This window comes from Nicotiana tabacum, chromosome 13, assembly GCF_000715075.1.
Source record: "Nicotiana tabacum cultivar K326 chromosome 13, ASM71507v2, whole genome shotgun sequence".
Lineage (NCBI taxonomy): Eukaryota > Viridiplantae > Streptophyta > Magnoliopsida > Solanales > Solanaceae > Nicotiana > Nicotiana tabacum.
This window is the reverse complement of record NC_134092.1, coordinates 134,902,838-134,974,926: the sequence shown is the minus strand read 5'-3', so window position 1 is coordinate 134,974,926 and position 72,089 is coordinate 134,902,838. Positions and strand designations below refer to the sequence as shown.

At 37.0% G+C, this 72,089-nt stretch overlaps 4 protein-coding genes across 5 annotated transcripts; 3 read left to right on the top strand and 1 right to left on the bottom strand.

The window, feature by feature from the left end:
• The first annotated feature begins 28,885 nt into the window (after positions 1-28,885).
• Positions 28,886-33,090, top strand: LOC107804260 (scarecrow-like protein 13). The gene is made up of 2 exons (XM_016628112.2): positions 28,886-28,996; positions 30,885-33,090. The coding sequence occupies exon 2, from the start codon at positions 31,123-31,125 to the stop codon at positions 32,749-32,751; it is 1,629 nt and encodes a 542-aa protein (XP_016483598.2). The 5' UTR covers positions 28,886-28,996; positions 30,885-31,122; the 3' UTR covers positions 32,752-33,090.
• A 145-nt stretch (positions 33,091-33,235) lies between these two features.
• On the top strand, positions 33,236-37,369 carry LOC107804259 (uncharacterized). Of its 2 annotated transcripts, XM_016628111.2 has the most exons (5): positions 33,236-33,928; positions 34,060-34,104; positions 35,526-35,945; positions 36,629-36,781; positions 37,135-37,369. In XM_016628111.2, exons 3-5 carry the CDS (start codon positions 35,567-35,569, stop codon positions 37,200-37,202), a joined length of 600 nt encoding a protein of 199 aa, XP_016483597.1. In that variant the 5' UTR covers positions 33,236-33,928; positions 34,060-34,104; positions 35,526-35,566; the 3' UTR covers positions 37,203-37,369. The 2 variants fall into 2 exon arrangements, with proteins under 2 accessions (XP_016483597.1, XP_075084685.1); XM_075228584.1 differs by having other exon boundaries at positions 36,629-37,369.
• A 907-nt stretch (positions 37,370-38,276) lies between these two features.
• Positions 38,277-41,757, top strand: LOC107804257 (putative pumilio homolog 16). The gene is made up of 3 exons (XM_075229058.1): positions 38,277-38,311; positions 41,221-41,479; positions 41,602-41,757. The coding sequence occupies exons 1-3, from the start codon at positions 38,277-38,279 to the stop codon at positions 41,755-41,757; spliced, it is 450 nt and encodes a 149-aa protein (XP_075085159.1).
• A 455-nt stretch (positions 41,758-42,212) lies between these two features.
• On the bottom strand, positions 42,213-48,264 carry LOC107804258 (pentatricopeptide repeat-containing protein At4g16470-like). Its single transcript, XM_075228583.1, has 6 exons — positions 47,316-48,264; positions 45,126-46,087; positions 44,951-45,011; positions 43,280-43,424; positions 42,847-42,968; positions 42,213-42,683 (listed from the first exon to the last, which is right to left on the bottom strand). Exons 1-6 carry the CDS (start codon positions 47,663-47,665, stop codon positions 42,428-42,430), a joined length of 1,896 nt encoding a protein of 631 aa, XP_075084684.1. The 5' UTR covers positions 47,666-48,264; the 3' UTR covers positions 42,213-42,427.
• Between the last annotated feature and the right edge of the window lie 23,825 nt (positions 48,265-72,089).

Here is a 72,089-nt window from a genome sequence, read left to right as displayed (position 1 = left end):
AATAAAAGTTCTAGCTTTTTATTGAAACCTATTCTCTCAAAGAATTCACGGAGGCTTCCCGATGGGACTGTACTTCAGTAAGGCAAATGTGACCGATTTCATTGCTTTGTGTAAGCACATAGGTAATGCACATCTTTTCCAAAATCAACTGGCAAGTCTTCCTGTTGAAGTCAAAATCAACTGGCAAGTCTTCCTGTAGAAGATTCTAATGTGGACTAGATAGAAAGTATTGCGGACTGGGATGATTCTAGCGTAGACGAATCGATGGGTGGGTTTTGGCCCATGTCGGTGCGAAGTTTTTAGGGTAATGAGATATTGCACACCCTCAATGAGCGCGGGTACCTATTGTGATGTGAGATATAGCCCAAGAGGCTGGTATTGTTTTGCGATATTGCCCGAGGGGCGGTTTTGTTGATACTGTGCCCGAGGAGCGAACCTTCATGTGTTTATCTTCCTTAATTTGTCTTTTACCTGTTTAATTGTTGAAAAAGGCTTTTCATGAATTTAAGTTGAACTAAAATGACTTTCACATATCTTTACTGATTTATTGTTTTTATTGGTTTTACTGTTGCGTTATAGCCTGTAATGTGTCTTACGTGATTTCGTGCTTTCAGTCTTTATTTATGATTATTACTCACTGAGTTGGAATACTCACTTTACTCTCTGCACCATGTGTGCAGATTCAGGCGCATCTGGTCCCGCTCCCGAGTGCTGATCTTTCCAGCTCAAGCGGATCCGAGGAGTCTCTAGGTAGCTGTTGGCGTTCACAACCCAGAGCTTCCTCCATATCTTATTTCTTTTGTCGTAGTTGTATTGAACTCTGTATAATTTTTCTTGGTTATTTCGGATTGTAGATGCTCGTGACTAGTGACACCCCGGTATCGGGCTGTGTTGGATCGTATTCCGTAAATTATGCTATCATTTGCTTAAACTTTGGATTATTTTATCATGATTTAGACTGTTTCTCACTGTTTAACTGATAAATACTGAAATGGGAAGTATCGGCTGGCCTTGTCTTCACGAGAGGCTCCATCATGATAGAATCTGGGTTTAGGATCGTGACATTAATACCATAGGCTTTAGGGTAATTGTGAATTAATTAAATTAGATCATTAATAATCAAGCAAGCAAGAAATCATTTCACTTAGCTACAACTTAAGAATAAATAGTGCATTACTCAAAGCAATTACTATATAGGATTGTTTACAAGCGATAAAAGATCTTCAATCACTTTTTTCCAATAAAATGGCTCATGTCGCTTCTTTGAGAACATGAAACAACTAACCTGATAGTTTTGGTGAATACATTTAGGAACAAAACATTAGCAAGCAATAAATAAAGTTATCAGAACAAGAGGTTGTTATATGATCCTTGGAAAAAGAAAAAAGCATCTCAATCATACAAATACAAATACTAAATAAGCAATTCTGCAGAGATTAATTCTCTGTATAAATGATTCTTTGTTGAAAGATAGCAGCACATTGAGGCCATAATACAAATGGTCCTCTAGATGTCCTATATATAGAACCAGAACATTTCAAATGTTTGTAATTTGTGCGACTCTAAATGCAAAGAAACATTACCCTTTCAGTTAGTTTAGGCATGATCTTACATATGTGAATGTGACATTGCCCGTATTTCTTTGCCAAATTCTGTCTTCATCACTGTTGTAATATTTTTGTTGAGTTTTGAGCATCGAGTTAACAATTCAGAAAGTGTAAAGTCATACATCGATAAACAACAACTTTGGTTGTGGAAGACAGAAATCATACAAGTTTATCCAAAGTTTGATCTTTGATGTTCGATCTTTGATCATTACATGAATTTATTTGTCAGATAAAGTTTCTAGCCAGAGAAAGCAAACAATTTCGTGGAATTTGTTGTGAAAAGCGAGTTCAGTTTGCATTTGCTTAGATTTATATTCCAGAGAAAGATGGAGTTCCACGAGAATGCTTTGTTCGTAAAGCTCATTATTTTATTTTATGTAATAAATTCAAGCTAATTGAACAGAGACAATGATTTACATATATTGTAGAGTCTTAAAGATTGTGACTATTTTTTTTGTTTGTTCCAAATACGGTTTAAGAAGTAGAGGTTGTTACTTTCATTAACCAATAACATATTATTTTTGATCACTTTTCATTACCATTTCAAGTAATATTTCTTATTATTTTTTAATTTTATAATTCTCCGCGCATCGTGCGGGTACGGATACTAATGTTTAGAAAAAGGAGGACAAAATGCAATTGAAAAACATTTGAAATTGACGTTGAAGACATCATGCTTTTGTGAAAGGATTCAAATGCAAACAAACTGACCTTGGCATGAATAAATAAATGGGTCATTTGATTAAAGATTGGATTATTAAGTGATTCTTAATCTGATCGTTTGGAGGAAGTATACGGTCAGCTTTTGTACTTGTTTCTTACTAGTCAGGTTCTTCGGTACTCCTTCTATAGCTTTGATTTGGTCGGGGTTGAACTCGATGCCTCGTTGTGATACTAATAAGTCGAGGAACTTTCCCGAGGTTATTCCGAAGGCACATTTCTCGGGGTTTATTTTCATACCATATTGTGTGAGTATGCCGAAGGCCTCTTTTAAGTGGTCGATGTGGTCCTCCCTCCTTTACAGATTTGACCAATATGTCATCGATGTAGACTTCCATGATCTCACTGAGCTGGTCTTTGAACATTTTTGTCACCAACCTCTGGTACATCGCCCCCGTATTTTTCAGTCCGAAAGGCATCACTCTGTAGTAGAACGTTCCTTGGTGAGTAGCAGAACGTTCCGAAAGGTCCATTTTGTCTCCTGGTCTTCCTCCTCCATGAGGATCTAATTATAGCCCGAGTACGCATCTAGGAAGCTGAGTAGCTTGTGCCCGGTCATTGCATCAATGAGTTGGTCGATATGAGGAAGCGGGAACGAATCTTTTGGGCAAGCTTTATTTAGGTCTGTGAAGTCCACGCACATCCGCCACTTCCCGATCTTCTTTTTCACCATGACCACGTTGGCGACCCATTGAGGATATTTTGACTCCCTAATGGAGCCATTTTCCAACAACTTCTCTATCTCTTCGCGAACTACATCAGTTATGGCAGCATTGAATTTTCGCACGATTTTTCTCACTAGGGGGTGGAATAGGTCGATGTTCAACTTATGTGTTGTTATCTCCTTTGGGATACCTAGCATGTCTGCATGGGAAAAACAAACAGATCTACATTATTTTTTAATAATTGATGGAATTTACCTGGTTCTTGGTGTTTGTGGCCGATGAAAGATTTCTCTTTGTGGTCGTTATCATTGAGTTGGACGGGGTTGAGGTCTTCTATGGTAGATCCTGTAGCTTCCACGACTTCGGGTTCTTTGACCACATCTTTCTCGTCCTCGTTCGACCTCGACCCTGTTGATTGCTATGCTTCTTTAGCTTTACCCTTCAATTGTTGGGTGTGTGTACAGTCGTGGGCGATGCGGTTGCATTCCCGTGCAGTGCGTTGTTCTCCTCGGATACTGAATACCCCCCAGGGGGTGAGAAATTTGATGACTTGATATAAGCTGGAGGGGACGGCTTTCATGGCGTGTATCCATGGTCGACCTATGATAGTGTTGTACGTCGTATATTGGTCCATAATATGGAACGGAACGTGGTCTCCAAAGTGATGCGCCGGCTAGGACGGGCAGTGTGATTTCTCCTGACATTCGCTCAACTGCATTGTTAAACCTGTCGGTGTGATGCAGCGTCACACTATCCTATCCTCGAGCTTCATTTGTATGAGAACTTGAGGGTGGATAACGCATGCGCCGCTCCTGTTATCTATCATAATACGTTTTGCATCGGTATCTAAGATGCACAAAGTAATGACAAGGGCGTCCAAGTAAGGAAAAACCAAACCGTGGGTATCCGACTTATCGACGATGATACTTTCTTCGAGTTCGTCGTAACGTTCATTAGTGATTGACCGTTTTTGTTTGTGGGTGGTGGTGAACTTCACGTTGTTGATTGAGCGATCGTCGCCCCCTACGATGATCATTTGAATGGTTCAATTTGGGGAGGGTGGTTTGGGTGGTCTCTGGTGTTGTTCACGTCCTCGGGTGAAGTTGCTCTCCCTCGGTCACTCATCAATTCCTTCAAGTTCCCTTGGTGAAACATGTTTACGACCTCTTCTCTCAGGGTGATACATTCCTCAGTTTTGTGACCCCGTTCCTGGTGGAATTCGTAGAGGGCATTTGACTTTCTGGTGCTCGGATCGGACCTCAACTTCTGCGGCCACTTCACTTTTGGACTGAGTTTCTCCAGCGCGTAGACTACTTTTGAGGGGGGAAATAGAGAAATTGTGAGCAGATAATAAGGGGGCATACCTCTCTCATTTCGGTGAGTTCATATTCATGTCCTAGATGGGCCTTCGTCGTGGTGGGGAGGTGGCATGAGGGTGCCTCTAACGTAAGGCTGATGTCTTTCTCGATTAGGTCGAGGTCCTGCTAGATCTCTCCTGTTGTCGTTCCTCCGGTCCTTTATGGACTCGGCTTGTACCGAGGTTAGGCATTGGGTCGGTCCGTTTAGATCATCTTCGTGAGCTCGAACTTCAGCACAGTAGGCATTGTGAATTTCGTTCCAAATGGTCAGGAGATATTTCATGAGGCAGCTCAGTAGCTTTCTGGTCGCCCTCGAACCACTCCTGTTCAGCCCGTTTTGGAAAGCTGTCATGGCCAACCTTCCAATACATTTGGTAAGGTCATCCTTACTCGGTTAAATCGAGCAAGGAAATCCCTGAGTCCCTCTCCAAGTGATTGTTTAATGGCAAATATATCATTTACTCTTGCCTCTGCCTTTTTTGCTCCGGCATGGGCTGTTACGAACTTGTCAGCCATCTCTTCGAATGTTTCAATCTAGCGTGCGGGCAGCTGCAAATACCAAGTCAACGCGCCCTCGGTGAGGCTTTCACCGAACTTCTTCAACAAGATGTATGATACTTGCTCTTTTGTGAGGTCACTGCCTTTTACTGCGGTGACGTAATGAGTCACATGATCTTCGGGGTACGTTGTGCCGTCGTATATTTTTAGGTACGGCGACATTTTGAAGGTTTTGGCCTTTTGGGTATTGCATGTGGTGCAGCTTCGTCATTATATGGCTGCTCAGCAAATCAACCGGCATCCCTTTTTGGTAGGAGTTTTGAGGCGCCCAACATTTTTTCTACGCTTTCTTGATGCTTCTTCATTTGGTCACGGAGCATTTTGTTCTCGTTCTCCATCTCCTTCATTTTCCTCAGAATGGCTATGAGGGTAACGTTACATGTTTCACTAACATTGTGAGCAATACATGTTAGGGGGCGTGTTGCTCGTCTGTCGCTGACACAACGCTAATTCTTGCATCTTCTAGGTTCGTCCTTTGAGCGGGCTGTCGAGAATGCTGGTCAACGTGTTTGTCAATCACGCCTCGAGTAGCATTTTCACTACCGGTAGTGCCTCTTCCGTTGTGGACGTAGAGGCTCCTTTACCGTGTGAGGCTGTGATGTTGCAGTGAGGAGGGGCCGAGTTATTTCGCCTGGGAGAGGTATGTGGTGTTATGTCTTCAGCCTCCATTTTATTGACTTCGTTGATGGTGTGAAGGAGGTTGGTGCTGAGGTCGGATATTGCTTTCTTCTTTTCTTCTTCGTTGCCTGCCATGTTAGATTTGTGTACACAAGTGTGGAGCTTTTTGTGTTTTTTTATATCTAGAAGAAACTAAAATTTTAACTAGAAAATCATCACAGACGGCGCCAAATTGTTTGATCAAAAAACATGAAACTCCTTGTTAAACTAATAAAATAAAAGGATAAGGGATTAATCCTAGTTAAAGATAATATCCCTAGATCTAAAATCAATTTATATGGATAATGTGGAACCACATCGCAATAGATTAAATGCAAAATAATATAAATGTAGTTGTAGTTGATGTGATGAGAGTAAGTAATAAATAACAATAAATGGCACTAAATGTATATAAAGAGAATGATTCACTTAATATTGAAAGACGTGGACGATTCCTCTTTCTGACAATGATGTAAGACAAATGAATATAGGAATATAGGAAGTTTTCTCGGATCTAATACGAGAAATGTGGAATAAACAATAAATCGAATCTCTTTGGGAAAAAATCTATTTGAAAAGGTAATGTTTGCATTTTTCTTGAGAGTCAATTTTTCAAGAGTGTTCCTATCATATAGAATATTACATGCCATTTTTCTTCTTTCTACCTTTTTATTTATATGAGATATGCCTCCAACCTAACATAAAGTACAGGTACAGAGAATATCCAATGAAATATTCTCCTAAATATCTTATTACAGGACTAGTAGTTATTTGTTGACTTGAACGTTCGACCTCGGCCCCGATTAACAGTTCGTCAGTATGTTCCTTTAATTTTGGGTATGACCTCGGCCTAATCGCCTCTTAGTAACTTATCCTTGTGACAGATTCCCTTAGTCAGATTCTGACCCATACACACTAATCCTTGATTATCCTTTTTTATTTTTGTTATTTTTATTTTCTGTATTGGAGTAGCGACAATGCTACGAGAAGTACATATATGCTTTACATGAAGAATTCTATATGTTCCATCATACATGAAAAAATTGTCACGATGCTAATACCATTTTGCTTGGTTACCAACATTAATTGCCTAGCGCCTTTGTCCATTTTTAGTCTAAATTATTCTCCACCATGTATCAGTCCCATTTCCACATTAGGCAAATCATTTATAACATTATTTAGACTTGCTATTTATGATGGAATCACTCAATTATAAGGTTTTAAACTTCTAATAATTTTTTTGGGAAAATTTCCAGGGAAACACGCAAGTGTAAAGTGTACTAAATAAGTTCGCTACGATGAGCTTTGATTGAGAAGGGTACTGGTAATTAAGGGGAATCGATCTCAGGTTACCCATGTGGAATAACACTCACACAACCAATTCATCCAACCCTTACGCGCAACTTCTAGTAATTAATTAGAACATTATCTTGACATGCTATTTATGATATAATCAGTCAATTGTAAGGTTTTAAACTTCTTATAATTATTTTTATCGAGCTCTTTATGACTTAAGCAAAGATGCTCCCCTCCACCCCCCCCCCCCACACACACACATATATCGAGCTATATATATATATATATATATATATATATATATATATATATATATATATATATATATATGTAATGCAATATAACTGTAAAGAAGTTTTATGCTATCAATTCATTTTTACTTATTGTACCACATATTTTTTTTCCAGGCTATTAACTCCATTTCTTATGGACATTTGGTTATTTAATTTGTAATGATCAAGATGACTTGATAGTTTAATTTATTTTTTAATTGTGCATTAACTGCAGAGCTAAGTACAGGGAAGGGGATCCAATATTTCCTTCATTGAAAAATGATAATGCACAAATAGAACAAAAATTCCTAAGTCTTATTCTGCAAATCAAAGAGCAAATTTTAATTACATAAACTATTGATTTCCTTTAATATAAGGAAAAAGTTTAATGAAGTGGCAAAAGGGATTCCAAAATTATTTTGCTTCAGAAGTTCGAATCTCGTATGTGTTATTCTATCAGTTTTTGAATCCCATGAAATAAATTTTTGGCTTCGAATATATAAAAATTAAACTCGAGCAGAACATCCTATTACCAACTTTATTGGGGAGAAATTTAAAAATAATTAGATTTACAAGTGGTCATTCAAAAATAGCCACAGTTTCAAAAGTAATCGAAATTTAGCCAATTTTCATGTAAAGATAAATTTGAACGAAAACACTGTTCAAAATTCGGAAAAATACTCCAGCAGAGTATACTAAAGTTCCAGTATAAATATACTGGAACTCCAGTCTAATATATTGAAATTCCAGTATAATTTATCGGTCCAGCATAATATACTGGAGTTTGGAGCACTGGTGCATATTCTACTGGAGCCAGCAAAGTATACCGGTCCAGCAAAATATGCTGGAAGTTCATACACAGGTGCACCGAACTCCAGTATATTATGTTGGATCGGTCTCTTTTGCAGCAAAATAGTAGCTATTTTTTAATAACTTGGCAAATGCTGGCTATTTTTGAATGACCAATCCGAAAACTGACTAGACCGTGCTATTTTAACACTTTATTGGTGACAAAACCCCCATAGATTGCGCTACCTTTCTTCCCAATGGAAAACCATGTGTATGTTTGTACATACAAAAGGAAAAAGAGGGATGAAAAAAAGAAAAACATTATATAATGCACACACAACACACTTTTTTTTAACACTTTCTTCATGGCCAAAACATCCAAGAAAATACTGTTAATAATGGAGTCATTTCTAACATGATAATTGAACTAGAAAAAAGGGGAAAAAGTTAAAGCAACATTCTATCATCAAAAACTAGCATATGCAGCTTTCATCTCTGCATGCCACTCTCATCCAATAACTTGAAGACAAATTAATTAACACCCCCATCTTCCGGGGACGGATGCAACTTTCACGTCTCGAATTCATCTGAATCTAATACTTTTTATGTGAAGGGTAAATTAATACGTAAAAATTAATTATAATTACAATAAATACGTAATAAATATAAACTCATAATTTTAAAAAAATATAATAAATTCAACGTTGAATTAAACCCGTAGAATTAAAATTCTGAATGTTGGTTTGATTTTGTATCAAAGCGAGGAGCTAGATATAGGAGAATGTTGGGGCAGATATTTTTTAATTAAAAAGAAAAGGATTTTGTATCATAGTTCAATCAAAGAATCATGACCTCCTAAGATTATTCCCATTTCTATATGATTGTACTCTTCTTAGTTTATTTTCCTCTCCTTCTCCTCCAAACACTACCTTCCAACATAACAACAACTAGAAAAAGTTTCAGAAAGAGAAAAATAATACTCCCCCTTTCATTTTAATTATATGGCGCGTGGAGTGTTTGATTAGCCACAAAAAATTTAAAAAAAAATATTTTTATATTTTGTTACCTTATATGTCATTAGTTTTTGTCGCAATAAAAGCATGTCTAACTAAAATGAAAAATTTAAAATTAAATTATTTCATTAATTTTTGTTTCGAAATAGATTTTTTTTATATGGTAACTAAATATTTTATTTACCAAGTATAATATGTGCAGCTCAAAATTAAATATCAAACTGCAGACTTGGACATACTGCCCTAAGTTAGCAAACATCACTTTATCTCCTAGCCACTAAAACAAACTATTTCCAAACACTTAGGGGTCGTTTGGTACGAGGTATTAGAAAAAATAATGCAAGCATTAGTTCTATGCATTACTAATACCTTATTTGGTCTAATTTTTTAACTCGTGTATGGCATTATCCTATGCATAAGTAATGCATGGAAAACCATGGCATTAGTAATACCAAGGCTTTAACGCATGCATTAGCATAGTTAAAGATAATATTATCCTTAAAGTCCCTTAAAGCTAGAGAATATGGAGGGCATTTTTGTAAGCAACTATTTTTCTTAAAAATTATGTAATGCATTATAATTTTAGTACACCATACCAAATAGTAGATAAGAAATAATATTTGCATAACTAATACTTGCATTACTAACTCATACATTACTAATCCATGCATTACTAATATACCTTATTCCGCACTATTTTTATACACCCTACCAAACGACCCCTATGGGTAAAAACTAAGACTATATCCAACCTCCTACTCAATCTAGGTATATATCCCCGCGCCTCTACAATGAACTTCTTGCTTATCAACATCTTAGCATGTCTACACTTGTTCTGAAATAAATCGTTTCGAAATAGATTAAAAAGAAAATAGTGTCATATATAAAATGTAACAATCGAGTAACCTCGAAATCGGTCTTGACACTCCTAAACAATAACAATAGCACGAACCACAAGCTATGGCACATGAAGAAATGATTCCACACACAAATCGGAGCGCCTCGACGATAATATACTATTACAACTATATCATCGTCGAGGCGCTCCGATTTGAACATGATAGGTGTATTAATTTAAGGGGGAAAAACATAAAATTTGATGAGCACCCAAATAAAAGGCCACCAAAAGAGGGAACCATCTTCTCCAAAGGTAAAAGAGGAGCCTTTGGGGGGACAATATAGACAGAGCATCAACACAACCTATTATTCCTCCAAACACACAATTCCATGTGCTACTTTCAATCTTGTTTTTGGATTTTTCTTTTTATTCTTTTCCTCTTTAGCTCCACTTTGGCCTCTCACACATGCTCTCATGATCAAACAAACTACTACTACTTAGATTGGATATTCACATCCTTTTCCTTTTGGACTTTGTGCTTTCTTTGTTGATTCTTCTTTTAGTTTCTTCATTTAAATCATATACTACCCTCTAAAAACAACATTAAAAAGACCAAAATATCCCTACCCAACTTTCCAAATAAATACATACCCATGCAGCTTAAAACTCATCCCACGTACAAAAATATTACTAGTTTTTAGCTAGCACAAAAAATATTCTTATCAAAATGGCCGTTTGTTCCTCTATTGCTTTGTTGCAAGAAAGGTTTAAACAATTGGAAAGAGTGAAAGAGATGAGGCAGGAGAAAGATCTCTTGAAAATACTATCTTCTTCTACTATTATTACTCATTCAATCGGATCTGATCGTAGTTTCGAGTTTGATAATTATCATCAGTCTGAAAGAATATTATCTCATAGTTATGATCAATATCATCATCATCATCATCCTATTACTATGGAAATGCATAATAATATTGATCATCATCATCTTCTTCAGCCACTCAATAATGATAAGTTTTTATTCCTACAAAACCCTAAGCCATCATATGATCAAGTTTCTCTTTCTCTCTGGCCAGAAACTCATTCGCAGACTATGAACAAGTCAAGAGTCAGTAATGCTAGCTTGACGGAGATCAAATTTGATGGGTCTTATTCAGATGTTGATACTTCTCTTCATCTTTGAACCTGGGGAGAGAGGGGGGGGGGGGGAGATTTAGTATATGGTAGCTCTGATTTTATCAGCGATCATCTCATCTAAAAATTTATTATTGTTGAAAATGTGTTTTTAATTTATTTACGGCGCCATGGCCCTCCAAACTATAGAAAAGGGGGATTGTATGCTTCTATAAACAATATCATGCATGCGTGGCATATCTCTTTATATATATATATATATATATATATATATATATATATATATATATATATATATATATATATATATATATACTACAAAACATTAATAGTAGCAAATTAACCTAATGAGCTAAATAGGGTTTAAAACTTAAAAGAAAGATGGTACTTTGGGGGTGGGGGGATGGAGAAGCTAAATAGGGTTTCATGCACCTTATTAGACTAATCTTTCCCAATTATTTCTTTTACTATTTTTCTCATTGGATCATAAGATTATGGTTGGGATTATTTGAGACTTGTATTAGAGCATATTTACTTACCTTCATGTTTAAGCATCTTTCTCAACCTAGGTCGTTCCAATCTTTTTTCCTTTTTTTTTATTTATTTTGGCCCTTCTTCATTCCCAGCAAGGGTTGGTTGAGTTGGTTGGATGAGTGATTTCCCCCATGGGAGACCTGAGATCGATTCCCTCATCAGCGGCCTTCTCAGTCGGAGCTCGTCGCGTCGGGCCTAGTGCGGTTTACATCTCCTGTATAGTTTGCTAGCTATTGCAGCGGGTTTCCCTAGAATTTTCCAAAGTAACAAGATAAAAGTTGACATGAACAAAGAAATAGGACCGGCAATGTGAATAAACTCACATAGGCGGAGTAGTATAATGAAAGAATTACAAGAAAATACACATGACTTCACACCATAACAAAAAATGGCCCATGTTTTTAAGTTTTACCTGACCTAGCCCATATTGTATATATTTTGAAAGCACTAGCAAATTCAAAATCTGTGTTCTTACAACCAATGCTTCTAAAGCTATGGAGATAAATTTGTGTTCTCACAACCATTGCATTCACTCTCTCTTCTTCTCACATCTTCTACATATGCTTCAAGTGATCGTTCGCCATTACTGCTTCACCCTCTATGTCACCTGGTTGCAATGTAAGAAATTGAAGAGTAGAAGTCCACCATTGAAGGTCATTCAAAGCTTTTCGAAAATAAAAGTTTTTGAGTTTGTTAGTTGTTTGGATTGGGTATTGTTCCAATTGATTGAAAATACCAAAAGGAGTTCAAAATTTAAATTTGAAGTGATTTGGAGTAGATTTGAGTTGAATTTCAGAAAAAACGCAAGGAAGAAGACGAAGTCAGTTTTTTGTAGAATTATGTATAATCTTGTATAATAGTATATACGAGTGTATAAACACATCTTATACACTTTTATACGCCTTTATACAGGCGTCTGTAGACGAACTTCTTCCACGATTTTCTGTTGCAATTCTTGTTAAAACCAGTCCAAATCTCGATTAAATGACTTCAAATTTTATATACAACCTCCTTATACTATTTACAACAAATCTAAATAACACACCTTCAAAATTTCTCACAAAATTAAATTCGGAATTTAAACCCACATATTTAAGCTTGTTAAAAATCTAATTTTCACCACCCAAATGGATTTGGTTTGTTGAACTAATATTTGAGTCACAGTTACTGATTCGAAAATTAACTTAAAAGCTTGAGTAATCCTTTTTAAAAATTAAATAGTAATTTCGAGAACCTATTAGAGTTGAATATTGAGTATTAGCCCATTACTTTTGGGCTAGTTGGTTGTAAATTAAAATATGAAAAGTAGGGAGCCCAATTATTCTAATGTGAAATTTTCGCTTTAAATAACATGAACATTAATCTTTGACATTTCTAGAGAAGAAACAGCAGCCTAAAAGTATTACAGCTCCTAAACTTCTCAGATGAATTTATTTGTATTTAAGCGCGCATTAAAATTTCTGTTTATTTAATTATCAGAAAAATCAAGTTAGCAAATGTTGATTCAGTTGCTCACAAACTGGTATATTGAGAGATACAATATAATTAACAGATAATGAGATGATTTCGTCGTACAATTAGCTAAGGTCAAGTTTTAATTCAGTTGCTCTCTCTCCTTTTCTTTTTCTTTCTTTTGTTGGGCCAAATAAAATTTGTGGTCCAATATGGTCTTCTTACTGGACCTTAACGGGTTAGCCCAAGATTTGATCCTTGTTTGGCCCAATTAAATTTGGGCTTTTTTCACTTTTAGCCCGCACTAATAACTATTTTCATTAGTCGAAAAAGTGTATAATTGTTGTATATAACATACATAATGGGTATGTATATACAGCACAATAGAGGGAGACTATCCAGTTAGGAGTTAGACTAAGAATGTCATTGGTCGTCTATTGATGCAGGGCTTTCCCTTCTAGTTGTACTATACCAGCCATCTATTTCGTATTTCGTATTTTGTATCCTGTATTTCATATTTCATATCTCTTATATATTGTTGTTGTTATTGTTGTTATTTTTATTACGCATTTTTATGGTACTAATATATCATCTCCTATTGCTTTTTTGAGCCGAGGGTCTCCTGGAAACAGTCTCTCTACCCTTCGGGGTAGGGGTAAGGTCTGCGTACATATTACCCTCCCCAGACCCCACTTGTGGGATTATACTGGGTCGTTGTTGTTGTTGTTGTAATGTGTATGTATATATATATTTTTTATTTATTTCTCCGCTATTATTTTGAGAGCGGTTATACTGTGTCATTGTTCCATCAAATTTTAGGTTTTGATAGACTTTTTCTTTCTTTCTTTTCTATTATCTTATTTTGATTTATGTATTGACTATGGAAGTTTAACGTGCAAAAGCTTTTAATATTCACACATCTAAGCTTTAGTGTATTTAACATTCTCTTATCTTAGTATTCATTTTAGAACGTTGTTTTCATTTCTTGAAAAAGCATTACATTTGAGTAAACGTGGATTACACTTGATTAAAATCAGTGATGGAGGTAGCTTATTAGGCTAGAGTTGTCAAAATGGACCGTCCGAATTACCCCAGCCCAGTCCACGTGAGCTTTAGCAATTGACGAGCTGGGTTGGGCTAGCTCGCTATTTTGATGGAACTTATGATGGTTATCCTACCCCAGCCCTATGTGGGCATGCGGGTCCCGACAGGTCGGCTCATCATTTTTTTTTGAAATATGATTATATATTTTTTCTTTTAAGTACTAACTTAAAAAAAGATAAATATTTAAAATTTAAAAAATAACTTACCGGAAAAAATTCGCAAAACTTAATAACTTTTTATATTATTCCAATATATCACAATAAATACTAAAAAGTAAAAGACACGACTATATTTCATCCACTAAAAGTTAAAACTCAAAATAAACTATTCCAGGGAATGTTCATGATTCTTATGGGATATCCAACACATCATCTTCATCAAACACATTTGAATCCGTTTGTGACAGGGTTGTCTTAATATCTTGCCTTTCAACTACATCACTACTAATTAGTTAAATATTTAGAATAATTAAATTTTAAAAACTAATAATATTCAGATTGACATAAAAAAATTATCAGTTTGAGTTTGGAAAAGGCCGTGCAACCAATTTCGAGTAGTAACAAGTATTTGGACATATTTATGATAGATGCAACTTCTGTACTTGATAAGAGCATGTCCACTGATGCTAAATGATGATTCTGATGTTACAGTGTCATATACTTTTTATATTTTATATATTTTAAATAAATTTGTTAGGCTCATGAGCCGGCCGGCCCAACCTTAATCAAGCCTCACGGGCCACAAACTTACTCGGGCCGGTCCGAAAAAAAACTATCAAAGAATGCAACCATCAAGATTAAATATTGGATCCCCTCTTCCCCTCTTCCCCTCTCTCTATATATATATTATATGTTTCATAATATCACAATATGCTTTTGAATGAATAATAATATATGAATAAAACGTTAGAAGAGTGGGTTGTTAATAGGCACACATCCAATTAAACAAGATCTCATAAGATCATGGTTATTTTAAATAAAAACAACTTTAACTTACTTTTTCTAATACAATTAAGGAATTTCTGATAAATTCAACCATTGATATTGAGAAGTAGACTTATCCCACCAAGTTGTGCTTCTTTATTTCTTTCTTTATTCTTCTTGTAGGGTCTTGAAAAGGAAAAAGAAAAAGAAAAAGAGAAAAAAAAACAAAATTACAAAAAGAAAAAAAGAATGATTGTTCCGCACGTCCACAAAAGGAAGAACAATAAATAAAGGTGAAAGAGATTGCAGTTGAAACGATAATAATTTTCTTTTGCCATATGGAACCCACAAAAGGAGAAAAAATAAGAAAAATGACACGATGTAGCCGAAAAAATATATAAAATTTATATATTTTCTGTATATATATACATTCTGCATGTTATAAACAAAAATTATATACTTTTTTGGCTACTAAATATAAATAATTTATGGCGCGGGCTAAAAGTGATAATACCCAAAAAAAAATGCAATAAAATTAAATCCTTATTACATATGCTTATACGAGTATTAGTTAATTCATTATTATAAGATAATGATAAGTTGGTAATGGTCAAAAAATAGTGATTTGGTCATCATTATATCTGACGTCGGATGATAATAAATATAGGTAGGTCCATGAGGATGACGCATGTTTTTCCTCTTTTGTATTATAATACAGTAATAAAGTAATTTACTACTATCATTTTTCTTTAAAAACTACTACAGTATCAATTTTCTATGGAGTTAAAATTACAAATTACGATGGACGTTAAACTAGATCACTTGGCTAGAAGTTTCAATGCAATTTAATTAAGCTGTCACAAATTCACAATTTCAAATGACGGCCTACCATTTTTGCAAAATAAATACGTAAATAAAATTTTAGATATATTTTTCACCAAAAGCACTTTTTTTAAAAGTACTTTTGAGAAAAGCACTTCTCAAAATAAGTTGATTTGAGAAGCTTGGCCACACGGGCTATAAATTTTGTTAACATTGCCGGCAACTCCGAAGTCCGTACATAGAACCACAATTAGGGATGTCAATGGTTATTTAAAAATCGACTAAACGGATCGAATTATACTGTGACGAATCGAATTCTAGGTTTCTTTAAATAAAACCATAGGTTTTGATATAAATCTATAACCGTACTGATTTTAGGGTAGATTTTTATAAAAATAAATCGAAAAAATACCGAACCGTACCGAATAAATTTACAATGTGAAAAATATATTTACATGTTAAGTTTAAAAATAATAAAACATTCATTTTTTTCTTGGGACTTGGAATTATGAAATAGTTACAAGCCAACAAGTAATTAAACTTAAAATCCGAATTCTCAAACTTATTAATGCTACTTCTATTGAAACTAAATTATTTCTAGCATATTCACTAGCAAGACACAAGGTATTGTAGCGATTAGAAGTAGCAACCTACAATTTATTGAATATATTTCCTTTCGTATGAATTAGATTTATCTTTTGAAATGTTTAATCTTTCAGAGGGATTGAGAGATTGATGAAGATATCACACATTGTATTAGGGCGGGATGGATGAAGTAGAGACTCGTTTCTTGTGTTTTGTGTGACAAGAAAGTGCCATCGAAACTTAAGGGTAAGTTCTATAGAGTGGTGGTCAGACCAACGATGTTGTATAGGGCTGAGTGTTAGCCAGTCAAGATCGCTCATGTCCAGAAGATGAAGGTAGCAGAGATGAGGATATTGAGATGGATGTGCGGGCACACCAGGTTAAATACGATCAGAAATGAGGCTATTTGCGACAAGGTGGCCGTGGCCCCTATTGAGGACAAGATGAGGGAAGCGCGGCTTAGGTGGTTTGGTCATGTGAGGAGGAGAAGCACAGACGCCCCGGTGAGAAGGTGTTAGAGGTTGACATTGGAGGGCCTACAGAGAGGTAGAGGTAGGCCAAAGAAGAGTTAATGAGAGGTGATTAGGCAAAACATGGTGCAGCTTCAGCTGACTGGGGACATGACCTTTGATAGGAAGGTCTGGAGGTCAAGGATTAGGGTAATAGAGTCGGTAGTCTAGAGTGTTCATAACAGTAGTATTGGCATGCAGTCTTGCTTTCTGTTGGTAGTAAATTTTTATTAATAGTTATTTTCTTTCATTGTTGATGACCTTACTATCTTGTTGTTTTTATTTGCTTTTATATGGTTTTTGGTACTGTCCCTTCTTGTCTATATTTTCATTAATGAGGTGCTTATACTTTCCTGAGCCGATGGTCTATTGAAAACCCCTTCTCTATCCAGACAAGGTAGGGATCCCAGACCCCACGGTGTGGGTCGTGGGATAATACTAGGTATGTTGTTGTTGTTTTTGAAATGTTTAATCTTCTATAAACTTTATTCTTGAATCCCAACTTGGTTAACATCTTTCCACATGTGTAATTTATATTTTCTTTGTATTTGCTTAGTTTCGTCTACGCTACTGTAGAATATTTGATAGATCTATACTCTAGCCATCTTTCATATTTTCTTAATTCATCACCTTTTAAACTGTAAAAATATCTAGAAAGTTTTGCTAAGTCATATAAAAGTACGTATGTTATTGCATTCTACTTCTACTAGTGATTTTTATATGACATTCAAAAAATTACTGAACCATACCGATACCAAAGAGAAATCGACATGATTGGGATGGTTTCAAAAAGTCTAATTTTGATTATAATAAAATAACCAAAAAATTAATATGGTACAAAATTTATAAAATAATCGGCCGAACCGAACCATGGACACCCCTAGCCACAATAACAAGAATAACTCGGCCTCAATGCAAAATTAGTTGGAAATAGATTACACAAATCCTCATTATTCATGTCGCTTTGTTTAAATGCATCTCAACCTAATATTTAAATTTGAATAGTTAACATACCAACATGACTTAATTCCAACTAATGGTAATACATATACGGATTGTTTGTCATTTGAGATAACTTCCTTTTTATATAGTCTATCTCATTCTTTTTAACACGTTCAATTACTATGATTTTGCATTAGTGAATGAATGCATGTGTATATTTATGTATTTCAGGCAAAGGTTTAATATTTTCTTTTTTAGCAAAAGTCTAGATCATCTAGGGCAAAAAAGAAAAATATAAAATAGAAGTCTAGCCATACAAATTAACAAGATATTGTTATGTAAGCAGATTTTTTGGGCATCGTTTGTGGAATTATGACAAAAGATTCCAAAAAAATAATTTTAAAAATATAAAGAGAAAGAAAAAGGAAGCTAATGGGAATAGAGAAGTTTGTGTGTTGATTGTTTCCTTCGTCTATTTTTCAACTACACAAATCTTATATAACTGAATTAATTTTATTCAACATTTTCAAACGGGAGAAAAATTGGATTATTAATAGAGAAAGGGAGAAAGAGATTGAATAAAATCAATTTCTTTTATTCTCACACTAATTAATAAAGAATTCCTAGTCACTTTTTTCCAGCACATGGTTTGCACATCATTTAGCTTTCCCATTTTTTGATAAATACTTAATTATATTTGTTCTAATAAATAAATATTTTTTAAAAATAAAACTCCTATTATGGGCTTAAGAAACTCATCTCTAATTTTTATGGAGATTAAGCATATTCGTCGGGCGGTCGGAGCGGGACTTCTTTGGGAAAAAGAACTTGAATAAGTTTGTTTTTCTGAAGGAGTCGTCATTTTCTATCAGGAACGCTATGTCATTTTCAATCCCGGCGTATTTCGGATGCTTGAAGGCCCCGCTGACACGAAGTGATTTAGAAAGATTCTTCTTTATCGATGGTGATCGGTCATGGTATCCATAGCCTTGCTTCTTTTTCGGCCAAATCCTGATTTCGTTTTGCTTCTCCCGATGGCATTACCAAGAACCAGATATGGTGCGACTGAATCTCGGCACGGAGGAGGCGTCAAAGATGATCGAAATCGGGATTTTTCTATTTAGTTAACACCTTTTCTCATTGAGTATTAAATTCTTACCTTTTCAACTCAAGAAATGCTAAAGCTATTTAGAGTTGGTATTTCTAACTAAGTCGGAAGGAGGGCTTTGGGCAAAGAGCAACTCGAAAGTACTTTACTTCAGTCCCAGTACTGAAAGACGTGACTTCAGGAGTGGATTTCGGAAGGAAAGACTTCGTTTACTTCCTGCAAACTTTTTTGTTAGACCGACACTCAAGACCCAGTTGCGAGCAATAGCGTCTTACACTTTCCCAAAGACCAATACACAAGTGATTCGATGTTATGGTAAAGAATTTTTTATATTGATATGTTACTAAAAGGGTACCTACAGGTAAACCTTTTTAAAATATGATATTTATACTTTCAAAATAAGATAAATTACGTGCTAAAACAAATAAAAGTAATATATATATAACCTAAACTCGTTTTTCTGCTAATATCAGGTCTCGAAGATGGTACCATCAAAAGATGTAGTGCAGCAGATGAAGTTGTTCCTCCCTTAATCAGAGGTTCTGAGTTCGAGCCCTAGGTATAAAAAAATCCTTGGTAGGGAACGCGTCCTCTCGAATGGGGCCCTACCCAACGCGAATTCAAATATAAACGTGCTTCAATGTGGCCTATCGGATATCGAGTGGGAAGCAAAAAAAAGGAGACTTTTTCCTTCCTATACCATATATGAATCCTTATTACTAAAAATGTGCATAGTTTCATATCTACCCGCCATGTTCACAGTTTTTCTACAATTATTATATCATTCATTAAATACTAATTATTAGGAGCTGATTCCGTCCCAATTAGGCGCGCTACAAATCAAGAACAGAATATTCTAATTGATTTAGCGACCTTCAGATCAAATTTGAAACGCAAATCCTATATTTTCAATTTAAAATCAAATTACATAGACTCTTTTCTGCAAAAACTCTGTTCTTCGATATTTTTTCTTAAGCCACAAATCAAAAAAAGATAAAATCGTCAACAAATTCGAGTCAAATTGTAGAAATCAGTTCTGCAAAAGCTCAGTTCGTCGACATTCTCTCTACATCTCTCTCTATTTCTCAATCGCAAATTTTAGTAATACAAAGCAAATGAAAAGAGAGCAGTAATTCCACCATTGACAACCATTAAAAAGCTTGTAAGCTTTGAATTTAAATTTGGGTTTTCAAAAATCATTATTTGTTTGGATTGGGTGTTGTTGAAAATAATTGAGAATATGGTTTGGAGTTTGTATCTTAATTTTAAGGGGTTTTGGTGAAGATTAGACTTGGTTTTGACTGAATTTCAGATTGAAACTCGAAGAAGAAGAAGAAGAAGAAGAAGAAGAAGAAGAAGAAGAAGAAGAAGAAGAAGAAGAAGAAGAAGAAGAAGACATATTGCAGAAATTGTAGATTATTTGGATTCTGATTGTAGATGCTTTCTTTTCTGTTTTCACAAATAAAAAATGGCTAAAACTTCTACAAATCTTCTGAAAAAACAAAATTATGTCAAAAATCCCATTATGCTACAATTGAATGGGAATTGGGATATAAAAATTCAATGTACCCAGTAAATATTTTGTAGATAAATTGTAGATTACTTGTATTCTAATTGTAGATGCTTTGTTTTCTGTTTTCACAAATCAAAAAAGACTAAAACTTCTACAAATCTTCTGCAAAAAAATACAATTATGTCGAAAATCTCAATTAAACTACAATCGAATGGAAATTGGGATATAAAAATTCAATGTACCCAATTTGTAGATATTTTGTAGATGAATTGTAGATTATTTGTATTTGATTATAGATGCATTGTTTTCTGTTTTCACATATCAAAAACGACTAAAACTTCTACAAATCTTCTGCAAAAAATACAATTATGTCGAAAATCCCAATTAAGCTACAATCGAATGAGAATTGGGATATTAAAATTCAATACACCCAGTTTGTAGATATTTTGTAGATTATTTGTATTCTCGATGTGGAAGTAACAGAAAATTCAAATCAGGTGCTGATTGAAGTTAAAACACGAGCTTCTTTGTCTTTATTTTTTTGGGAAATAAAGTATTGGTAATTGACTGCAGTTCACAAGATTTTTACCAGGAACTTGAATCTCATTAATCAATCAATTAGACCAGCTAAAGTTCTTTGGTAGGACTATACGAAGAAATTAACTTATTGATATCCAGTGTTTGACGCAATTCAGTGATTTAACCTTAAAAACGTACTTCCTTTCCTTCAAGTGATTTTTAAGGTAATTGACTGCAGTAACCAAGAACTTGAACGATTGCTGCTCCTAATTGCAATGTAAGATTTAAGTGCTTCTACATCAATATGCTGCAAATCTATGTTTCCACAATCATAAGTTTTTATGTTTAATAACAGTACATAAACGTGGGTGAGGATGAGGGTTTGGGAGAGAGAAACGTGGGAGGGGTGGGATATACGATACCTTGAATTAAGGAGGGATATATGCTGCATTAATTGTACCCTTAAAATACATTATGTTATAGAATTTATAATTTAGTATACTAAGTAATTAAATCAAACTTTAAATATTGAGGGTAATAGAATTTTCTATGTGACATAGTAATGTAAAAATTCCAAATAAAAAAATAAAAAAATAGGTCTCGAAGATGGTATAGGATAATGAGACGTGGGTCATTCATAGCTGCCTTTATCACAATCCAAAACAATATAAACACTAAAATAAAAGGAAAAAAAACAAGATTCCCCTTTTGTTTATTCTTTCTTGAATTACCTTTTTTATCAAGATCATTATCAACCAAAATCACAACTTTTGTGCACCGTCTTAACATTTGTGATCAGATAAGACTTTTTTTTTTTTTTTTTTGAGTATTATCACTTTTAGCGCTCCAAAAACTATATATATATCTAATAGCCGAAAAACTTTATAAAATTTATATAATTTTTATATATAACATACATAATATATAAATATACAAAAAAAATTATATATTTTTTCGACTATTATTTTTACAGTGGTTATACTGTATCGTTTTTCCAATTCTTTTTATCTTTGATTAACTTTTGACGCACTCACATATTTTTTCCAACATTTTATTTTGTGTCAAGTAATAACTAAAGTACTAACACTACTTGTCAAGTAAGTAGGCTAAATCATTTCAAGTTCGACCCTTAATTAATTACATTTCTCGAGTTCGAGTCTTGAAATAAAAAAAATAATAAAATAACGATTTCTTCTTTAATGACTCTACATAAAGCAAGAATAAATTAGTCAAATAACGTTCCGAGTACTGAATATATTAGAAAAAAAAAAAAAACCAAAGCATGGGTCATTAGAATTTTCAAGAATGACAATATGCACGGAAAGAATAAGGCAAAAGTTATCTTGAAATTAAACTTTAATTTATTCCAATTTGGAAAACCCTTGACTCTTCTAGAAATTGTTTGTCACTTGCAATATATTTATAGTCATCCTTTTTAAAAAAATTCATTCATATTAATTCCAAGCTAGAAAAAATTTGTACGGGATATTATATTGTCAAGTGTCAACTTTATATATGCAACTGTCATTTGACAGAATGAAATGATGCTTCGCAAATGTATTAGGAAATAGAAAAAGAATAATCAAAGGAAGTGGAGATAAAAAAAAAATTACAGTATTTAGAAACTTCCTTTTTACTATTTTAAAGTATTTCAAATCCAGAGATATTATAAAAAAAAAATTCAAGTTGTCTATGCTAACATTATAATAATTTTTTATAACATTAGTGTAATTTAACTAGTTATAATTTGCGACTTACCATGTAAATAGAGTTACCTTTTAAATGATCTAATATTGTAAATATTTTTTAACGTTAAGGCGTAGAACTTAACTCGTATATATCGTAATAGCTCTACTCAGGGACGGATGCAGCATACATCTATCGGGTTTAACTGAACTCAGTACTTTCGACGCGAAACATAAATTTATATGTAAAATTAAATAAAGTTAATTCCAAAAGCGAAAGAATGATAAATTTTGTAGAATTTTAACACTTAAAAAACATATGGGAAATATGTAGTGTAACGACTGTTTGGTTGCACCTTCCCGGAACCAACGAGTGTCAATCAAACGCGGTCTTCTGAGCCCACTATAAATTGCTCTTCATTTAGCTCTTATTTACTCAAATTGCCATTTATTGTACTCCAACCCCTGCAGGCCGGCCCCACTAACTTGCGTACGCAATCGCCCATGGTTTCTTATTAATTTTATTTTCATCTAATATTTCGAATTATTTTTGCACTTCAAAACTTTTCTTATCACAACAATAAGTATGCCTAAGTTACAAATAAATTGGAGTCAAATATATAAATTTTTACTTATTTTTTTAAGCTCAACTCATGACATCATCATTAGAGGCAGATCAACACTGTAGGTAGGAGATTCACTGACCTTCGGTAATGATCACACCCAATTAGTCTTATAAAAAGAACTAAGCGGTCATTGCAAATATAATCCGGTTTACAAGTCCAGAATCGAATCCCACAGAGAACTAAGACTTAGCTACAACTCTTCAATATTGCTAAGAAACACAAGTCCCAATAATTTCCTAATTATAATGTTTATTTTTATTTAATTAACTAAAAAATACTAAAAACAGTAAAACTATCAATTAACAAGGATAAAGATTGGAGACAAGATTACTGAGGTCTAGAGTTATGATTTCCCCTATTGTCGCAATCATTTCCGCTATGTTTTCTATAAAATTGCCTTAAGTTTTCTCTATCGATCATGAACGCTCTGAATGTTGTAATTCTCTCCCAAGTAACTACCACAATTTACTAGACATATTCTCCCGAATTACGCTAGCTGGAATTAAGTACAGCTCACTCGGATCGCACCAAGGTTTCGTTATCCCTAATCCCACCTTTAAACCCTCCGTATTGATCCCTCATATGCGTTAGGAGCGATGTTGTTCAATAAATACCTAAATGTGCACTCTCTCCAGAGTAATACACACTAAATAGGCACATTCGATTGAGACCTCTTTAACCAACCACAATATAAACGTAGTTGAACAATTAGAGAAAAAGCTACAGCAAATCTATATTAATGTAACATGAAAATCATCCTCCAGTAGGTTCCATCAAAACCCTAGATAATAAATTAGCTATTCATAATAGTATGCATAACTACAATACTAGAATTCATAACCAATAATGGAAATAGGAAGAAGGAAATGAAAAACTCGTAGAAGAATTCTTCGTCTTGCTCCCAGTGTGTTCTTGCCTCCTCAGGTCTAAGATGTGTAAAAAGTCGTCAAATTTACCGTTTTCCCATGTATATATACTAAGTAGGGTCGGATCCAAATAATTATACCTTCTCCTACGCGAAAAATGACACTTTTTCCGGACATGACGTGCGCGGTCGCGCACCTGGAAGTATGCCCATGCACTTAGCCACGCACTTTTCACACTTTCTGTCCCATATGCGCGGTCAGTGCGCAACCACGCACTTTTCACCCTGCTCTGTTGGGAATTTGAAAAAACGTAAAACATTAAAGTTGTAACCCTTTGAATTAAATTTTCAAAAATAAATTGTGGAGAACAAAGGGAGTTCTGAGAGAAAAGTTATAAGTATTTTACTAGACAATGCGCAATATGCCTGCTCGATTCTTTGTTTCGTTGCCCTATCATCCGTTGATCCCCAACACGATCCCAACTTAACCTTGGGGTTTTATTTAGACTTCAAAGCTCCAGAGCAACTTGAATTCATTCCATAGCATCTACATAGATTGGAATCACTCCTACAAGGCATAAAACACACAATTAGTGCAAAACACTAGCGATTAAAGCTCAAACTCAATTAAAGTGCAGTAAATTAGAGTGTAATAAGCGACTAAAATACGTAATTATAGCCTATCATCAGTGTGCTTCGCAAAATGTCCTAAAAACATAAATACTTCATAAATGTGTGAAAATTAGGACTTTCTTTGTGGTGAGGGCACTTGAAACATGAGTTAGGCAGAATTAAACCTTTGATTGAAGCAAGACGAACAAATCTTGTCGAACCTAGGTATATTAAAATTTCGGCCGCTAGATTGATCGATTTGGGGGTACAACTTGACTTTTAGGGGCCGTTTGATAGAGTGTATAAGAATAATGCTGAATAGAGTATATTAGTAATACAAGGATTAGAATGCATGGGTTAGTAATGCAAATATTAGTTATGCATAGATTATTTTTTATACATTATTTGGTGTGATGTATTACAAATTAAAATGTATTGCATAATTTTTAAATAAATTAGTTGTTTACAAAAATGCCCTCTATATTCTTTAGCTTTAAGGGACTTTAACGACAATTTTGTTTTTAATCATGCTAATGCATGCATTAATAGCCTTGGTATTACTAATACCATAATTTTCTATGTATTAGCTATACATAGGATAATACCAAATAGAGTATATAACTAATACTTGTATGAGTTATACATAGGTTGAAAAAGTATACCAAACAAAGTATTACTAATACACAAAGCTAATGCATGCATTATTTTCTCTAATACACTCTACCAAACGACTTCTTAGTGTGCTGTTTGGGTTCGATACCGCTCCTGTAAATGCTCAAATTTTTATTTGATAGTGGTGCTCCCGTTACTTTCAAATCCTAAGTCCTCCACCGACCATCATACCAAATCAAATAAATATTAATATTATGAGAATTCATCATGAATTGACCAGTTTTATAAGTCATAAAATTTCACTGAAAATTTTAGCTTCTTGAATTTGCTTTGTTAGCATCTTGTAATTTAAACTATTTTTGAGTCAGACAGTTGAAACAGACACAATTATTGAGGTGTTAATTAGTCGCAATCAATGGAATTATCTGATATTAGATTAATTTGCGCTTTATAATAGTACAATGTGTTACTCGTTCTAAAATAGTGAAATTTACTCGTTATGAATTTGTTCCACAATTTGCAAACGTGTAATCAGATGAAGTACTGGAGGCCAAAAATGAAATGGACCAATGGATATTTTTGTAAATCTCCCCTAGATGTAATGTGGCACATTTTTATTTTAAACATTCGATATTTATTCCAACTGAATACTATGATCAGAATGTTGGATAGATTAGATCCCTCTATTATTAATTACTAAAAACTTTGGATTAGAGCTTCGGATATAGATGAACTTTTGGTAGGATGCTTTCTCCTTAAGTGAACCATACACGTGACATCGAATTAGTCTAGCCAATAAATTTTAAATTAAAAGAAAAAGGAAAAAAATATTATTGATATTTACTACTCCTTCCGTCTCAAATTATCTGTCGTATTTCTATTTTATACGTTCCTTAAGAAATATATTAAATAGAACAAGTTTTTGACTATTTTACTCTTATTTATATCTTAAGATATAATCTCTTCACTTAATACTTACTCATAATTGAGTTGTTTGTAGTCTTCAAGGAAATTTATTACTAACGATAAAAAAGGAAAAAAATAATTAATTTGATTTTGAACTTTTAAAATGACAAATAATTTGAGATAATTATTTTTAGTAACCACGATTGATAATATGAGACAGAGACCGAGGGAGTACTGTACAAGGTAAAAAAAATGTAAAAATAGTACGGGCTAGCCAGATTTCGGACCGGACATTCAAAAATACCCACCATATGGGCCAAACGGGCCGGGCTTAACGGGTCTGGGCTTAGCGGGCCTCAGCTCTGGCGGTCCCGGGCCTCACGGTCCCGGGCTTCGTGGGCTCAACGGGTGGAACCAGCCCGTGACGGGCCTAAGCCCATATGGTCCTGGGCTAAACGGGTCGGGCTCGTGGGCTTAGCGGGCCTAACAGGCTCTTTTATTTCCGGGCATTTTTTTTAATTTTTTTTGTTTAAGGCAATTTCTTGTAAACCATATCATGGCTATATAAAAAAAATATATAATATATATGTAGAAATCTAATTATTAAAGTGCTTGACGAAAAAGTAAAATAACAAAACAATAGTAAAACTAAATTGTCATGCATAATAAATTAATAAGAAAGTACAACATGACACATAAATACGTCTAATAATTTTAATATAACACAAATTATTGAAATATCTTAGAGACGAATTTGCGGATAAATACCATCAACACAATACGTTATATGCCTCCTTAAAATGCATGTGGTACACCCTGAACGAAAATTTAAGACTCTTCCACAGTTCTTGCATTTTAATATTTGGCCTTCTTCATTTTCTTCAAGCACTTCATAGTAGTGCGAAACAAATAAGCGCAGTCTTTCCGAACGAGGCATGATGTAACTTGAAAATTAAGATTGAGACTTGAAGTCTTGAAAATTGGAGATTGAGAGATTGAGAGAAATTTAGATTGAGAAATGAGTATTGAGTATTGAAATGAAGAAGAGAGAGGGGGTATTTATAGTGTTAGAGAAGGTTAGTTTTGTAAATTGAAAAAAAACCCGGCTATTTGTGCAATATGGCCGTTGGTGGTCATTGGGGGTGGGGCCCTCATTTTGAATTTTGAAAAATCTTGTTTTGTAGTATATATAGTATACTAGTATAGTATACTATATATAGTATGTTATGTATATATATTTCCAAATATAATTTCTTATAATGTTTTGTAGTATATATATATATATATATATATAAATTTTCTTGTAGTATATATTGTATGTTATGTATATATATTACCTTATATATTTTCTTGTAGTATATATTGTATGTTATGTGTATATATTACCTTATATATTTTCTTGTAGTATATATTGTATGTTATGTATATATATTATAGCTTATAAATAATTGCAAGTATATATTGTATGTTATGTATATATATTATAGCTTATAAATAATTGCAAGTTAAAGACAAAAAAATATTGCAAAAAGATATTCAAGGGCATGTCTTATAATTTTTATTACCAAAAATGGTATATCTTTCTTAGTCTTCCTCCCCCCAATGGAATGAGCACAACAAGGTACTAATACCACCATTAAAAGGGGAAAAAAACTAAAAGAAGATATGCCAAAGTACAAGGTACACCATAATCTACATTGTATCTCTAACAAATTTTATAAATCCTTCAAGGTTCGGAGGAGGTTGCGTTGGTGGTGGTGGAAAAGAAGCTTGTTCATCACCACTTCCGGGCGAAGCAGCATCCCAAGCTTGTTCTGCCATCATTTAAACTTCCAAACGGTCAAAATTGCAGCCCAACGACTATAGTTTTAATTTTTGATCGTTGCTATTTTTTTTTTTAAAAAAGTAGCCGTTAGGCCCGGTAAGACCGGCCCGGTCCCGGGCTCGTGGGCTTTTTTACCATACCCGGCCCGCCACGGGCTTTTTGCACCATTAAGGACCGGCCCACCAGGCCCGTTTAGCCCGTTAGGACCGCGGGCCCGGTCCGGTCCCGGTCCCAGCCCGACCCACCGTACATCATTACCTGTATATGAACTTCCAGCATATTATGCTGCAACTCCAACACGCAGAAAATTCCAGCATAATATACTGGAGATTGGAGCACCTGTATATGAACTTCCAGCATATTATGCTGGACCGGTATATTACACTGAAACTCCAGTATACTTATGCTGGAGCTCCAATATATATTATACTGGAGTATTTTTCTGATTTTGAACAGTATTTTCGTTCAAATTTATCTTTATATAAAAAACGGCTAAATTTCGATTACTTTAAAATTATGGCTATTTTTGAATCACCACTTATAAATATGACTATTTTTTTATTTCTCCCGTAAAAAATATCTAAAGGCTGAGGAAAAAAGGAGAAAGTAACACTCACTTTGAGGTGTCATCACTCACTTTGTGTAATTCAACGCGGACAGAATATTCTTCTTAAACAAACAAAAAAAAATGTACGATAATCAAATAGAGACAGTAAATTTGTAAGTTTACATGTATTTGTGGAAAGTGGCATTTGAAGTAATTATTCTAAAAAAATGAGGGTATTTTTATTTTTCTATTTTCAACTCTTTGACTATATAAACAAACAAAAGAGTAGTACCTAACACTCCATTCTTAGTTTCATCAATCAGCAAAAGACATCAGGCTCTTTCTTTCTCCCTTTTGAACAAAAATCACAAAAGTAAATACATTCTTCTGAATTTTCAAGGTTTGTAATACCATCTTTTTTTTTCTTTGATTTGGTTAAGGAATTTTTGTTGGTCTTGAGTAGTTCCTTATTTTTATGTTAAGTCTTGATTTTTTTTATTCATGGTTTAAGGTTTTGTGTTTATCTTGAAAACATCTTAAGATGAATGATTCTGTTATATGTTAGCAGTTTATATGAAATTCCCTTCTTTCTTTCTTTCCCTTTTTTTTTTGAGGTGATGGGGGTGTATAAGTAGTGATTTTTTAATTTGTTTTTGTGTAAAGTTTTGATTTTTATGTTGTTGGTAAGAGTTTTATTGCAATTCCCTTCTCTTTTTCTTCCTTATATTTTGATGGGGAGTGATTTTTCTATTTGTTTTGCATAAAGATTTGATTTTTATGTTCAATTCATTCATGGAATCAGGAAAGGTTTAATCTTTGAAGTCTTTTAGGTTTATTCTTTTGTTTTCTAGTTTATCATAGTTTTTTGTTTAGGTCTCTGTGGTTTTCATTCCTTCTGTTAGTTCTGTTTCAAGTCTTATTTTGATCTTCTTTTTAATTGCCTATTTATTTTTCCATTTAATTGGGGGGTTGGGGAGGGGGGTGGGGGTACACCGGGTGCTTTTTTTAATGTTCAAGCTAGCTTTCCATGATTACAGTTTTATCATGGATTTCATGATTTATCTCTTGAGTTGAAGTATCCAGTGAATAAAAAAGGAAATTTGATATTAGGCATTTGATTTGTACACAAAAAAAGGGATTTCTTTTTGTATTACCTTTTCTCTAAATAAGCTAATAAAGGCTGATTAGTTCATTGTAATTGAGAGGTATTTGTTTTTTCTTGATATGCTTCTGATTCTATGGTAACCTTGCTACTGCAATTAGTATTTGAAAGTTAAAGACTGAGTATAACTCCAAGTGCATTTGCTATTTTTCTATTTTTTTTTTCTAGATGTGAGTTACTTATATTGAATTTTCACTTTTTTCTTCCCTTAATTAGAAGCTGCAAAAAGAGACTTCTCTGATGTAGGGCCTCTTTTTAGTGTTCTCTTTTTTCTGCCTAATATGTCTAGTTTCTCTGTATGGCTATAAAATGAATTGAACTTTCATAGTTCAAGAGAAATGAGGAAAAAGAAAGAGTTTCTCTTGGTTGGCCTTCCTACGCTTACGAATGCCTCTTTTCTCTTCTCTGAAATCTACAACAAACAAGTGGGAGAGGGAGGATTTGAACCTATGTAGAAAAACTTCAACAGATTTACAGTCTGCCGCTTTTGACTACTCGGCCACTGTCCCGTTCCCGGGCCAAGGCCCCCTCAATGGGTTCTAATTCTAAGAAGGCCTATGAATTAGTTCCAAGAAAGCGGCCGTTCACGTCAGGAATAGAGGCCGTTAAGGATGTACTTGCTTTTCCTTTTTTTCGTAGAGATTGGGTTGGTTAACTTTTTTCTTAACTAATGTAGTTTAGTGCTATATATGGAAATTATGTCTTGGTGAAGAGAAAGGAATGTTATTAGAGATGAATCCTCTGCGATTCCGGGATTGTTAATTTTTTTCTTAACTATTGTAGTTTATTGCTATATATGGAAATTATGTCTTGGTGAAGAGAAAGGAATGTTATTAGAGATGAGTCCTCTGCAATTCCGGGATGTAGAAACTATGTTTCAAGTTTAGAAACCCTTGGATGTTATTATCCGGAGAATGATTTCCAAGATGGATGATAATAGTTTGTGTCTTGCCCATTTTCATGAGCGTCTTCGTATTTTGCTTTTGCTCTTTTTTGCTTTTTCATAAGTAGATGTGCATTCATTTATACTTTCTCGGCATAATCCTTTCTAATTGTTCTCTTAGCTTAAGAGCATCATTATTAATTAGTATGTGCTTTGACTGATCATGCATCCCATTCTTGGCAGGTTCTGTTAGTTATATAGGTTTTGCTGACACATCACGGAGTAGCAAATCTTTCTCGAGTTCTTCAGATTTAACATTGTCATTCGCTGCTGAAAGAAGCGCTACTCCTAGAGATATTGTGACCACTTTTAGTTGAGAGAGATTTGCTAATCTGGATGTACCTCCTTCACTAAGATAGCTTTCCTCCGAAACGGTTGTTTGAAATCACTCTTCATCTTCTTAGTCATTTTGATATTCCAGATGCAAGCATCCCAACGACCTCAAATGTCTGGTGGCGTCCATGGATTATACAATCAGCCAATGCAGCAAGTTGAGCAATATTACGCCCCTTACCATTTCAAGAACAACAATTGCAATAATACTAGCTCAGTGACACAGTTTACTTTTCAGACACAGAATGAACATTTCTTCACTCTGGACTCATTGCCGGCTACTGACTATGTTGTATACGATTCACCTACTGCCTTAAGTGTCTCTTCCAACAGGAGTCCCTTCTCGCCGCAATGTTCACAGTCATACATGTCTGATCTGCATCACTCCTCTGATAACAACACTTGTGGTTCACCTTTCAGTGGGTGTTCAGGAGTTGATGATGGTGACCTGAAACATGTGCTTCGGGAGCTGGAGAATAAGTTACTGGGGCCTGAATCTGATACTGACGACAGCTGCAGTTGCTCCTTTAATGATGTGGTCTCGAAACCTTCTTCCTTGACAAGGTGGAACCAAGTGTTGGACATGGCGCCCAGCTTGAACTTGAAAGAGTTGCTCTATGCCTGTGCTGAAGCAGTGTCAGATGCTGATATCTCAACTGCTGAAATTCTTATGAATATTTTAGAGCAAAGGGTGTCAGTCTCTGGGGAACCTATGGAACGATTGAGTGCATATGTGTTGGAAGGGCTTAGAGCACGACTACTGTCGTCAGGAAGCATCATATACAAAAAATTGAAGTGCAAAGAACCGACTAGCTCGGAATTATTATCTTATATGCAAGTCATCTGTAACATGTGCCCATACTACAAATTTGCTTATATGTCTGCAAATGTCGTCATCAGGGAAGCCATGGCGAATGAGAACAGAATCCATATCATTGATTTTCAGATTGCACAGGGAAGTCAGTGGATGTTCCTCCTCCACTATCTTGCTCGTCGGCCTGGTGGACCCCCATTTGTCTGCATCACAGGTGTGGATGATTCCCAATCAGCTCATGCACGAGGTGGAGGACTTCAGCTAGTAGGCGAAAGGCTAGCAGCAGTTGCCAAGTCATGCGGAGTACCTTTTGAATTCCACGGTGCTGCACTATCAGGCTGTGAGGTCCAAGTAGAGAATCTTCATGTTAGGCGTGGAGAAGCGCTGGCAGTAAACTTCCCTTACATGCTGCACCACATGCCAGACGAGAGCGTAAGCACGATCAACCATCGAGACCGCCTATTAAGGCTAGTTAAGAGTTTGTCGCCCAAAATTGTGACCTTAGCTGAACAAGAATCAAACACCAACACCGCCCCTTTCCTTCCAAGGTTCCGTGAAACTCTTGATTACTATACAGCAATGTTCGAATCAATTGATGCAGCTCGCCCTAGGGATGACAAGCAGCGGATCAGTGCAGAGGAGCATTGTGTCGCACGGGACGTTGTCAACATAATAGCATGTGAGGGGGCCGACAGAGTGGAAAGGCACGAACTTTTTGGAAAGTGGAGGTTGAGACTTATGATGGCCGGATTTACTCCATGTCCATTGAGTCCATCAGTTGGTGAGACCATCAACGATATGTTGAAGGAGTACAGCCCAAATTACAGGTTTGCAGAAAGCGAAGGGGCACTCTACCTTGGATGGAAAAATAGAGCTTTAGCAACTTCTTCTGCCTGGAGATGACAACTTGTTGCCTATTATTGTCAAACATCTGTACATTTTTGCCATATGATCTCGACGTTTATCTTTTGTTGAAGACTAGAAGAGTGTATTTTTAACCCTTTTCGTTTCATATACAGAGCTCGGAGTATGAAATCTTAGGTTTTTACATGCCAGCACAGGGAGGAATATCGCGAGTCTAAAATAGATTCCATGTCTCAACATCTGGTTTTTGTCATTTTTCTCCAAGTTTATTGGTTTTTCTCATATAGATCTTGAGCTCTATCTGCTAATGTTTGTATACATGAAATCCTGTTTCAGACTCTTCTAGTTGAGTACAAGGTTTCTTGGTTTTTTGTTTCCCTTTATGTTTGCATGCTTTTCTTTAGTTGTACATTTCTTTTAGCAGTTTAAATGGTGTAGATTGATTGCCACCTTGGGCTAAAAATGTATTTTTGCTCTACACGAAAAAACAACGTTAACGAACAAGAAAACAGATGTGCTGAAGTGCAACACCTTTTGCACAGCTCAACTGGTCATATGTGAGACTAGGCGATTTCTTTCCATGTGTCCATGTGGTGAATAGAATTACTTGGCGCATAGGTTGTTGATAGGATGGCAAGTGGTGCGGGTGCGGGGCGGGTTTTCATTTAACCAGCAAAATTTTAACCCGTCCCGCCCTGTCTCGCATAGCAGTTGCACCTGCATTCGCTCCGCATCCACACCCGCGTCTGCCCCGCCCCACCCTGCATAAAAGGTTTTTTTAATTTATTTATTTATCATTTTATTAGTTTTAAATTTTTTTAATCTTTTGGCTAGAATTTTTTGTACACTTTTACTATATTTTTAATCTTTGGGAGGCAATATTAGCAATTTATGTATATTAAATTTTACTAAATACAAAATTTAGATGAGGACTGAGTATTGATTTAGTCAGTTACAAATGTAAAAAGCAAGCCAAATGGATCTACATCCCTAAATTTCGCATAAAAACAGATCTTTTTGTTCCCTTTGTGTAAAGGTGGCAAATTCTAATTTGTTAATTTTATAAACCTTTAACAAATAACCAAAAATGGCGTTTAAAAGATTTTGTTTGTATTTTTTTTCTATTAAGGAAAGAAAACAGCTCAGCTTTCTTTCCTATCTATTCTTAAATCTGAAATTACAAATCCCTCTCTTCAGTCACCATTAACACAGATAGGTCTTTCAGTCCCTATCAAGAATTAATTTTTATTTATTTATTGTGAGCTTTTTCAAATAAAGAATTCCCCCCCTGGATTTTTCGTGATTATTCAGTAATTAAAGTCTTTTTTTTTCTGTGTTTATTTGCAGATTTGTGTGTTATGGATGATTAAGGACGTGGGATATAGAGTTAAGGTAATTCTTTTTATTTATTTTTTTGGTTTTTCATTCGGTGTCTGGTATTGACATTTGCATCATATGTATGTAGGGTTTATTTATTATTAGTACAGTAAAGAAAATCATAGCCTGCTACGAGCTTTATATAATTTGTATTTCTTTTTACATTTCAATGATATTAAACATGATATAACACTTTTCTCTTTTACTAGTACATTTATCTTTCACCTAATCCTCTTAATAGATTAGTTACATGTCAAATTTTATGGTATTTTGTAGTTCATCGGTTTCGCCGACTAGACAAAAAGAGTGATTGAGTCGATACAAAAGTGCACTTTGTCTCTGCCAGTGTTATCAAAGGCGCACTTAAAGCACACTTAAGCCCTGAAATAAGGCTCAAAACATGCTGAGCGCTTCACCTCGCTTAGCGGGCACTTTAATGTTGTTATCAAGGCTCTACGACATACTTTTCTTTACTAACAATTATGTTGCTCAGACTCTTCGAAAATATTGCTGCGTGCGTGTCGAATCCCAAAAATAGTATATTTTTGGAGGATCTGACACGGATGCGGCACCATTTTGGAGAGTCCGCCCAACATAGACTAACAAACGTATCCTGAAGAGACGACACTAAACAATTGATATTTCACTTTGTTGTAAATTTGTTTCAATTTTTTGTCCGTATATTTGGTGTTCATGCTTATAGGATATCAGTCTTGAACTACACATGTATATTTGTAGTTTTTCTCTATTTGCGCATTTCTTCATTAAAGTCCACGCTTTATTTGCATTTAAATCCCCAACAGACCTTAGAGCTTTTTTGCGCTTTTCGCCTTTCTTAACACTAGTCAGTGCTGTAATCACTGTCCTTTATCTGCGGCAAAGTTTGAATTCATGACGTGCGCCTAAACCCACACATGGGGTCGACCTGTGAAGAAGGTAAACCTAATGGGAACCAAAAAACGGGTGGTGGCAGAAGACGAACCAAAAAGTAAAGGCTACTATCGACCCGAGCCCAAAGAAGGAAAAGAACCGACTAAAGCAAGGAGTTCATTAGCCATACATAGTTAAGGAGGACGGGGGTCAACCTCTTTCATGACCCATGGCCCCAATGTATCACTTGGTTAGCATTTGTAGAACAAAATATGACTACAAAATTATCGGTCTACTCTACCTCAATTCACCATTCGAACCTTATACAAAAGGTTTTTCCGTACAAGCTCCTTCTACCTTTATCACTTTGCCAAAGGCTATACTTTATTCAAATTCATTTTATCTGCGGCAAAGTATGAACTCATGACGTGCGCTTAACCCTACACATCACATACTGGATTTGATCACTTTGCCAAAGGCTATACTCTATTCAGATTTATTTTATTCCAACATTAAAGATTTCTGTCTCTTTTGTACTGATTGAAGCATAAATTTTTCTGTTGCAGTGCAATCAGGCTGGAGCAAAACTGCATGAATACATAGTTCAATGGCTACTGAAGAGTTATCTGAAACTAAAGAATGGCACATTGTAAAGAATTGGCGCAATGTACAAAAAGAAAAAGAACGAGAGCGTCGTCGAATTCGCGATAGATTGAGAAGGCAAACAATGAGTCTTGAGGAGAGGGAAAAACATTTAGCTAGACGTAGAAGAAACTATCAATTGAGAAGGCAAAAAGTTTTGAATAATTCATTTTCAAGTTGTCAAAATTATGAGAGTACTAGTGGTGGAAATTCAAATGAAGAAGAAAATCAAGCAATTGTTCCTGTTTCAGGACTTGGGGTTCAATCATCTGAGGCTACATTCTGTCCTGAATCATATAAATCACAAGAAGAATCAGCTGCATCAAGTTATACATTGCACCAAGGTATGTTATGTATAGAATAAGTATATTTTGATTAGTTGTTTTTTAATAACAGTGGTATCTGCGCTAGCTTGTATGCACCTCGACTATTTCACGGCATACCTGTTACCTCCAGAGACGGGCCTATGCTATACCGAGAGGGGCACCCATAAAGTTTGGCAAAAATTTCATGTATACATATATATGTCTTTATAAAATAGTGATATATTAGTAGTGAGCATACAACAACATATCCAATCTTATCCCACACCGTGGGGTCGGGGGAGGGTAGCGTGTACGCAGACCTTACCCCTACCTTGTGAGGATAGAGAGGTTGTTTCCAATAGACCCTCGACTCAGGATATATTAGTAGTGAGCATCCAGTATATAAAGTTGATTTTGATTGAATTTAAAAAGTGTACCCCGACCTTCAAATCCTGGATCCCCCTCTTACCTCCCACCGTACTGGTAGTGGTTAAATCTGTCTACCAAGGCTTAGACAGAGAAGAAAAAATCACATAGTAATATTTAGAAGCCGCTTAACAATTTTTTTTTCTCTATTGAAACTTCAGTCTTTATTTTTTATGATTTTTACCCGTTTCATTGACCCCCCGGATAGATATTTGGTGCCATTTTTGCTGAGTCGTTGTTAAGGCCAATGATTTTGTTAGACATTAAGATTCAGCTTTGTTTTTGTGATTGAATAGGAGCAGAAGAAAGGATGAATAAAGTGCAGAGAAGTCCAAATATTCTGCCTTTATATCAAATAAGACATCTTGCTCGACTATTGAATTCTCTTTCAAGGGACAATCAAGAAATTGGGACAGGTTTAACGTCAAATGACAATATTACTACAGAGAGTAAGTGTTTTTTTTGTAAGAGGGGAAACCCGCAACCTCTGCATAGCCTCTGTCCTTCGGGTGCTTCGGGTGAGCAATCTGTAGCGAGCACTTTGTGCCACTGGGTAAACCTCCCCTGTGTAATAGTCTACAAATCACACAGGGATATAAATCGCACTGGGCAAACCCTGTGCGACATGCTCAACCTAAAAGGCATTAAAGGGGGATTCGATCCCAGTTCATCTGTATGGATGACCACCCTCGAGACCAACTGGGCAACTCAGAAGGATATTATAGAGATTAAGTTTCAATACATATTTTTCATGTCTTTTTTCTTGTCTTTCTATGTTGCTCAAGTTTAATTGATATTTCAGGTACATTGCGACGAGGTATAAGATTAATTGATGTTAAACGTCTGGCCCGAGCGCTTAATGCAAATTGAAGAATGTTTTTCTTTTTTTCTTTTTGCTAGAACTGAAGTACCTATTTAAATTTAAAAGCTCAAACTTGGTTCCATATTAGCTGCATTGTTGTTGACTATAATAACATTAAGCTTGTTTGGATTGTTATTTCATATCATTTCATAATGTATCGTATTGTATTGTGTTGTATTATATTGTATTGTTTGCTGAATACAATATTTGGATAGATTGTATCGTTCGTCGTCGTTTCATGATATTATGCACTGACAACAAGGGTGTCTAACGGGTGGGCCGGGCCGGGCTGGGTTACAGGTACAACGGGCCGGGCTGGGTTAGTGTTTTTTTTTTTTTTTTTGTATTTTGTATAATTATTGTAATTTATATTAATATAAAGTAAAAATATAAAGAATACAATGAAGATGGAAAAAATTGCATTTATAAATTGCAAGTCCTACCGTTATTTCAAAATTCAAACTTACAAATTGAAAGGTTTACAATTAACAACAAGTAAATTAACGAAAAAGAGTAAATTCAAAGGTTTTACATTGCTTTAGACTCTAAAACCTTAAAAAAATTGAAATCTAGCCTTTAAACCGGTCCGGTTAACCGGTTCTACAGGGCTTTGGGTTGACCGAGTTTGACTGGTCCGGTTAATCGGTAGGATTTAAGTAAACGGACCAACCCGCCTACCCCTTTAACCCAGCCCCACCCGGCCTCCTTGTACCGGTCTGGGCCGGTCCTGAAACGGGCTGACCCGGCCCGTTAGACACGCATAACTGACAATATGAAGAATAAACTTGTAATATTACTAAGAAAAATAGAATATGGAGTAGAATTATTATATAAAAGAGTAGGGTAAAGGATAAAAAATGATTATTTAATAATAAGGAAGAGCAAGATAAGAGAAAAAAGCAAGGTAACGACACTACCACACTAAATTCGTCGTTCTATAAAGCGACACTCTTTGTCGTTATGTAACGACGAAATTAACAATACAATACTATAAAATTTAAGTAACATCAAAATAAACATTATATTTAAAGGAACAATACAATAGTAACAACCATCCAAACAAGCTGTAAATGTGTCAGATAATGGAAACACTTAACTTTGTTAATTTAATTGATTCGTGAGTTGACACATTTTTCGTATCCGTCAATTGGGAGAATAACGCAAAAATATATTTACAGCACTTCCGGGTACATTCATTTTAATTTTAAATTGTAATATTTCAAACTTAGCACATTGTGTTGAATGTTGGAGTTTCACATACGTAGAGTTTCTCGCTCCAACATATTATGCTGAAATTCATATGTATGAGTTCACTCACAATACTAATAAATGATTGCAAAGTTATATTAGTACAAATCATCATATACTAATAGATAAAAATAAATGGATATAATCACAAATTCATGTTGTACAACCACAAAATGAAATAAAATAAACCTGCAAGTCATAGCGAAGCAATAAATATTGGTCACTATGATGTACAAGGTTTCACTGCCTAACTATAGACTTTCCATTCATCGGAAGTCAGGGCTAAGAGTTATCATGAGTTAACTCCGGCTTATCTACTAAAGGTTGTAACTTTGTTTCTTGTGAGCGTACGGAATTTCAGGCCAATTGAAATCTGTCAAAAAAATTGTACAAAATCAGCATGTACACGCGAAAGTGGATATAATCATAAATTTATGTTACATGATCCCGAAACACCATAAAATGAACTCGAAAGTCATTGCGAAACGACGAGCATTGGTCACTAACTATTTTCTATGAACCTACAAAATTTCAGGCGAATCAGAATCCGTCAAAAAAATTCAATATAATCATCATGTACATTAACGCACAAAAAAATGAATATAATCAAAAACTTATGTTGCATGAACCCAGAACACCATAAAATGAACTCGAAAGTCATAGCAAAGCAATGAGTATTGGTCACTAAGTTATTTTTTATGAACCTATAAAATTCCAGGTCAATCAAAGTCCATAAAAAAATTCTACATTAACATACGAAAAAGTGAATATAATCATAAATTTGTATTTCATGACCCTGAAACGCCATGACGAAGCAATGAGTATTGGTCACAAAATTGTTTCCTATGGACCTACAAAAATTTAGGCCAATCATATTCCGTGAAAAAAATTCTATAAAATCAGCATATATCAATACATACGAAAAGATACATATAAATATAAACTCGTATTGCATGACCCCAAAACTAAGCTTGTCTAGGGGGGGGGGGGGGGTATCTGAAATCGACGTGGTTCATACCAGTACCAGTACTTGTCCGTCCTGATCTGGTTAAGGAGGGGGTAGGGGTAGGGGGAAAGGGAGGGGTAGTGAACCGAAAAAATACCCTTAGAATCAGTCCAATTGGTACCCTTAAGGTACCGCACAGATACCCTTAGTTTTTTTTTAGTTTTTTTTTTAAAAAAAATTTACTAATTTTTCACTGTTAGCCAACGGTTGATTTAAAAAAAAATAAAAACGACCTAAGGAACATTAATCATCGCCTCGTCATGACAGTTCCTCGTTTTTTGGCGTTTTAGGGACATAAAACAGGAATTTAGCACGATTTACTAGATTTTCATGTGTCATAGCCCCCGCCATCTGCATTGATCCAGGCGATCGGACCCCAATCGCCTAAAATTTTGTCGTCCTATCAAAAACAACCTAGGGAACATTAGTCATCGCCTCGCCATGACCGTTTCTCATTTTTTCTACGTTTTAGAGCTATAAAACTGGAATTCCGTTCGATTCTTAGATTTTTATGTGCTATAGCTCATGCCATCTGCATGGGTCTCGGCGATCGAACCCGAATCGCCTAATATTTTGTCGTCCCATAAAAAATGACCTAGGGAACATTAGTCATCACCTCGCCATGACGTTCGTCCTTTTTGGCGTTTTGGAGCCGTAAAACTGAAATTTCACCCGATTCCAAGATTTTCGTATGGTATAACCCACGCCATCTACATGAATCTAGGTGTCCGGACCCGAATCGTCTAAAATTTTGCTGGCTTATCAAAAATTACCTAAGGAACATTATCCATCGCCTCGCCATGACCGTTCCTCGTTTTTGGTATTTTAGGGCCATAAAACTAGAATTCCGTCTAATTCCCAGATTTTCGTGTGCTTTATCCCTAGCCATCTGAATGGGTCTGTCGCCCGGACCCGAGTTGCTTCAAATTTTATGGGCCCATTAGAAACGAACAAATAAACACTAGTCATTGCTACGCCATGATAATTTTTGTTTTTAGCATATTAGGACCATAAAATAAGAATTTAAGACGATTTTCGATTTTTCGTGTGCTAATTTTTACACTATCTTCATGAATTCGGGTGACGGGCTCCAAATCGCCTAAGTTTTATGGATCATCAAAAACGACCTAATGAACTATAGTCATTGCTTTGCCTTGATCGTTCCTAGATTTTTAGCATTTTAATCACAATTTTTTTGAATTAAGACGTAATTGTTATTTGTTAAAACTATATAAAATTGTATCAAATAATTTGAGATTGTCCAAAATAGAAAGAGACATATTATTATTTGTGAGAGGATGATTTGCATGCATATGAAAGACTTTAACGTAGCTCCAGCATGAACTAGGTGAATTCCAAGTGTCAAAGTACTTCTGAAAAAGTGCAATTTTGCTCCTCTACTTTGACGATTGTTTAAAATACTTCAAATAGGAAAATATGAGACGATTTGCTAACGGCAAGGGTATCATGGACATATAGTATAACGGAGTGTAAATTAAAAAATTTCACCCTTCCCCCTTTTTTCTTTCTTTTACTATTGTTGGCGTAACTGGTAAGATTGTTGTCATATGACCAGGAGGTCACGGCTTCAAACCGTGGAAACAGCCTCTTGCATAAATGCAGGGTAAGACTGCGTATAATAGACCCTTGTGGTCCGGCCCTTCCTCGGACCCTGCGCATAGCGGGAGCTTAGTGTACCGGGCTGCCCCTTTTTACTACTGTTGGCTGGTTTCTAGTTTATTTTAAGAATTTGTGTGTTTTTTGTACAACAGGAACTATGTTGTGCAACATGTTCTTGAACTAAGAGATGAAGAGATTTCAAGTAAGGTATTCAGCCAACTTGAGAAGCAGTATTTAACACTAGCCTACAAAAAGGGTGGTAGCCATGTTGTTGAGAAATGCATTGAATCATCAAATATTGGAATGATTTCAGTGGTTAATGTTCTTCTAGCTGATGAAAAATCACTAGTTCAACTAGCCAAAGATCCCTTTGGAAATTATGTAATTCAGAAAGCATTAAAATCAACAAAAGTAAGTAATCCTTATTGTCATTTTAGCTATATAGCCACACAACATAAATCAATATCAGTAATAGCACATCAAAACATGGTTGTAATAACTGATTTAAGAACTGTGTCTGTTTCTGATTGCAGGAAAATGGAGAGGAAACGCGACATCAAGCTCTCGTTAGAGTCCTCATGCGACATGCCTCGTTTCTTTTACACAGCAAACCTGGAAAACATGTGATCTTGAGTATCAAAAGTCTAAATCCAGATTATCAGACAGTCTTGAATTCATTATCAAGCTAATGTTAAGGAGGACAATCTTGTTCCTATGTTTCTTGTTTATGTTTATGTTACTTCTGTGTAATCTGTGTCTTTTCTTTGTACACAAGGGGTGAATTGGAGATGATGCAAATCAGTGTCTAAAATTGTAGTTAGTTGTTAGCAACTAGGATTTGTTTGAGATTTGTAATCTGGCATTTTGGTAGAAATATTTTGTAAGAGCTTTTGTGTGTTTACAAATGCATTGTTATCTATATTCTTGTCCATTAATCTGAAACTTCTCTTTTATGTTCTTTTTTTATTTTATTTTTTTTTTTGGGGGGGGGGGGGGCAGTTTGGGAATTTCTAAATTTTGTGTTTGAGGCAAGAAGTTTATGGCTTAATGTTCAAAATGTTGTATTATCAATTAAATTTAACCATAACATAAAGCACTTATTACCAAACACATTCCTAGTAAAAAAATGTAACTTGCCCGCACCTTGATAATTTCATAATATACTAGCTACCTCCCATTAGCACAACTACCGGATAACTCTGTCCACAAAGGCTTGGACAGATCGGAGTACAATAGTCGGTTAACATATCTAAGCAAATGGCCAATAAACTACATAGGAAAGTGGCATCAGTATCCCTACTATATTGCAAAGACAAGTGCTGCTGATATATTACCATCCCAGGTAACAATACAAGACAATTACAAAACAGAGCTGCATTGAACTTTCTGAGAATCCAGAACACTTCTAGTAGCCTCTTTGACAACTTGTCCACTCACGTAGTGCTTTCGGCACACAGGCATATATACGTCTGCTCCTGCAATCAACTCGGTTCTCGTCTCCCCTGTCTTCCTCAAGGTAAAAGAAGCACGTTTACCACAAAGTTCACATCGGGAAGTTAGTTTGGTCACAGTATCAGCAATTGGTATTATGTCAAGAACTGAACCAAAGCTTCTTCTGCAAATGTGGAATATGAATCCAATAAAGAATCAGCATACGAGTACAAAATACCGAGCATAATAGCACCAACAACTTTGTAACTTAGCATCACATTTAGTACATATGAAGTATTCAAAGGAATAAGCAGAATACGTCTTTCCACAGAAAATGGAAGTAGTACCTCAGATAGTCACCATCCAACCCAGCAACTATCACAATCTTGCCATCATGGTCAGCAGCTTCTGTGCAGAAATCATATAGATCCTCAAAAAACTGAGCTTCGTCAATGCCAATGACCTCTAACTGAAGCCATGTAACAGTCACAAAAAAGTACAGTCACATATACTAGCAAAGAAAATTGAGCGATGATATAGCATAAACCATGTAAAAGCCACAATACAGTATTGTCACATACTAGCAAAAAAAGTTCAACGACAACTTTCAAAGCTAGTGCTTCATGATTATATCATTCAAAAATAGACTTCTTGTGCCAAACTTTTTAGAGAAAAATTTATGTTGCTAACACTGCTAGCGCCCCTAACTACGCATTGAGAAACTCCTATGTTAATCATCTAATACATTCACATCTCAATATTTTGCCGCTGTAGTGTTACCTTACTGTATGCTTCAGAACCACATCTCTGTTTGAATGACGATAGATTAGCTAAAGGCCAGCATGGCAATCTGTCCCCATCATGTGTCACAATGGAATCCAACCCATATCTTGTATCCTTGTCCGATTTTATAATTGCCACACTTCTGCAGAGAGGGGAAAATAGCGTGCAGTTAAGTCAGACGATGACATGTGAACATCGGGAAGCCTTGAATCTCTATCAAGATAATCAAATTTCAAGCAGCATTTCAAAATTTAGAAGTTTGCGTGCTTCGCGGATCAAGTTAGATGTCCTCAATTTTCATGTCAAAGTTTTGATATCTAGAAGGAAATTTTTGGCTTTGTAAATTTTCACGTAAAGAATGAAACTTTCAGAATGATTTCATCAATTGAACAAAAGGAAACAGAATGAGCTGGTTCTACTTTTCTGTGCGGTTGGCTGCACAAGAGATAGATCCTCGCACAAACTGCAAGTCAACACGGGAGGAACTGAATTTTCAAATTTTACTTTTGCAGTATGAGCGGCTCTCTATCTTAATCTAACATGAAAAGGTAAACAAGGGAAGCATAGTCTAATATAAAAAGGTAAAAGAACTTGTTTATCTTAAATTCTTAATCTATCAAAAGTAGACATTAATGTTTCCACCAAATGAAGACATAAATTCCACACACCACTTCTTTTTGCTTTTTTACATGACTATAGCTCTTGTCGTGCCAGGTACATGGAATTATGCCAGTTCCAGAGTAAGAGTCACAGGTTGAAACATTTCATGCATTGCCTAAATGCAACTTAGTGACAACATAGAATGATCTGCTTGACCACCAGACATAGCACATAACAAAATAAATAAAAATATAAACAAATTTTACATGAAATGTTTTTTACAATGCCTAAAATTCATCATCTATGGGCAGCATTGGTTAGAATATAATATAGTAGAAGAAACAAAATTATTTGCTAAATTCAAATTATGATGACGTATGGCTTTTAAAGCATTTTATCAGAAACTAGTCAACTCCATTGTTGCAGCAATATAGTCCAAATGACCTCTAAGAGAACATGTTTATTTTGGTAAACTTGTTTTACCAAGAACCGCGTCCCATGAACCGAGATCCATCACATTACTTTTGGTAACAAGACAATCCATCAGTTTATCACATACTTGTTCCTCGTAGAAGCAAATAGCAAGCCCCGGCTTGCCAAAATGCACCTCTTGTAGCAGTTGAAACTGCAAAGAGAACACAATCCAGTTTCTACATTCAAAGGCAAATAGCATCTCCAGAGAAAACTCGTGTGGAAACTGCATAGCACAGAGGCTGAAGCCTGTTTTCCTTTCTGTTTGGACTGTTAGTTTTTCCGCTTTTATAGCTTAAAAGGCTGCTAGCATAATAGCTGGAGTGTGGCAAGCATGGCTGTTTTTGGAAATACAGCAAATTTTCCTCTTAAAAAGACTCTACTCAGTTAAATGGCTGAGGATTCAACCAAGCTCTATCTATACTGATGTTGGTCCTTTCCCTTTAACTCAGTAAATCTGGAACATCACCAGCGTCTTTTAGGACCCCTGCCATATTTTTGACCAATTTATATATCTCACCGGTCTGTTCATGAGCATTATGCTCCATAAAGAAGAAATGCGTTTGTCTTTGAACCTCAATCATACTATAACCAGGCTCCTTTTTCACCCCCGAGTCCTTCATCAGTCTCCTTACCTCTGCAACGTTGTTCCATAAACCAAAAGAAGCATATGCATTCGACAAGACAACATATTTGCCAGCATTCTCAGGCTCCAAGTCAAAGAAATTTCTAGCAGCAAGTTTTACCATCTCGATATCTCCATGAATCTTACAAGCCCCAAGTAAGGCACCCCATAATACTGGGTGCTCCCCGCAACGCGAGTTTTGGACAAACTCATGAGCCTCTTGTAATCTTCCAGCACGGCCTAGGAGATCCACAATAGCTGCATAGTGTTTTCCTCTTGGTCGAAGCCCATAATCTCTCATCATCAATGAAAAATACTCCTTACCTCTATCTACCAAACCCCCATGGCTACAAGCAGAAAGAACAGCAAGAAATGTAATATGGTTTGGCCTAAATCCTTCATCTATCATCCTATGAAATGATTCCAGAACATCTTTTATTCTTCCATTTTGTCCATACCCAGATATCAAAGCAGTCCATGTTATCACATTCCTTTCCAAGGACTTACAAAACACAAGATAGCCATCAGATGGACAACTACACTTGAAATACATGTCCATAAGTGCACTATTAACTACAATATTTCCACTAAGTTGGCTTTTAATCAACAGCGCATGTGCTTGCTTGCCCTGCTCCAGGACTGCTAAAGAGGCACAGGCTCTAAAGACTGATGCAAATGTGTACTGATCTGGAAGTACACCTCTTTGTTTCATATTATGGTAGAGACTCAGGCCTATTTCCTCCATACCCTTCTGCACGTATCCTGCAATCATAGCATTCCATGAAACCAGGCATTTGAATTGCAACTTATCAAATATAATGTGTGCGGTATCCAAGTCTCCTGCTTTTGCATACAAAATTAACAACTTAATAGTCAGATACTCATTTGGAACAAAGCCGACAACCATCATTTGCCAATGGACTCTTTTCCCTTTCTTATACGCCTGCCGGAAAATGCACTCTTGCAAAACAAGGGAATAAGTTTCTGACTCCACCTGTACACCAGAGCGGCATAATATTCCAACTGCTTCAGCCACCCTTCCAGAGAAACAGAGACCTTTTATTGTCTCATCCAAATAGAGGGAGTTCTTTACACCATTGCCCTGAAAACTGGGAATATTACCAACCATGATTTCAAATTCAAATACCATCAGAATAACATGGTCCAACTTTTACTTCCTCTACATGAGAGGGCCAAAGATTTCGACACCCCAGGGAAGAAAGTAAAGGAAACAGCAAAAAACCGAGTGTAGAACAATAAATTAGAAAGAAAAACAAAAGGCTCAATCATTCAATGAGAAACGAAAGGTTGAGTAACAGGCAAAATTCATCAGCTTTCAACATCTAAGAACTGCAAAGAAACCAAGTCCACATAGCAGAACAAAAAGCTGGCACCTTGGAGCAACGAAAATTTAGTGCTGCACCAACTTGATTGTTCTATAAGTTCCAACAACTTGCTTATATGAACAACAACTGTGAAAGCATACAAAGAAAAGAGCACCCTCGCTGAAAATGATATAAATGACTAAGTCGGGACTCGGGTGTTAAAATGCTTTCCCAACGTTGTCCTTAAACGCATAAAGATATCTCTACAGCTATCGGTTCAACCAAATAAATGATCACCCAAAAACCTGGTCTTGGAGAAAAATCCGACAGCATGACAACGCACTGCTGAAAAGGTGCTTTATCATGTCACTCAATACTACGAAATTCTCCCCATGCCACATTAAGCTATCAAAAGTATCAACCAAAACCAATTCTGAGGCACGACCCAAAAATCTTACAACCATTGGCTTTCGATGCATTATAATTCATAGTCTGTGTTTCATTTTAAAGTATATATGGTCCAACAAGGTCTTACCATAGTAGTCAAAAGCCCTACTTCTATAAGTTCAGCAAAAACTCGTGTGAATTATAAGACACTATGAAGTAAGTAGCTAAGTAGATATACAGATTCTTATGAGAGGAAGCCAAAAAATATTAGCCCTTTGCCCCTTTCTATTCCAACAGATTCATAGTATATATTAAAGCTAAAGAAGAGGTTTTTCAATCCCAAAAGAAAAGGTGCATTATCACTTTTAGCTCTCTGGCTAGAAACTATTTACATCGGTAGCCGAAAAAGTGTATAAAACCTGTTTAATATTTGTATATAACATACAGAATATATATGTATACAAAAGAGTATATAAATTTTATATATTTTTTTGGCTATTGTTTTTACCGCAACTATAAAGTGTTATTTTCCAAGAGAAAACAATAAACTTTAAAATATGCAAAGCATTTATCACCTATAAAATTTAGATAAAAACTAAATTAGAAACCTATGGAGAATCCTAACCTGCCATTGCTGCTTTCAGACTTTATCCTCTTCAAAAGAGTAGTAGTTTTTCCAGCAAACATGGGACCCACAATCACATGAACTTCACCCGAATCCGAACCCGAGACCTCAGTATGCAAGACCCGAATTTGATTATGGTTTGGCACAGTAGAACAGCTAAAGGAAGAAACTTTATTCATGGGGTTTATTGTTTGAACAGAAATAGGCTGGTTTTTGAAAGTACTAAGAACACCATATGTTCTGCATAGAAAAATGGGTTCTTGAAAATGAAAACAGAACGATAAAGGACCTGTTGGGGGTCTTGAAAGTACTGGGAAAAGTAGTGATTTCATTCTTGATAATGTTAACATGTAGGAGGGGTATAAATTTTGAGGCTTTTGGAGTAGAATTTTTTGAGATTTTATCACATATGGAATTGAGTGAATTTGATGTTAGAATATGAGATAAGAAAAGGGGGCATGGGTTTTAAGGGTTTTAGGTTCTTTGGCTTGGAGGGAAAGCTGGAGTTCATCAGTAGAAGTCGGAGCTGATAATATTGTATGGGTCAGAATTCCACCTTACGAATCAAACCCCGTGTTAAGTTAATCCATAATTAACTAATGGTACGGCCATTAATCATTAATAATGTTTGATTCTTATTTGGTTCGACCAACACGGCCACGGCCTGTCTATCCTCTTGAAGAGGGAACTCCAACATAGATACGACCATCTTTTATCGCCAGCTTATTCCGCTTGCAGCTATAAATACTAAGAGAAAGAACCCTAGAAGAGGGCTACTTCTTCTTCTTCACCACGATTCCCAGTAGAGGGAGAGTAGAGGGAGAACAGATAACAATACCCATATGGTGGGAAAAAAGCAACACCATTGTAAGGCTCTGAACCTCTCTATGGAGAGGCAGACCAAATTAATATCATCAATAAAAGTTCTTTACACATTTCTCCTTGTTTCCAAATACTTGTTGTTCGTTTCTTTCGCTTGGTCATTTGATTTATTACGATCTGCTATGATTGGCCCTTGGTTTATTTCGATTATTTTATGCTTATAAAGTGTATGATAACTTTGAGCTAAACAATTTGGTGCCGTCTGTGGGGATTTCATAGCAGAATCACGTAGTTCTTCCTCGGACCAAAAGGAAAGAGACGCCAGAAAAGGAAAGCAACCCAGCTCGAACGAGTCAAAGCAACATATCGGGTAGAGGGAACCCAAAGGCTTCAACTAGAACCTGAGCCCCCCACCCATCCATCCTCAAGTAGGTGCAAGAAGAAGAAGAAGAAGAAGAAGTAACCCCCCCCTTCGGGAAGAATATGTATAAGGTACAGCCATGTCTCTGATGCAAGATCCTGCCGAAAAACGGCACAAAAACATCTCAAATTGAGAACCATCTCGGGGTAACACGAACACACCCTAGTAAAGAAAGCAGCGCATGAGTCGTACGAAATCCTGAATCAAAACCGATCTCTAGCATTCCACCCCATGGCAGCGGGTCATGCAGAAGGAACAAGTTCGACAAAAAGTTCAACTACGGTTGAATCAGAACTCAGGCCATAAGCCTTCGCCCAAAAAGTTCAACTACAAGTTGAACTGGGACTCAGGCTATGTGCCTTCGCCATCAAAAATTACAAATTCAACCACGGTTGAACCAAGACAGGCCATGTGCCTTCGCCATCAAAAATTACGAGTTCAACCATGGTTGAACCAAGACAGGCCATGCGCCTTCGCCATCAAAAATTACAAATTCAACCACGGTTGAACCAAGACAGGCCATGCGCCTTCGCCATCAAAAACTACAAGTTCAACTACGGTTGAACCGGAACTCAGGCCATGCGCCTTCGCCCAAAAAAGTTCAACTACAAGTTGAACTGGGACTCAGGATATGTGCTTTCGCCATCAAAAATTACGAGTTCAACCACGGTTGAACCAAGACAGGCCATGCGCCTTCGCCGGTAAATTCGACTACATCGAACAAAGGCTCAAGATATACGCTTTCGCCATCCAATCCTACGAGCTCAATCTCGCTCAACAATGAGGCCAGACATCTTCGTCCGCAAATCTAACAAGTCTGACCATAGTTGAACTAGGGCTCAGGCCAAACACCTTCACCGTTGAATGCAGCAAGGCATGTTCCTCAACGGACGGAGAGACAAGTTAAGCACCCTCGCCATTCAATTAAGTACGCCTAACTCGAACTAAGATTCGGGCCGCGTAAAGTTCGGCCCTAGTAGAACTACAAGGCCGCATTCCTTACCATCGTGACCAGTATTTCGACCACGCCCGAACTGGGACTAAATCTAAGTGCCATTGTCGCCAAAGAAGGGATACAATAAGGCCAAATGCCGCTATCGCCAAATAATGGCTACAACTTGCTCACACCAAGTAAAAGAAAACGATAAACAAAAAGCATTTAATCATGTCCAAGGCCATCGCTGTTAACATCCAACCTAGTTTTTGACTAAGGCAAGCAAACGACTCGACAACAGTCGAAGTCACCTACTTGGCCAAGGCCATCAACGTCATCACGGTCAAGGCCATCGACATCATTACGACCAAAGACATAGGGGGATTAACACGTCTGCCAGAAAAACTCTGAGGCAAAGCCCCCCCTGAACGCGTGCAAAAAGGAAAACTTGGGAACAAGAAAGGTACAAAATAAACACAAGAAAGATAGAGGAAAATAAAGTTGCATATATTTACATCTTTGTTTACAACGGGTCATCCCCGCTTACACCCGGCCAAGGCCGGTAAATAAGAGAGAAAGAAAAAAAAGGAACAACAACAAAAAAAAATTAGCCAAACGGCAATGAAAACAAGAAAAAAAACATAACAAATCCTTTTTGACTCGGCGCCACCCGCGCCACCATCAACATCATCAGCGCCCTCAGCACCATCATCAACCCCTGGAGTAGCTGGGTCAAATCCATAGTCGAGATGGGCCTCACGAGCCTTTTGGCGGGCTTCTTCAAAAGCAACTTCAAGCACAATGTCGGCCTCCCACAATCTCTTATACACATCAAGATGGGCCTCAGTAAACATCCAAAGATCACGATCTGGGCCGAAAGAGGTGGCTTGGTCCCTTAGGTGCTGATTCTCGGCCTCCAAGGTCGTGATCTGATCCGCCATAAATTGGGCGTCCAGTTCATAGGCACCTATGTGTTCCTCTAACCCCGCCTCTCAAAAAGTCGCAGCAACTCTCTCCAGCTCTCGTTCATTTTCGTGAACAACGGATCGCCGCGTCCAATGCCCCAGCCCTCGATGAGGCATCCCTTGCTTGCAGCCTCAAGGCGATGACTCGGTCTCCAAAGCAACCACCTGCCCAGTCAAAGCCTCAAAGGCCTCGGCCGCCGTTACCTAACTCTGGCGTTCCCTCTCTGCGGCAGCCCTCCTTTCGGTCTCCATCTCCTCGTCTTTCTGACGAAGCTGCCCCTCAAGAGTGTTCACCCAGTCAAGGGTCTGCTGCATTTGAAGCTCTCGCCTCGCCAGCTCTTCGACCAAGTCCCTGCTCCGAGGATCGTCCTCAGGCGCTCGCACATCTCGCGGCACCGATCCCGGTAGAGGCGGTACTTCTCCAGTGCCTGCAAAAAGATCCCTAAGCAAACGTTAGCTCGGCGAATGCTCTCCACCTCCAACAAAAATGACTACAAGAACAAAACAATAATCAAAACAAGGGAATAAGCTAAGTAAAAGAAAAACGGACTAAGGTCATTACACGTACCTTCAAGCCTAGTGTGGCCACTTTACCCATCAGCCCGACGTCCGTAATGCCCCTCAACGACGCGTTTTCTACCTCCGAGCACAGCACCTCGAACAGCGGCACCAAGTTTTCCTTTTGAAGCAGCAAGTTCTGCTCTGTAGGAATCTCAACATAGCGAAACCGCCCCTCTGCATGCACCATTGAGTTGGTGAGGCCTTCTTGAAACATGCGGACGTCGTCGGGATCCAAGTCAGACTCGGATTCATACTCCTCTCCTGCGACGCCCCTTCCTCCCTCCACCGACCGAGAAGTTGAGGCTCCCGCCCCCGCCAACAAATTGGCACTTGTTTCTCCAACCAAAATAATTGCTGAGGAACTACCTCCCCTCTCAGCAACTGGAACTGTCAAATGAGTCACCGAAGCGACGGTATCATTACGGCCTGAGCCAACTGGGGCAACCCCCACTGTGCATCCGCCCTCAAGGGCAGGCGCCGCCGCCGCATTTCCCTCCGCATCTGATGGAGGAGAATCCAAACTTATCACCTCTGGAGGAGCCAGCGTAAATGCGACCCTATGCTTGACCAGCGGCCTCTGCTCTTCCTCCTCATCCTCATTCAAAAGCGACTCTGCCCGAGGACGTACGACCCCGAGGACTCTTCGACTCGAGGTGCAGTCCGTATCAGTGAATGAGCTGCCGAAGATTCAACCGACGTCGCTCTCGGAACCGAAAGCGGCTCCGGAATCGCAACAAGTTGAGTAGTCGCGCCCGGCCTACAGAAGGCTAGCTGAGGAGCCCTCACACGGCGTGCCCTCCCTGATCACAAAAAAACAAAGTTGAAAAGAAGAGGCAAAATGGAATAAAATAGGAACGGGACAAAAGAAAGTCAAACTCTTACCAGCAGCGGGCCTACGGCCATTCCTTTCCCAAAAAGACGCCTATGTACGAATTCTCGCTGTATAAGGAAACACGGCCTCAACCCATGCACGAATCTCGAGCAGCGGAGCTAGAGGCGGCCTTCCCGCTGCAGACATGAAGCAATTTAATACTTATAAAGACAAGACGTAAGGAGGGACGAAAAATGGAATTCGACGAATAAAGGACTTACGTGCATGGTTCCAAGCCTCTAGGAACTCAGTAGCACACGCCACCAAATGTTCAGTCCTGATATAGAAGAAATTCTCATAAGGGCGAGAGTCGACCATGTCGTCTAACTCTGCAGTCAAACCCTTCGTCCCACGAGGGACCACCCGAATCATAGTACCACGGACCCTCTGAGGGGCGTAGAGAGTCAGCACGTGCTGCAGCGCGATCTCCCTTCGGGCCAGTTTCGCATATTTAATAAGCATTGCAAAAAGCTTGTAAAGGGAAGGAACGAGCTGGCCAGGGCACACCCTATAATGATGGCAGAAGTCCACCACCAACATCGGGAGAGGGAGCCTGAATCCCAATTTGAAAGGATAAGCGTAGAAAACGCAATACCCTCTACGGTCGACGTGGACCCTCTCCTCGCTTCTAGCAAGGACAATATCAGCATAGCGGGGGATATCCCATTGTTCCCATAACTGGGTAATACCCACTTTCCCTATCAATGGGGCTTCATCCACTTGATCCTCGCCCCCATCGTCGGTGAAGTCAGTCGCCGCGCCTTCGGGCAAAGATAGAATCTCTTCCACCGATGGAGCCCCATCGGTCTCCACCGGTCCTACACCTCTCACTACCGGAGAAGGCTCTTCCACCACCGTAGGGTTGGCCGGAAGACTTGCCTGAGCAATATTTTTGGAAGAACCGCTTGCCATTTTTGATCAATAAATCAGAAAGGAATAAAAATCAACGAAGAAAAGTGAAGATTACGACAACCGAAGAGCAAGAGCAAAGATGAACTGACAAAGAAAGGAAATTTCTTCAGAGATCTCTCTTAGACAAATTACGAAAAAGTGAGAGACAAATGCCTCAAACCCTTATTTATAAGCAACACAAGTGGCTTTCACGAATTTCAATAGTCATCATTAACTACTTGACCAACCGCAAAACGGTTCGATTCTATAGAAACATGTGTCATTATGACAAGACTCTATGAAGCGGCTTTTCAATCACCAACCGGCGCTTCGCCTTCGAAACGGTTATAACGACCCGAGAATGTTTCAAGGACGTCCTGCGACCTCCAAAACTTTCGACATCTCCCAAAACGCATGTCAAAGCATGCCCGTACTCTCCCTGGCCGTGGCGCCTAAATGATATCGACACCATACAAGGTTAAAGGCCGTCGACGAAATTAACCACGGCCTCGGTCAGAGCATGGTTCGACCAACGTATAAAAGGCTATGACCATCTCCAAAGTATAAAAGGTTACGACCATCCCCAAGGTATAAGTGGCTATGGCCATCTCCAAAGTATAAAAGGCTATGGCCATCCCCAAGGTATAAGAGGCTACGGCCATCCCCAAAGTATGAAAGGCCACGACCACCCCCGATATATATACGGCTACGGTCATCTCCAGTGTATAAATGGCTAAAGCCACCAATGAAATATGACTAAGGTTATCAATGTGATTCGACCTACGACCACCTTTGAGCATGGCCAAAACGACATTCGACCTCCCTTTCCGAACGTCTGTACTTACAGTCGACGAAGTCCGCTCATCGAGCTCAGCCAAGGTCCGACCTCAATAAGCGGAGGGACTAACTGTATGGGTCAGAATTCGACCCTACGATAATTGAAGAATCAAACCCCGTCTTCAGTTAATCCATAATTAACTAATGGTACGATCATTAATCATTAATAATGTTTGATCCTTATTTGGTTCAACCAACACGGCCATGACCTGTCCATCCTCTTAAAGAGGGAACTCCAACGTAGTTACGGCCATCTTTTATCGCCAGCTCATCCAGCTTGCAGCTATAAATACTAAGAGAAAGAACCCTAGAAGGGGGGCTGCTTCTTCTTCTTCACCACGATTCCCAAAGAGGGAGAATAGATAACAATACCCATATGTTGGGGGAAAAGCAACACCATTATAAGGCTCTGAACCTCTCCATGGAGAGGCAGACCAAACCAATATCATCAATAAAAGCTCTTTACATATTTCTCCTTGTTTCCAAATACTTGTTGTTCGTTTCTTTCGCTTGTTCATTTGATTTATTATGATCTGCTATGATTGGACCTTGGTTTATTTAGATTGTTTTGTGCTTATAAAGTGTATGATAACTTTGAGCTAAACAAATACATAAGTTGCATCTGTTCAATGCTAATAAAACGCATTAAGCCAAAAACGAGTTATAAATCGCTACCACTGATTGCAACTTATAAAATGTTAGTGGTACAAATTGCAGTTGATGAACGCGACTTACATATGACAATTGGTGACTTTATACAGTATTTTACACACACAACTTTACTTCAAAAATCAACTTCCTCGTCCAACTTTGAACAATTTTTTTTGGGTAATAAAATATTTATTCAACAAAGCTAAGTGTTATTACAACAAGAGCTCAGTCTAGGCCACATAGCGCCTAGACTGTCTCTTTTTAGTACATGAAAAGTAAAAACAGGCGGAACATCAAAAGTTTTCAAAGTACAAAAAGTGTCTAGGCTGCAATTATTTTTAGCTAACGGGTCTGCTACTCCATTAGCCTCTCTAAAGATGTGCGTCAGTTGTGGATCATTCGTCATCCGTAATAGGTACATGCAGTCACCAATTAAATTTTGGTATAGACAGTTGTTAGATTTTAGGAGGTTTAATAATTCCAAGCAGTCTGTCTCTATTACTAGTGGAAGGAGTTTCTTTGTTAGTGCTAGTTTGACTCTGTGAAGGAGGGCTAGAATTTCCATATAGATGTTGGTGGCATATTTAAGTCCCATATTGAAACCCAAAATCCAGTTCCCCCTTTGTCTCTAAACACCCCTCCTATTCCTCCCACTGCCCGCGCTGGCGCCATCTATATTTAGTTTGTAGTAATTTGGGTTGGTTGGTTCCCATTTTACAAAAATAGTTTCCTTGGCAAGTTTTAAGCAGTTGTTTTTTGCCATGTAGAGGAATTCTATGGCCCTACTGATGGGTTGGCATTTGTTGATGGGTGCTTTATTTCCTCCAAAGAGGATTCCATTTCTAAAATTCCATATATTCCATAAGAGGAATGGGAGAAAATCTGCCCAACAAAGGTAATTATAAAAAAAAGCTTTCGACAAGAGTTTGTTCTTAAGCCAATTTTGGAGAGTGTCTTTTCCCTTGGGATTTTGAGAGAAGGGGTGTTTTGTATTGATTTGATGCCAGATTTGCCTAGAGTAGTTGCATCGGAAGAAAATATGCTACATGTCCGTTGTTTCCCTGTTGCAAATGTTACAAGTGTCTTCGTGGCAAATCCCTTTCTTTTTTAGCAACTCTTTAGTGGGTAGCCAATCCCAAACGATTGTCCACATGAAGAATTTTACCTTATTTAAAGACTTGATTTTCCATATCCAGGCTACGTTTTTAGGATTGCCCGTGGATTATGAGACAGCTTCATATGAAGCTTTGATTGAGAAGAAATTGTGATTTTTAGAATTCCAAGTGTATGAGTCCTCAGAGGGTCCGGTTTGTTTTATGTATGTGCAGTTGATTTTAGAGACAATGTCCGGGGGAGTTCGAAGGATAGGTTTTTGAGGTCAAACATTCCATTTTTAATGAGGCAGGATAGATTTTGGTCAAGCTCCCCAGCTTGTATGGGGCCTTGGATGGATTCCCTAAGAGTTCCTTATTGATTAATCCAATTGTCATGCCAAAGATTTATGGTTTTTCCATCACCTACTAGCAATTTAATATTTGCGTTGCATATTTCATTACCTTTTTTAATAACTTTCCAAGTGTGGGGGCCTATATTCTTGCTTTTTCTGTGGTTGTATTTACTATGTACAATTTTGGCCCATAAGCCATCTTTCTTTTTTCTATATCTCCACGCTAGAGCTGCATTGAAGGAGGAATTTTTCATATGTGTGTTAGGAATTCCTAGACCCCCTTGTTTTTTAGGCATTGTAACTATACTCCATTTTACAAGATGACATTTCTCTTTTTCCTCCGTGCTACCCCATAGGAAATTCCGCTGAATAGAGTCAATCTTGTTGAGTATTGTTTTGGGGAGATCATAAATCTGCATGACGTGGTTCGGGATTGTGGCTAGGGTGGCTTTTATGAAGGTTGTCCTACTTGCCATATTTAGGAATTTTATTTTCCAGTTAGTCTATTGTTTAGTTTATCCAGGATAAACTGGAAGTCCTTTTTAGTGGGGTTGGTGCTTGGCATAGGGAAACCTAGGTACTTTCCGAAGTTATTGGTATAATTCATAGAAAAACATTTATTGATGTGGTCTTTGTGATTTATAGGAGTATTCTTTGATAATACAATTTTTTATTTATCGAAATTAATAGATTGCCCAGAAGCGTTACAAAACTTGTTGATAGTGTCTATGATAGAGTTATAACTTTTTTGGTTGGCTTCAGCTAGGAGAATGAGATCATTAGTGAAGAAAGATGTGAGAATTCCGGGCTTTTGGGATTAATTTTGATTGGGGTCCATCTACAACAGTCAATTTCGTGATCAATTAATCTAGATAACATTTCCATGCAGATGATAAAGATGTATGGGGATAAGGGATCCCCTTGTCTAATACCCCTAGATGGTTCAAAGAAATCCGTTCTAGATCCATTAATAAGGATAGCAGTTGAGGTGGTAGAGATGCAGGACATAATGAGTTTTATAAGGTCCGGAGGGAAATTCAGGGAGTTTAGGGAAAATCGAACAAAGGACCATTCTATTTTGTCGAATGCCTTTTCCAAATCTATTTTAATCATCATTTTTTACTTTTTCCCTTTAGTATTCTCGAAGTGATGCAGTACCTCATCAATGATTAGTGCACTATCCACAACCCTACTTCCTTTTATGAAGCTAGCTTAGGTAGGATGGATAAGGGTGGGCAGGAGTGTTTTAATGCGGTTTTTGATAATCCTTACGGCGACTTTATAGGCCGTGTTACAAAGGCTTATAGGTCGATATTGTCTAATGGTCTCAACATTTTCACTTTTAGGTATTAGGCAGACTAGTGTATTATTCATGCTTTTAAGCATTTTTTTTTCTGAGAAGGAATCTTGGCAACATTTTATGAGAAGTTTGCTAGTCTCCTTCCAATACTTTTGGTATAGAAACGGGTGGAGTCCATCCGGCCCCGGAGTTTTGTGAGGTTGAAAAGAGTCTAGTGCCCTCCTAATTTCTTCTATAGAGGGGATGCTACTAAGGTACGTGTGATCCTGATCCTTAATTCTGGAATTAATGGATAGGTGGGTATTGTTGAGTAGGGATTGGTTATGATCCGTGGTGTAGAGATTTTTGTAGTAGTCAATAATATGGTCCTTGATGGGTTTTTGCTCTTGGATCCAATTTCCAGCTTCGTCTCTTAAACAAATAATTCTATTTTTTTTCTTCTTTGCATGGTGGTGATGTGAAAAAAATTTGTGTTTGCATCACCATCCCGGATCCATTGAATCCTGGATTTAAGCTTCCAAAAATCCTCCTCTTGCCTGAGTATAATATTATACTCATGTAGGAGTTCGTTTTCCAGGTTTATTAAGAATTGACTGTGGGGGTAGTTTTGAGAATTCTAGATTCCATTTAATCCAGCAAGTATTTTGCTTTTCATTTTGAAAATATTACCAAAAGTATTTTTATTCCAGTCTATAGCTTTTAAACAAAAATTTTCTATGGCTTTAGTGATATTTGGTTGGCTCGACCAAGAGTTTTCGACTAAAGCTCTAAACGTGGGGTGTGACAGCCACATAGTTTCTATTCTAAATATATTATTGTTGGTAGAGAAACTTTTAAAAAAATTCTAGCTTGATTGGGTAGTGGTCCGAATGGCTTCTAGTTATATGCTTAATATTTGCGTCTTGGAATAGTTCTAACCATTCTGTGTTTGCAATACATCTATCAAGCCTTTCCATAATTATGTATTTACAATTTTTTCTCTTATTAGTCCAAGTGAATCTTGACCCTTTGAAACCTAAGTCTACAAGTCCACATTTGGATATTCTATTATAGTTAATAGCCAATCCTCCATATTTTTCCGATGCACATGTGACTTCATTGAAGTCACCCCGCAACTAGCCATGGACCCTTATAATTTTTTGCTAGTGTTTTTAAAGTTTGCCAGAGAATTAATCTTTCTTCCATAAGGTTACTAGCATATATAGTAGAACATAACCATTTTTTGTTGAGTTTTGTACCTTTACCATGGCGTGTATCTCTTGATCCGTTCCTCCAATTTGATCTACCATAGTATCTCCATTGTTCCACATGAGCACAATGCCTCCCGAGTTCCCATTAGCCAGCATTTGGATTAGACTAGAGTACCCGAAATCATGGACCAAGACATGGTGATCCTCCATTTTTGTTTCCAGCAGTGCTACTAAACTAGGACGATGATAATCCAGCATAGCTCCAAAAGTTGTTCTAAATTCCGCACTATTTGCTCCACAACAGTTCCAAATAATCATATTCATGCTAATGTTTCTGGTTGATAGACCTCTATCCTGGCTACTTGAGGAGTTGTGGTCGCTCCTCATGCTTTCCTGTTATGTCCAATAGTGGGTGAACATTGTTGGTACTAACACCACTGCATGTTGGTAGATGCTCGGTGGATTCACCTTCCTTATGGAGATGGAGCATTTCCTCAAATCCACTGGGCAGATTAAGATGAATCTTTTTTCTCTTATTGCTTGGAATGCCATTGTTTTTGGGTATCTTAACACTCCGTGCTCCACTATTCTTTCTGTTGAAATTTCTTCCTCTTCTTCCTCCTCTTCCATCGCATTTGGTTATGAGTTTGTGAGGTTGGATATGTTGTTTGAGTTTGGTTCGATCCTTGGAGGGTTGAGAGTGGTAGTAATGTTTGTGTTTGGTTCGATACTTGGAGGGTTAAGTGTGGTATTGTCCTGGGAAGTGGGGTTATGGGTGTGTTGTTGTTGGGTTGGGATAACGGCTGTGTTTGGGCAGTATTGATGTTGGTAAATGTGGTTTGAGGGTTTGCATGGGACGGGTACATGAGGAGGTTTGGGTTGTGCATGAAGAACTTGGACTGTTGGTCCCCTACATGGGAGCTCCATGGGGAGGGGTGGGGACCCATATTCATTTGCATGGGCTGCTGGGGGATCAACCATGGACGGATCATTACGTTGTTCAAGCATAGTTGCATCCCTTCTGTCACAATTTGGGCTAGGTATGAAGGATCTCCTATTTGGATTATGAGGTCCCTCCCTTCTAGTTGAAGATTGATGTTGAGAGCATGTCCCATGAGGCCCCATTCCAGCCAAGATTGGGGGGTATGGTCCGGTTGTATTGGTATTGTAGTGAAAATCAGGGGTGTTTAGGGTTGTGGTAAAGTTTGTGGCCTCATCCATACATTCCTCCTTGGCCGATGGTATCTCCTATTTTGGTTGAGAGGTAACCTTGGCATCATGTAATTTGTTTTTACTAAGGATTGGGTCTGTTGTAACTTTGGAGTCACTACTATTGGGAGGGAAGTTGTTTATATCCGTTATTACTTTGTAGGGGTCAACATGTGTTTCTAGAGTTTTGTCTATCCTAGGAGTTAAGAGGTCTTGTACATTAATAGTGTTATGACTTGAGGTTGACATGAATTGAGGTTGATTTGTATTAGGGATTTGTTGTATGAGCTTGGAGTCACTCATAGGCAGGTTGGATGGTATTGTTTGTGGGCTACCTAGGTTTTGCATTAAAGAGGGTGGTAAGCTTTTTGTAGGTATCTTAGGATCTATATCCATGCCTTGTGCTTTGTTATTCTCTACTATCGGAGCAATAGTTGGTACTAAGGGGTAGACATTAGAGTCTTTTGTCTTGTGAGAGTTATTGCCCAAGGGGTTATGTAAGTTATGAGGAGAGTTAATGTCTTCTATGTTAGTATTGGCAAGATCCTTAAGATAAAGTCAAGAGAAGGTGTTTTTAATATGATGTTGAAGTGCATAGTCTTTAGGTCACGGGTAACAATAGAAGGTGTTCCATGCCTTTTTAATAACGATGAATACTCAAAAAGAAGGAGATCCTTGGAGTAACAATAAATTTATCTCCGTACGACCTATAGGTCACGGGTTCTGTCACGACCCAAAATCTACTAAGGGTCGTGATGGAGCCGGACACTGCTGTCAGGCAAGCCAACCAGATTTCTTAATCAAATCTTGTTTTAACACTTTTGGAAATACATGATTTTTCTTCCATATTTAGAAATTCTAAAGAATACAATTTTCAAATCAAATTTCTTTTAAAGTTAAGCAATTAATACAATGTTTCAACCATCCCAGAACCCGGAGTCACAAGTACATGAGCATCTACTGATAAGAGGAATATAAATACATCATCCGTTCGGAATACAATGGACGGAAAATAAACACAGTACTGGAAAGGGACTACCCTAGCTGCGACCGTCTCGAATGATGCAGCTCTCTAGTCCCCAGAATCATCCGTGCTGCTACGTCCAGTAGACCACTGAAATCACATATACCCGTGCAACAAAATGCACAGCAAGTGTAGTATGAGTACAAAAACAACGTGTACCCAATGAGTGTCCCGCCTAATCCCGAAGGAGTAGAGACGAGATGGTCAATCCTGACACTCACTAGCAATCCAATGACTATTTATCCTTAAAAATATATCCAAGCAGTGAATTTATTTTATAAAAAGGATTCTAATCCAGATATGGAAAAACAAGCAGTCATACCATTCTTTCATGAAAAATTTCCTTGGTTTTCTTGTTATTATTAAATAAATGATCTCGAGCCATAGTGTGGCATAAAACAACTCAAATGAGTTCAAGATAATAGCACAAACATGCGCAAATCATGCCGAGGCGACGGCCCGCTCCAACAGAAATATAAATTTGTGCACTGTCGAGGGTCGAGCGGCCCGTACCATAGATGCATCCATTTCACCGAGGCGATCGGCCCGTTCCAACAGAAGTATAAACACACGTAGACAGATAATCAGTCAAACAGTCAGCGTGGAGCAAATATCCAAGTAAGGTCCATTCCTTTTTAATAATTTGAGGAAAACATAGCTTTAGTCTTTTTAGAAATTCGCTTATTAATTTAATATGATTAAAGCATTTCAAGCCATCAATGATTTACAAATGATTCAAGTATAGCATGCTTTTGGGTCCTAGACTACCCGGACAATAGCATAATAGTAGCTACGCACGGACTCTCGTCACCTCGTGCGTACGTAGCCCCCTCAAATAGGAGCACATAATCAGTTTTAATTCACCTATGGGGTAATTTTCCCCTCACAGGATTAGAAAGGAGACTCACCTCGCTCCGAAGATCCGCAACCGGCATTCTACATTCTCCCGAAGACTTGGACCAACGCACAAAGCTCCAAAACTAGCCAAATAACGGCAAACTAATGAGAATATACTCCAATACTTGCTAATAATTCAAATTATACAATTCCCCGACTCCGGTACTGAAATGACCAAAATGCCCAGAATCCGAAATTTCTTGAAGGTAAAGTTTACCCATGACCTTAGGAACTCAAATATATGATTTTCTCTTAATTCCATGTCCAAAATCGTGGTAAAAATCCAAGAACCCTAGTTTTCTAGCTCTTCCTCTAACCCTCAATTTTCTGCCCATTTACATACTAAAATCCATACAAAATCAATGTATTCAACTCATAATGGGTGAGAATAACATACCTTAGTGTTGAAGATGAAAACCCTCTCTTGAAGCTCCCCAAAAATCGCCCAAGTCATGAAAATATGAGGGAAATGAGCCAAAATCCGCTTTTTAAAACAACAATCTGCCCCAGCTCTTTCCGCTTTTGCGGTCCAGGGACTGCTTCTGCGGTCCCGCTTATGCGGACAAAAATCCGCTTCTGCGGTCACCTTCCTAGGCTGCCCCTTCCGCTTCTGCGACTCACCGACCGCAGGTGCGGTTCCGCTTATGCGGCTACTCGACCGCATCTGCGGTCCTCTTCACTGATGGCCAAAACCGCTTCTGCAGTCCAATTATCGCCTCTGCGAGGGCCGCTTCTGCGGTTCCATTTCCGCAGAAGCGGAAATACCAGACACCAGCTGCCCAGCTCTTCCAAAAATCTAACTTTCGATTCGTTAACCACCCGGAATTCACCCGAGGTCCCCCGGGACCCCAACCAGTCATACCAACCAGTCCCAAAACACATTACGGACCTGCTCGAGGCCTAGAATCACATCAAACAATGACAAAATCATCGAACGACCTCCAATCCAAACTTTATGAACTTTGAACTTTTCAACTTCTACTTTCGATGTTTAAACCTATCAAATCACGTCCGATTGACCTCAAATTTTGCACGCAAGTCATATTCGACATTACGGACCTATTCCAACTTCCGGAATTTGATTCCGACCCTGATATCAAAAAGTCAACCCCCTGTCAAACTCTTCAAAAACCTTAAAATTGCTATCTTTAGCCAAATGACTTCAAAATGACCTAGGAACCTCCGAATTCACTTCCGATTGCGCTCCCAACTCTAGAATCACCATACGGGGCTACTCCCAGTCTCGGAATTCCAAACGGACATTGATAACACCGAAATGCACTTCAAATCAAACTTATGAAATTTCTCCTAAAATGCTAACTTCCACAATAGGCGCCAAAACGCTCCAGGGTTATCCAAAACCCACTCCGGCCATACGCCCAAGTCCGAAATCATCATACGAACCTGCTGGAACCTTCAGATCCCGATTCCGAGGTCGTTTACTTAAAAATCCAATCCTTGTTCATTCTTTCAACTTTAAGCTTCTCAAATGAGAATTCTCATCTAACTTTAACTCCGATCTTCCTGAATTTAAATTCCGACCACGCGAACAAGTCATAATACCCGAAATGAAGCTGTTCATGGCCTCCGACTGCTGAACGGAGCGCTGGTACTCAAAACGACCGGTCGGGTCGTTACAGGTTCAAGTCATGGAATCAACATATACTTGCATCAGGATAGATTGTCTATATCACACCCCTTAGGTGCGACTCTTCCCCCGTATCCTGTGTGACTGCGGAATGCTTCGTGCACCGAACTGCCGATCGTGAATACTCAAAAATCTATTTAATGAGAATAGAATGAGTGAAAATTTTGTAAAGAAATACTTAATAAATGTAATATAAAATTTAATAGATTATTTATTTAAACTTTAAATGAGTTTTGCGTTGAGGTAGAATTATCATTTAATTGCATCATTGTATGATGAACTCAGATACTATATCCATATTTTATTGATGTTACTAAGTAACATTTTTTTACTATTAATAATTTCAAAAAGAATGTATAAAAAGAGCGTAATCAAAGAAACAACTATTTTAATTTCAAATAGCGATAGATTTAGGGTAGATAAACTATGATGAATCGGTCTAGTTCGTCGAGAGAGAAAGAAAAACTCATGGATATTATGTTTTAATTTTGACACAGAAATGACATAGCAACAATGAAATTGTGTGATAGCAATTAAGCTACAATACAATCACCTAAAACAGAAAGGGATAGATGAACAACACATCTTTCTTTTTTAATTGGATTGAGCAAGATATATATAGGATTTAACTAAATCCTTTTACACAATCAACAAATAAAACTTAAATTAAATACTCCCTCCGGTCTAAAATAAGTGATTTTTTGGCATTTTTTTAGTCCAAAATAAGTGATTTTTTCAGATTTCAAGAATGAATTAATTATTTTTTTCCTACATTGCCCTTGTAGTAAACAGTGTTGGAGTGTGTGTTATGAGTATTTATGCGAAGAGATAACAAAGGTTAATATGGTCAATTTCATTGTTAATTAATGTTAAAAGTTAAATTTCTTAATTTGTGTGAAAACAACTAAAAAGACACTTATTTTGGACCGGATGTAGTATATTATTAGGGGTGGTATGAATAATTTATAGTTGTCAAAAACAGAACTGAGATCTAAAGGAGAATTATTAATCATACACAATCAATTTATAATCTATGTATACCGGCTAGGAAAATTAAACAGGGAATCCGGACGGTTATTGTGTAAAGATTCCTTACATCAATAACCCGTGTTAACTGTTAACCTTGTATTACCTTTTAATGAATGAGGATTAGTCGCGGCCGCATGAAAGTAAAAATAAAAAAATAAGAACTTTAACAGTTGAAAGTCACCAAGTAGATTTCTTGCAGGGAAGGAACAAAACAAACTAAAAGGTTTTTTTTTTTTTTTTTCAAATTTAAATTTTTTTTCCGTCACCCACCCTGCTTAACCCACCCCTCCTCAATTTTTTTTTTTTTTTTTTTTTTTTTACATTTTTTTGTAATTTTTAAATTTGTGTTTTTCGTATTTCTGCACCGCACACACACACACCCCACCCCGACACAATTTTTTTTTTATTTTTTGTTCTGTAATTTCAAATTTCTGTTTTTTAATTTTTTAAGCACACCCACACCCCCACCCCCCACCCACCCTCTCCGGAAAAAAAATATTTTTTTATATATATTCAGTTTTAGTTTTTTTCTTCTTTCGGAATACAAGTACGAAATTTTACAAGTTCCAAAGTTATGAGTTCGAAGGTTTATGTGTTTGGAAATTTAAGGGTTTAGAAATTATAAAGTTTACGGGTTTGAAAATTCACGGTTTTGAAAGTTTGGCGGTTTGGAATTTTATGAAATTTGTGGGCTTGAAAGGTTGTTGGTTCGAAAGTTTATGATCATGTTTAATGTATCTAAATTATTTATTAATACACTTGAGAAGTTATTTTCCTTAATTTGTGTACCAAAATACCGAAAAATATATAAGATTACTACTTGTTTTCCAAAAAAATATCTTCCGTTATACCAGACACATCCTAAAGGTAAATTGATTTTGTATTCAATATTCGAACTTGCGCTCTGGTTAAGGATAAAATTAAAAAATATTTATCATTCTACCACAATATTTGTCGATAAACTTTAGTTTAAAGATAATAACATTGTTTTAGATCTTGAGCTCATTGATTAAATTATATACTTGTTAAATAAATGGGAGTTTGTTATTTTATTTTTTCCATTTATAATAGTGTAAGCTTGTAAAACTACCTTTATAAAGATATTGTAAGCAACTATTTAACTTAAGGGCACAGACACACAATTTATGAAGATATCTATGAAAATATTTTTCTACTTGTCGAAGGTATAAATTAAGCACAAATATCTCCTCAAAGTTGCTATGCTTGTATAAATAAGTGATGTTTCATTTTATTTTATAATTGCTGTGATATAAAATATAACGAAAATTGTAATATATTATCTTAGCTTTTTCCCCTCAAATCGTCCAATTACGATCACGATTTTTCAGATTCTTTTAATAAATATTTTTAATCTAAATGCAAAATTTATTAATTTGACTCAAAATGAAATTTTTTCTTTTCCAACTACTCAAAAAGAAGTCTAACTAATGAAAATGAGACATAGAAATATCTTTTATGTTTTGTTTCAATTATAAAAGAACGCTTTAAAATTATGAAGTCTCATTTTTATGGTTTTCCATTTGCTAATCCGTACCCGCATTAGGATCATAGTATTGCGAATTTACGCCGAAAAGTCTCATTTTAAAGGTTAAAATGTCCTCTACCAAATCGACTTAATTTATCCAAAACGCTATGACCCAAGACGTCTAATTAGTAATGAATAAGTACTTACAACTCAACCTGAAAAATTTATCAATATTAACGTAGGCCAAAAAGAAAAGTATAACCGAAAGGAGAATATAAGGCAACATCCAAAATTCTTTATTGGGCACAACACTAATTAATTTGTAAAAATAGCACGGGCTAGCCAGTTTTCGGATTGGTCATTCAAAAATAGCTAGCGTTTTCAAAGTCATTAAAAAATAGCCACTATTTTGGTGCAACACAGAAAGTTCCAAAATAATACACTGGAGATCAGTGCACCTGTTTATGAACTTCCAGCATATTATGATGGACCGATATATTATACTGGAGTATTTTCCGGATTTTGTACAATATTTTTGTTCAAATTTATCTTTACATAAAAAGTGACTAAAATTCGATTATTTTTGAAACTGTGACTATTTTTGAATGACCATTTGTAAATTTGACTATTTTTAAATTTCTCCCAATTAATTTCCTAACGAAAAAAGGAAGAAAGAAAAAACAAAGTGCATAAATTACGGTATATTTCCTGGTGACCATGATATTATCTAGGAATTACATGTCCCAAGTAAATAGTCGGAAATTCTAATTATGAAATAGGCAACTAACTTTTTATAGTATGTCCCCACTGTAAATTAAGATGAAGAAAAATCCCAGAATGTTTTCCTTTGACATCATGTCAACGTTTTTATTTTAAGAACATACATATATAAACCTATTTAAAGAATTTTTCACCATTTTCCCTTTAATGTTGGGTTACTTTACCTTATAATTACTCCTCCATTTCTAATAAGATATTTCAGGTTCGACTTTTGAGTATGAAATTGTCTCTGTTAAGGAACGTTTTATCCATAATATAGAACGTCCCATGTAGAGGTGCAAAATGGTTAAAAGAAAACAGTTATTCACTCATATTATCCATTTAAAAAATGGATTGGATAATGAACTTTTTAAAACGGATCGAATATTAATAAGAACCATATTATCCACTTAAAAAAATAGTTAACCAAATGGATAACTAATGTATTTAACTTTTACATTTATAAAGCCTCAAATTGGGGGATAATATGGATATCCATATTATCTGTCAGATAACCTGTTTTTATCCATCTTAAATATGGGTCGGATCGGGTCGGATAATTTATCCATTTTTTGAGTTATCCATTTTGACCCGCTCATATCTGACTTGACCCCGGTAACTCTATTCCTTAAGCAATGACGAATAAGAAAATATCACTTAATATTTTTTCCACCACTAAAAAGTACTCCATGCAGTCCACTTTTAATCAAAATGGAAAAAACAAACTCGGGGAAAGCAGTTAGTAGGGGATCGGGGCATAAATTCTAAAAACGGCTAGCCGGGTCGTTACATATTTAGATTTGAAAGAAGTGTAACATACTCCTAAATGCCTTGTAGCTTCCTATTTATATAATGAGGTGCACAATACATCTATAAATAAGGCTCTACTAGACACGACTTGTAGACTCCCTAGGACAGAACTGCGCTGATACCAAGTTTATCATGCTCCAAACCTGAAGAGGCGTGGCTGATACCCAGTGCCATACTCGGCCCGAGTGTACAACACTGTAACTGTGAACTCTAAAGGGATAACCCTCAACTTAGGTTGATGAGGCCATATTTTGAATCGTCTAAAAATAATGCCTCTCACATCTATGGGGTGAACATACCCAAAAGCTGATATATATAACTATGTAGGCCAACGAAGCCGCCATGAATATCTATTGATATACAAAATATACATGACTCGTCTACAATCCTCTAGAGATAATTGAACTGTACCATGGTCAGGACAGGGCCTCGACCTGCCCGTCAAACCTATATATATAAAATGGACTCCAATGTCTATACCTGGAAACTCCGAGGAAGTAGAGCTTACCAACCAAGCTGATGTTTGACTCTATCTGCTAGGAAGGTCTGTCCAATTGTCGATAAGGACCTACATGCATGAAATGCAGCATCCCCGGCAAAAAGGGACGTGAGTACGAAATAATGTACCAAGTATATAAGGCAACAGAATAACTGACAGCTGAAATTGAACTGATAATATAATAACTGAAAGTAACTCAGAGTCAAAGTTAATCTGAAGATATGCTTACCTGCTGATACTGACTCAATCTCTCAATATAGTAAGTAAAATAGATGTTCGGCCTTATAAGGCTCGGTATGTGTAACTGCTCTGCCGTAATAGGCTCACTCATAGGCGCTCGGCCATATTAGGATCTGTATCTCGACCATTCTGGGCTCGCTCATAGGTACTCGGCCACAGTAGGCTCAGTATATAACATACGACTATCATAAGACAATACGAAACCACCCACAAAATAGTCCAATACAAGTCGAATAACTCGAACTCACGGCTTCCGATCATCGTCCCGTGAGTTATAACTATTAGAAAATAAATTTATCAACCTTCCCTGATATTTAAAGCTTAAATACATAGATGTTTTCATAACTATGAAGTACCTTCCAAAACTCAAGCTACAAAGAAAAAGAGAGACGACATAGCGATACTTACGTCGTAGGGATCGTTCTAGTGTTATTGCTTCTTGATTTCATACCCGGGATGTTAATATTCTTGGAAATCCTTGTGGAGATCTTGAGGATAAGTTTAGGGGTCTTATTATGGTAGTGGTATGTGAAAAAGTGAAGAAAGAGACGCCGTCCACTTATATATATATATATATATATATATATATATATATATATATATATATATATATATATATATTCTTTTTGAAAAGTCCAATAGGTGCTAGCTTGACACCCTATTATTGGCTCTTCTTCAGGCACTTATCTTTTTATCTAGATGTCATATGAATGAACGGTTAAGAGCGTTAGAAACTACATTCCAAGATATTCAATTTGTTTTATAATATGTCTCAAAAAGACCTCATATAACACACAAAATATATTGCTCAAAAAGCTTTAGTGACACACCTACTCGTCACCTATGCAATCTGTGCAGTCTCACGAAATTGCAAATATCTCTCTACTCCTATGTCATATCGATGAACAATTTAATGCGTTATAAAATAGACTCGTAGATATTCAATTAAGTAGGTATATCATCTCTTAATTCCTAGTATATTAGGAGAAGAGCTCAGCTACATTTGACCTAATTTTCATCTATTTATGAATGTAACTTATGATGATCTTTGCCAACTCTTGTTCCACAACTCGCTTGACTTCAAAACATAACACACGACTATCATAAGACAAAAATAACTCATAATATAACCTTCTTATCATTTTGAGAACCCTAGTCTCACCTCAAAATTACATGTTATAACATTCCCAATTGGTTGACTTTCGACGAAACTTATTTTCTTTAATTGGTTTAGCTTCTAAGTCTTCCAACCCCCTTGGTACTTGTAGTCAGTTATCTTAAACATTTGTAATCTCTAAGTTAACATGATTAACTTACTTTATGTACTTTCAAAGATGATCTCATTTGAGAGTTTACATCAATTGACTTACGACGTACTCTCACATACGAAACTACGAGGTGTAACACAAAATCATCAACATATACCAACTGATCAGGTGGTGGTGCATATATAACGCCATGTCATGGTCAATGTACATGTATAAATGAATACAATGCATGATACGTGCATCAATAAAATTTCTCGGAACGTCATAAGATCATTATGCCTTTGATTAATGTCATGAAGTAAACTTTATCAACTTATGTATTTTCTGAGACCCTTGAACAAATGATAGAATAATAGGACACATGAGGAATCAGAAACTTAAGCATTTCTAGTATTTTTATGAATAGAGTCATTTTTGGAAGTTGTGCATTTACTCGTTTCGTTTGTATCGTATGGATCATGCCAAAAAGAAAAAAGTGATAGCCATAACATACCCGAGCCGATTCCCTTGACAATTCCTCTAACATACATCAATTGCGACAAAACACATAACGACAGACCGAAGTAGGTGAGAATCCATATGATATTCTTGAGAAAGATTACACTGTACTGTGATGACCCGCCATGTCATCATGCCACATAGGTTCCATTTGGCATTTATTAATGCCATGTTGAAGCTTACATAAGAAGAAGGCTAGTATTTGTAAGAAGATTCTAGAGAAGTATGGATATTTTCTTGGGAAGAACCTAGATCCTTAAGGATTTGCTAGGAAAGTCCTTGGAATCTTCTAGGATTGTAGAGAATTCTAGAGAAAGTCCTTATCTTGTAAATATCAAGGACTTGTATAATAATTAATATTTACACACTAGCCCCTAGGAGACTATTATATAAAGGGGGGCATTCATTTGTAACTCATTAAGCAATCATTTCAAGTTCTCTCTAATATAAAGCTTCCTTTAGCAATTCTCTTGTGTTTTTTCTTCCATTTTCTTAGCGATCTTGAGTGTAGTAGGGCTGACTTGGCATAGCAAGAACATGAGCAAGTTGTGCAAGATCATGAGCAAGTTGTCAAGTGCCGCACATGTACTTAGTTAAGAACTAAGAACGTGACAATGTGGTATCAGAGCGAAGGTTTCAACTAAGGGAATGGCGAACGACGGAGAAATTAATGCTGCCAACACCCAAGCCAACGTCATCCAGGATGCTGCTGGCAAGAGCGGCCGTAGCAAAAAGAGGAATGCCACCAACAAGAGCCAAGAGGTGACACCTGAGGTTGTGTCAAACGAAGGGCTTACATCCCAAGAACCATCTGCCACTGAGGCAAGCGAGGATGAAGTAGAGGTCCTTCCAGAGGACATCTCGCTCGGTAAAGAGTGGGTGATGAAGATGAACACGGGGATGGACGTTGTGGAGATCTTTGGACAAAACTTGGGGAAGGTGGAAGGCACCCTTAACGTTCTTGAGGTGCACACTCTTGAAGAGATTGAAAGTATCCGAAATGACTTGGAGGGACGTACACAAACTGAGATGGAACTAAGACAAACCATCACTGTCTTACAGTGCAGACTTATGGAGGCTTTGAGTACTATCAATGCTATGAAGGCAAAGATAGAGTCACTCGAGGAGCATGTCAATGCTAGCATGACTGAGGCAACCAACAATGTTGTGGTGACGAGGGAGGCCAAGATTGAGGCTCCCAAACCCCCAGTGTTCAAAGGTGTTCGTGATGCACAAGAAGTGGAAAACTTCCTTTGGAACTTGGAGAAATACTTCAGGCACGGAAAAGTGAGGGACGACGAGGCCAAGATCAACATTACGATATTGTACCTCTCAGAGACTGCCATGCTATGGTGGAGAAGGAAGATGGCTGACGTGGATAAAGGTCTATGTACTATCAGCACGTGGGATCAGTTCAAAGCGGAGTTCAAGCGACAGTTCTTTCCAAACAATGTCTTGTACGAGGCAAGGTGCAAGCTTAGGGAATTGAAGCAAACATGGAGCATACGTAACTATGTCAAGGAGTTCACTACCCTTATGCTTCAAATCCCCAACCTGACCAATGATGACTTGTTGTTCCACTTCATGGAAGGGTTGCAAAATTGGGCTAAGCAGGAGTTGCAACGCCGACAAGTCACTGATATAGACCAAGCCATAATGGAGGTCGAATCATTGATGGATTTCAGGCATGACAAGAACCACAAAGGTAATGTCAAGGAGTCAAAGGCTAACAATGTCAAAGGTGGGGGAGACCGTGGCAAAGGCAAGGAGATACAACAACAATACTCCAAGACACAAGATTCCAAAAAGCCGAGTGGTCGTCAGGGTTACGCCGAGAAGAAGGCACAGGCCGAAAAGAAGGTATGCTACATATGTGGTAGGCCGCACTACTTTAGGAATTGTCCCGACATCAAGAACCTCAGTGCCATGGTCTATGAACGAAAAGAGCCGTCGTAAGGAGAGAGTACAGGAACCGCACAATTGGGTATGATCGGATTATGTGGTGCTGTCACAAAGCAAGCTATCCAACCTACTGAGAATGGCAACCGGTACGTGGATCGCACCATTGTCAACAAGCCCGCTCATGCAATGGTGGATACTAGAGCAACTCATAATTTTGTGAGTGAGGCTGCAGCAAAGAGATTAGAATTGAAGATTGCTCCAACCAACTCTCGCATCAAGACCGTGAATGTTGAGGTACAAAATGCTCGTGGGGTAGCTAATGGAGTTGGTGTCAAATTGGGAACTTGGAAAGGTATGACAAACTTTACCGTAACTGCTATGGATATCTTTGACATCATACTGGGGCAAGAGTTCTTTAGACATTGTCATACTTTGATCGACCCCTACCTCCAACGTCTCTTGGTTATGGAGCAAGAAGGAGCTTGCATGGTACTTACGGTGACTATGCCACACGGACAGATCCAAGCACAACTCTCAACTATACAGGTTGTCAAGGGGATCAAGAAGGGCGAGCCAACGTTCGTGGCAACCATTGCAAGTCTAGAGGAAGACAAG

Coding starts and splice junctions, on each gene's coding strand:
- LOC107804260 (XM_016628112.2), top strand. CDS start 31,123: ATGCAAGCATCCCAACGACCTCAAATGTCTGGTGGCGTCCATGGATTA.
- LOC107804259 (XM_075228584.1), top strand. CDS start 35,567: ATGGCTACTGAAGAGTTATCTGAAACTAAAGAATGGCACATTGTAAAG. Junction 35,946..36,628: donor AAGTTATACATTGCACCAAG/GTATGTTATGTA, acceptor GTGATTGAATAG/GAGCAGAAGAAAGGATGAAT.
- LOC107804257 (XM_075229058.1), top strand. CDS start 38,277: ATGGAAACACTTAACTTTGTTAATTTAATTGATTC. Junction 38,312..41,220: donor TTTGTTAATTTAATTGATTC/GTGAGTTGACAC, acceptor TTTGTACAACAG/GAACTATGTTGTGCAACATG. Junction 41,480..41,601: donor AAGCATTAAAATCAACAAAA/GTAAGTAATCCT, acceptor TTCTGATTGCAG/GAAAATGGAGAGGAAACGCG.
- LOC107804258 (XM_075228583.1), bottom strand. CDS start 47,665: ATGTTAACATTATCAAGAATGAAATCACTACTTTTCCCAGTACTTTCA. Junction 46,088..47,315: donor TCTGAAAGCAGCAATGGCAG/GTTAGGATTCTC, acceptor TAATATTCCCAG/TTTTCAGGGCAATGGTGTAA. Junction 42,684..42,846: donor TTGGATGGTGACTATCTGAG/GTACTACTTCCA, acceptor CCACATTTGCAG/AAGAAGCTTTGGTTCAGTTC.